Source organism: Eretmochelys imbricata, chromosome 13, assembly GCF_965152235.1.
Source record: "Eretmochelys imbricata isolate rEreImb1 chromosome 13, rEreImb1.hap1, whole genome shotgun sequence".
NCBI lineage: Eukaryota > Metazoa > Chordata > Testudines > Cheloniidae > Eretmochelys > Eretmochelys imbricata.
This window is the reverse complement of record NC_135584.1, coordinates 39,550,086-39,622,174: the sequence shown is the minus strand read 5'-3', so window position 1 is coordinate 39,622,174 and position 72,089 is coordinate 39,550,086. Positions and strand designations below refer to the sequence as shown.

Here is a 72,089-nt window from a genome sequence, read left to right as displayed (position 1 = left end):
CCATCTCACCAAATAATTTCTTCTGATCCCAAAGGACCAGCCACACACCCAGGTCAATATACAACTTAGATCTTACCCAAAAATCACACTGATGCCAATCCTACAATATCTAAAATCTCAAGGTTTATAGAAAGAAAGAAAGAAAGAAAGAAAGAAAGAAAGAAAGAAAGAAAGAAAGAAAGAAAGAAAGAAAGAAGTTAAAATTAGTTAAACAAATCAAATACATTAAATAAATAGCAAAGTTCTTTGTTCAGGCTTGTAGCAGTGATGGGATAAACTGCTGGCTTGTTAAGTCTCTGGTGGCTTCCAAATCATTGGAAGGTCCTCAGTCCCTTGGTTAGAATGCTCCCATTAGTACAAGTTCATAGTCCAGAGGTTTGGACAGGAAGAGGCTTGAGCAGGAAAGAGGCAAAATGGAGATGTTCCAGCGCCTTTTATAGCTTCTGCCATGTGGAGGCAAATCCATTGTTTCAAACAAAGCCCTCAGCACAACCAGTGGAAACTTAAGTAACAAGATGGATTTTGGAGTCACATGGGCAAGTCACATGTCCATGCATGATTTCGCTTAGTCACAGCAGAAGCCATTGCCAATGCCCTGGACAGAACGTTCACAGAAAAGTCCATTCAGTGTAGATGGACCGTCTCCCATGGTCCATGGTGAGGTAAGTGTTCCTTGATGAGCCGCTTAACTTGGAATGTATCCGATGAAGTGAGCAGTAGCTCAGGAAAGCTTATGTTCAAATACATTTGTTCGTCTCTAAGGTGCCACAAGTAATCCTTTTCTTTTTGTGAATACAGACTAACATGGCTGCTACTCTGAAACTTAACTTGAATAGTCCCTTCAAGATGTGCTGGCTAAATACCTTGTGGGTGTTACCTAGGAGCAAACATTTGAAATCCAGGTATAGAGCCAATACTGATAACTTCAGATTCAACCATACATGCTGACAGATACCATCATCATAACCAGCAAATCATAACTCTTCTACTGACACCTTACTTGACACACCTTGTATGAGGTTTGTTGCAATTATATAACAGTGGTAGGAACAATGATCTACATGGTCCTATTTTACTCAGTCACAGGTGCGAAAAAGCCCAGAGATTCCTCCTCTCCTGCAAAGTATCCGGGTCCTGGCTGGGCTGGGTCAGTCATCTTCCTGGAAGGGGATCCTAATGTATCTCCGCCACAGACAGCTCTGGAAGCGGCACACATTTCCCCGATTCAGTGAAAGGCGACTTACCATCTCCAGGGACAACTACACAGACCTGCTGTATTCGCACATCAAGGGCTTGAGAAGCCAGGACACGGTCTGGTATCACTGTGAGAGACTCACTGACGGGGAAGCACAGACAAAAACCTTCCCTCGGAGTTGATGTTCTCCTGGCTGGGCGCACAAGGTCTGTCAAAGGACGGGAGGTGCAGTAGGAGTGGAAATGTGATCGCCGACATGAATCTGGATCTTTAATAATCGTCTCCTTCAGAGCTGCCTGCATCCTCGCTTATGGAAGGACTCCCAGACACACGGCGCTTGCCAGCCCAGAGAAACTTAACTCTCCAGTGAGTGTCCCAGCCCAATGCAACCCTGTGACCCCACCCCTCCCCAGTCACTGACCCGACGTTCGCATAGGCAGGGGTTCCGGAGACCCTTTCCCGAAGACGGGATAAATTGATGACAATCAGGCCGAAAATTCAAAACCGGGGAATTGGGCTCACGCCCGGCAGCTGCTTCTTTCCCACTTTATACCCCACCGCACTGAGCTGGGCGCTGCACAGACCCACAGGAAGGGACGATCTGACTCCTCTCTGAGCTCTGGAACAAGCAATTCACAGCCTTCGGGGAAGGAGTTTGGTTCCATTATAAGCAGGTGTGAATATGCAAATAGGGCTGAGAGTCTCCTCTTTAAATCTACCTCTTTAAATCTCTTTAAAGCTACCTTCGAGACACCACTGACTTCCTGAGGAAACTTCAATCCATCGGTGATCTTCCTGATAACACCATCCTGGCCACTATGGATGTAGAAGCCCTCTACACCAACATTCCACACAAAGATGGACTACAAGCCGTCAGGAACACTATCCCCGATAATGTCACGGCTAACCTGGTGGCTGAACTTTGTGACTTTGTCCTTACCCATAACTATTTCACATTTGGGGACAATGTATACCTTCAGATCAGCGGCACTGCTATGGGTACCCGCATGGCCCCACAGTATGCCAACATTTTTATGGCTGATTTAGAACAATGCTTCCTCAGCTCTAGTCCCCTAAAGCCCCTACTCTACTTGCGCTCTATTGATGACATCTTCATCATCTGGACCCATGGAAAAGAAGCCCTTGAGGAATTCCACCATGATTTCAACAATTTCCATCCCACCACCAACCTCAGCCTGTCCACACAAGAGATCCACTTCCTGGACACTACAGTGCTAATAAACAATGGTCACATAAACACCACCCTATACCGGAAACCTACTGACCGCTATTCCTACCTGCATGCCTCCAGCTTTCACCCTGACCACACCACACGATCCATCGTCTACAGCCAAGCTCTGCGATACAACCGCATTTGCTCCAACCCCTCAGACAGAGACAAACACCTACAAGATCTCTGTCAAGCTTTCTTACAACTACAATACCCACCTGTGGAAGTAAAGAAACAGATTCATAGAGCCAGAAGAGTTGCCAGAAGTTACCTACTACAGGACAGGCCTAACAAAGAAAATAACAGAACGCCACTAGCCGTCACCTTCAGCCCCCAACTAAAACCCCTCCAACGCATTATTAAGGATCTACAACCTATCCTAAAGGATGACCCAACACTCTCACAAATCTTGGGAGACAGGCCAGTCCTTGCCTACAGACAGCCCCGCAACCTGAAGCAAATACTCACCAACAACCACATACCACACAACAGAACCACTAACCCAGGAACTTATCCTTGCAACAAAGCCCGTTGCCAATTGTGCCCACATATCTATTCAGGGGACACCATCACAGGGCCTAATAACATCAGCCACACTATCAGAGGCTCGTTCACCTGCACATCCACCAATGTGATTTATGCCATCATGTGCCAGCAATGCCCCTCTGCCATGTACATTGGTCAAACTGGACAGTCTCTACGTAAAAGAATAAATGGACACAAATCAGATGTCAAGAATTATAACATTCATAAACCAGTCGGAGAACACTTCAATCTCTCTGGTCACGCAATCACAGACATGAAGGTCGCTATCTTAAAACAAAAAAACTTCAAATCCAGACTCCAGCGAGAAACTGCTGAATTGGAATTCATTTGCAAATTGGATACTATTAATTTAGGCTTAAATAGAGACTGGGAGTGGCTAAGTCATTATGCAAGGTAGCCTATTTCCTCTTGTTTTTTCCTACCCCCCCCCCCCCGATGTTCTGGTTTAACTTGGATTTAAACTTGGAGAGTGGTCAGTTTGGATGAGCTATTACCAGCAGGAGAGTGAGTTTGTGTGTGTATGGGGGTGGGTTTTTGGAGGGGGGTGAGGGAGTGAGAGAACCTGGATTTGTGCAGGAAATGGCCTAACTTGATTATCATGCACATTGTGTAAAGAGTTGTCACTTTGGATGGGCTATCACCAGCAGGAGAGTGAATTTGTGGGGGGGGGTGGAGGGTGAGAAAACCTGGATTTGTGCTGGAAATGGCCTAACCTGAAGATTACTTTAGATAAGCTATTACCAGCAGGACAGTGGGGTGGGAAGAGGTATTGTTTCATATTCTCTGTGTATATATAAAGTCTGCTGCAGTTTCCATGGTATGCATCTGATGAAGTGAGCTGTAGCTCACGAAAGCTCATGCTCAAATAAATTGGTTAGTCTCTAAGGTGCCACAAGTACTCCTTTTCTTTTTGCGAATACAGACTAACACGGCTGTTACTCTGAAACCTGTAGCTACCTTATGCACTGGGTCCGCCAGGCTCCTGGGAAGGGGCTGGGGTGGGTGGCTGAAATTAACGAGGCTGGATCGAGCCAGTGGTATTCCCCGGCTGTTCAAGGACGATTCACCATCTCCAGGGACAATTCCAACAGCCTGGTGTACCTGCAAATGACCGGCCTGAGAGCCGAGGACACCGCCCGGTATCACTGTGCCAGACGCACAGGGAGAGGAAACCTCGTAGTGCTCATACAAAAACCAGAGCGGAAGACATCCTATTTCTCCCCTGCGCCACACAGCATTGGGTCACCATTGTGAGAAAGAAGAAACGGGGTGAAAAAACCTAAAACCTTCGCCGTCACTTTTTCACGGCACAGCTCCAGAGGGAGATGCAGCCCCCTGCAGCTCAAAGCAGAGACCCTTCTCGGAGCGCTACTTTCTCTCTTCAAGCCAGAAGTCTCCCTGAGGCGAATGGGAGACTTCCAGAGAGTGAAGAAAGCAGCATTTGGCCCCCGATTTCCGTCTGAACTTCCCACGGCACATTCCCCTCCGTTCCCTGCACTTTTCAGCGGAGCCGGAGGTGGCGGGGAAGGGGGCTGGGCAGGGAATTGACTCCCAGCCCTCGCTCTGCGCCCTGGTGAATTTTCAGCAGTCAGAAAGTGTCTCAGCCCAGTGGGACCCTGTGACCCGACCCGAGTCACTGACCCCCCCCCCCCCCAGTGGCCGGCCTTTGCACAGCCCCACTGCTCGCGAGGTGGGGGGAGGAGGGAGGCTGCAGAAACGAATCTTCGACCATCACTTAAGTTGACTAGGAACAGGCCCTTAATACAAGCCGGGGGAAGAGTTGTTTTAAAAGGTATTCATGTCTTCCTTATCCAAAAGTGAAATGAGGAACCCAGCGCTCTGTGAGACATCCAGACTGTTCTGTGAACACGAGTGGAAGTAATTCACATCACCAAGGGAAGGAATTTGAGTCTCTTATAAGGATAAAAACAAAGAGGAGTCCTGTGGTACCTAAAAGACAAATTTATTTGGGCATAAGCTTTCGTGGGCTGGAGCGTCTGACAAAGAGGGCACCAGCCCACGAAAGCTTATGCCCAAATAATTTGGTTTGTCCTTAAGATGCCACAAGACGACTCCTTGTTTTTTGCTGAAACAGACTAACACGGCTACCCCTCTGAAACTTATAAGGGTAAACATGGAAATAGGGGTGACAATTTCCTGCTTAAAACTCTCTTTCTCTCTCCCTGCCTAGACTGCACTCCAAGAGACAATCAGTCTGTGCAGTTACCAGCCAAACCTCGGCCCCCCAGATAACTTTCCCCTCCAACACCAGCCAAAATGAGAGTTTGGCTGCATTTGCTTTTCATTGCAGTGGCTTGGAAAGGTAATTTCTCTCAGTCGTTCTACTGTAGAGACAGGAGACTGTTGTACCCGTCGCCATTCATACTGATAAAAGAAAAGGAAAATTTATTTGAGCATAAGCTTTTGTGAGCTACAGCCCACTTCATCCGATGCACTCAGTGGAAAATACATACACAGAAAACATGAAACAATGGGTGTTACCATACACACTGTAAGGAGAGTGATCACTTAAGGTGAGGTATTACCAGCAGAAGAGCGGGGAAAAAACCTTTTGTAGTGATAATCAAGGTGGGCCATTTCCAGCAGTCGACAAGAACGTCTGAAGAACAGTGGGGGAACGTTCTTGTCAACTGCTGGAAATGGCCCACCCTGATTATCACTACAAAAGGTTTTTTCCCCCTCTCTCCTGCTGGTAATACCTCACCTTAAGTGATCACTCTCCTTACAGTGTGTATGGTAACACCCATTGTTTCATATTCTCTGTGTATATAAATCTCCCCACTCTATTTTCCACTGAATGCATCCGATGAAGTGAGCTGTAGCTCACCAAAGCTTATGCTCAAATAAATTGGTTAGTCTCTAAGGTGCCACAAGTCCTCCTTTTCTTTTTGCGAATACAGACGAACAGGGCTGCTACTCTGAAACCTGTCATTCATACTGATGTGATTCTTAACGTGGTTTATTCCCAGGGGCCCTGTCCCAGGGGTTGGTGGAATCCCGGAGACTCTCTCCGCCTCTCCTACAGCGCCTCCGGGTTCACCACCCGCAGCTACGGGGTGCACTGGGCCCGTCAGGGGCTCCCGGGAAGGAGCTGGAGTGGCTCTCCCTCATGTCCCCAAGTGTCGAACTATATTCTACTCCCACTCTGACAAAGGGCGATTCGTCACCTCCAGCGGTAATTCCAACAACCTGCTGTATTTGCAAATGAACAGCCCGAGACCCGAGGACACCGCCCGGTATCACTGTGCCAGAGACACGGTGACAGGAGACGTATTAGTGTTCATAGAAAAACTCAGCCCTGCAGAATCCGCTTCTCCCCTGAGCCGCGTGGAGCCAGCAGATTCACAAAGAATATAGCTGCGGGGACAGGCATTGGAATGGGTTTTATGTCACCCATTGCGGCACAAAGCCCCTACGGGCCTGTGTGGCAGAGAGCACTCAGCTCCTGTATGAACCCCCACTCAGCTACTCCTGGAAATATGAGCCAAGGCTGGGATTTTCAAAGGAGCCTCCTGGATGTCGTTACCCACCTCACAACCGAAGCTCACAATCCAATATCTCAGGTTAGTAAAAGGGCAGAACTAAGCAGCCCGCACGACATTTCCACAATTTCATACTGTCTGGTTAAGGGGAACACCGCTGGTCATAACTATACGAATCAGCCCAGGGCTGGCAGCGAGTCCTTAGTAATGATAAGTGAAGAAGGCAAGAAAGAAAGTTAGTTATACCAGAGGGAGAGTATTTGCCTGTTTACTGAATGGTACTGAATGGGGTTAGATAGATAGATAGATAGATAGATAGATAGATAGATAGATAGATAGATAGATAGATCACGCAACTGCTTTCATTTAGTGGGGATATATTTTCAAATTAAATAGTGCAAAAGACAGTTTCTCTATCCACGTTGGACTCTCTAACCCACCTGCCATTAGATTTTTACAACTCTAGACTGTGTCACACACCTCCTAGATCGCCTTTTATATTCTCCCCACCCCCTGGCCCATGCAAATGAGTTCTCCGGGGCCCTGTTCATAGCCCCGCCGCTGGCCGCTCACCCCGCACAGAGCCAGAACTGGGTTTCAGCTTCCCGTCCCGCCTGGGGAACGAGCCGCCAGCTGCAGACATGACCCCCAGCCTGGCCATCGCCTTCCTCCTGCTGCTCCCAGCGGGTAAGGGCGGGATCTGGGCTGCCGCTGGGCGCCCTGTAGGGCATGTTCCCTAATAGCTGCGCTTCCCCAGGAATCGCTGCAATATTTCCCCTTTATTTCCTATTCTTCAGGTGTCTATTCCCAGATCAGCCTGGTGGAGTCCGGTGGGGGAGTCAAGAAGCCCGGGGAGACCCTCAGACTGACCTGCACCGTGTCCGGATTCTCTCTCACGAGCTACGATATGGACTGGGTTCGCCAGCCAGCGGGGAAGGGGCTGGAATGGGTCGGAGCCACGTGGAGGGGCGGAGGCACTGCTTACAGCGATGCTCTCAAAAGTCGCCTCACCATCACCAGAGACACCTCCAAAAGCCAAGTGTTCCTGCAGCTGACCGGCCTGCAGCCCGCAGACACCTCGGTGTATTACTGTGCCAGACACACACAGTGAGGGGGAACCGATCAGAGCCGGCACTCAAACTAACCGTGCGGAGAGCCAGCCTGCCTGTGAGAGCCGCCGGGAGCAGCAGCTGCCAGCCCCGCGCTCTCTCTGCTTGGTTGGTTGTTCGCTTCCTCCAGGCTCCCTAGGAAGTTCCCATCACTAGCGATTTAAATCGCACATCACCCAAAGGCAAAGAGAGAATGAGAGAACTCCCAAGGCTGGCAGTGAAATCAGGAGTCACATCTCCTGCTCCACCATTTCATCTGCCGTTCCGCTGAGAATTGAAGGGGGGAATCTCCACTGACACTCTCGCTGCAACAAGAGACAGTTCTTCCCGACCACATCTGAGAATAGAAATCAAGAGCCTTTTTAACTCCTGCTGGCTGTAGAATCTAGGCCTAGAGTTGCACAGGTCTCAGACCCAGTCACTTTGTTGTGTGGATCACAACGTGTGTGTCATGAGCAGAACAGCACACTTATTCAGAGCTACGAGCTAACGCGGCATGGTGGCTCTATGCCTGCAAGGCGGGGAGAAGGTTGCATCTCTTCCCCCTCAGCCTGTTCCTTGATAATTTAGTGTGGGTGAAATTCACGCCTCTGGGGCTGGCCCAAAAGAAGGCGCTATGCACCTGCTGAGCTCAACTTTCTCAGCCCTTGTTCTGTCGTTTGTACAGACACCAACTTTCTCTGAAAGTGGAAACTATTTTCATAAGCGTTTTATGTGTATTAAATGATGGGTGCCCAACATAGAATTCCTGCAGGGGCTTTCTCATGAGAAATTACGACACACCCAGACTCTGAAAGCCAATCTCCTTTGAAGGCCCCTCACACTCAACAATTAAAAATTGAGGCAGTTAAAACAATTAGTCATTTTTTTTATAATCTTGGCCCATGGGCACACTAAGTAAATTCATATTTCAATGATAAAGGCCGAAAAGTTCTCTGCTAAGGAGAAAGACAACAAGAAGTCTGGTGGCACCTTAAAGAGTAACGGATTTATTTGGGCATAAGCTTTCATGGGTAAAAAACCCACTTCTTCAGCAAAAGCTTATAGCCAAATAAATCTATTGGCCTGGTCTACACTACGAGTTTATGTCGAATTTAGCAGCATTAAATTAAATTAACCCTGCAACCGTCCACACAAGGAAGCCATTTTTGTCAACATGAAGGGCTCTTAAAATCGATTTCTGTACTCCTCCCCAACGAGGGGATTACCGCTGAAATTGACATCACCATTTCGAATTAGGGTTGGTGTGGACGCAATTCGAGGGTATTGGCCTCCAGAAGCTCTCCCACAGTGCACCATTGTGACCGCTCTGGACAGCACTCTCAACTCAGATGCACTGGCCAGGTGTACAGAAAAAGCCCGGGGAACTTTTGAATCGCGTTTCCTGTTTGGCCAGGCGAGCTCGATCAGCACAGGTAATCATGCAGTCCCAGAATCGAAAAAGAGCTCCAGCATGGACCGAAAGGGAGGTACTGGATCTGATTGCTGTATGGGGAGATGAATCCATGCTATAAGAACTCTGTTCCAAAAGACTAAATGTCAAAACATTTCAAAATATCTCCAAGGCCATGATGGACAGAGTCTACAGTAGGGACTCAACACAGAGCCACGTGAAACTTAGGGAGCTCAGACAAGCATTCCAGAAAACCAAAGAATCAAACGGATGCTCTGGGACAGAGCCCCAGACATGCCTCTTCAACGCTGAGCTGCATGCAATTCTGCGGGGGGCCACCACCACTAACCCACCCCTGTCCGTGGACTCTGATGATGGGATACTCTCCACCATGACTGAGGATTTTGGGGATGGGGAAGAAGAGGAGGAGGAGGACGAGCTTGAGCAGAGCACACAGAACACCTTTCCCCTGACAGCCAGGATCTTTTTATCACCTGGACTGAAATAACCTCCCAACCCAACGAAGCCAGAGAAGGGACCTCTGGTGAGTGTACCTTTTTAAATATAATACATGTTTTAAAAGCAAACTTTTTTAATGATTAAGTAGCCCTGAGGACTTGGGATGCATTCATGGCCAGTACTGCTACTGGAAAAGTCTGTCAACATGTCTGGGGATGGAGCAGAAATCCTCCAGGGACATCTCCATGAAGCTCTCCTGGAGGTACTCTAAAAGCCTTTGCAGAAGGTTTCTGGGGAGAGCAGCCTTATTCCGTCCTCCATGGTAGGATACTTTACCATGCTATGCTAGTATGACAAAGCCTGGCAGCGTATGGTCCCAGCGTTTGCTGGCATTCAAGCAACATCTATTCTTTATCTCTCTGTGTTATCCTCATGAGAGTGATATTGTTCATGGTAACCTGGTTGAAATAGGGGAATTTTATTAAGGGAACATTCAGAGGTGCCCGTTCCTACTGGGCTGTTTGCCTATGGCTGAAAAGAAATCCTCCCCACAGTTAGCCATGTGGAGGGGAGGGGCATTGGCGCTGAGCTGTTCGCGTTTGGCTAGCAGGGATCTTCCCTGATACCAGCCACACGGTGGTGGGAGGGGTAAAGCGATCAACCCAGAGAATTGGATGGGGGAGGTAGTTTGGTTTCTGCTGCTGCACGTTAACAAGAAAACCGCAGCACTAAATGGCCAACTCAATGGGCTTTGCTTGGTATGGGAAAGGAGGGCGCTGCTGTTATGAAGGTTGCAGAAACCGAAAGACTGTGGCTTACCTTGGCCGCCTGCAAGCCAAATTCTGTTGCCCGGCCCTGCGTGTGTGATCTCTAACACCGAAGCCTCAGGCACTCAATATAAGATGCAAAATGCGACCAGGTACCAAAACCACATGTGCTGTGTCATGTGACTAGTGTTGTTCACCGGGAAAGAGTAGAGTCCTTGTTCTGTAAAATGGATCTTTTTAAACACTTCACTCCCTTTTCCCCCCAGCAGCTGCAAATGTTTCAAGCCTCCCTCCGCCGTCCCAAAGGCTCTCTCAGATAAGGCGGTGAAAAAAACGCACGCGCGATGACATGTTCTCTGAGCTCATGCAGTCGTCCGGCACTGACAGAGCTCAGCAGAATGTGTGGAGGGACACAGTAGCACAGTACAGGAAAGTGGCCAATGAATGTGAGGACAGGAGGGATGATCAAGATGAGAGGTGGTGGCAGGAAGATCAGAGGAGGCAGGATGCAACGCTGGGGCTACTGCGGGAACAAACGGACATGCTCCAGCATCTGGTGGAGGTTCAGGAATGGCTTCAGGATCACAGACTGCCGCTGCAGCCCCTGCTTAACCACTCTCCCTCCTCCCCAAGATCCATGGCCTCCTCACCCAGACGCCCAAGAATGTGAGGGGGAGGGGGAGGCTCCGGGCACCCAACCACTCCACCCCAATGGACAGCCCAAACAACAGAAGGCTGTCATTCAACAAGTTTTGAAGTGGCCATTTCCTACCCTCCTACCCTCCTTCCACACCCCACCCAGGCTACCTTGTGAGTTATCTCCCTATTTTTACAATCAATTAATAAAGAATACATTATTTTTAAATGATAGCGACTTTATTTCCTTTGCAAGCAAGCTGTGATCGAAGGCAGGAGGTCCGGTGGCTTACAGGGAATTAGAGTCAACCAAGGGGGCAGGTTTTCATCAAGGAGTGATGATGTGCAGTGCTTCCTCCTGTGCTCTTCGAATTGCCTTGATGTCTGGTTGCATATATTCAGCAGCCAGACGATTTGCCTCAACCTCCCACCCCGCCATAAAGATCTCCCCCTCACTCTCACAGAGATTGTGGAGCACACAGCAAGCAGCAATAACAATGGGAATATTGGTTTCCCTGACGTCTGATCGAGTCAGTAAACTGCACCAGCGACCCTTTAAACGTCCAAATGCACACTCTACCACCATTCTGCCCTTGCTCAGCCGATAGCTGAACAGCTCCTTACTACTCTTCAGGGTGCCTGTGTATGGCTTCATGAGCTAGGGCATTAAGGGGAAGGCTGGGTCCCCAAGAATAACTATAGGCATTTCAATATCCCCAACAGTTATTTTCTGCTCTGGGAAGTAAATCCCTTCCTGCAGCCATTTAAACAGACCAGAGTTCCTGAAGACGCGAGCATCATGAATCTTTCCCGGCCATCCCACATTGATGTTCGTGATACGTCCCTTGTGATCCACCAGTGCTTGCAGCACCATTGAAAAGTACCCCTGGCAGTTTATGTACTGGCTGCCCTGGTGGTCCGGTCCCAAGATAGGGATATGCGTTCCGTCTATAGTCCCACCACAGTTGGGGAATCCCATTGCAGCAAAGCCATCAAGTATGACCTCCACATTTCCCAGAGTCACTACCTTTGATAGCAGCAGCTCAATGATTGCCTTGGCTACTTGCATCACAGCAACCCCCACAGTAGATTTGCACAGTCCAAATTGATTACTGACTGACCTGTAGCTGTCTGGCATTGCAAGCTTCCACAGGGCTATTGCCACTTGCTTCTCAACTGTGAGGGCTGCTCTCCTCTTGGTATTCTGGCACTTCAGGGCCGGGAAAAGCAAGTCACAATGTTCCATGAAAGTGCCTTTAAGCATGCAAATGTTTTGGAGCCACTGGGAATGATCCCAGACCTGCAGCACTATGCGTTCCCACTAATCTGTGCTTGTTTCCCAGGCCCAGAATCAGCTTTCCATGGCATGAGCCTGCCCCATTAACACCATGATCTCCAAATTGCCAGGGACCATGGTTTTAGAGAGCTCTGTGTTCATGTCCTCATCACCATGCTTATGTTGCCTCCTCACCTGGTTTTTCAGGTGCTGGTTCTGCATAAACTGCATGATAATGCATGAGGTGTTTACAATGGTCGTAACTGCTGCTGTGAGCTGAACGGGCTCCATGTTTGCCATCCTATGGCATCTGCTCAGGCAATCCAGGGAAAAGGGTGCAAAATGATTGTCTGCCATTGCTTTCATGGAGGGAGGGCTGACTGATGACATTTACCCATAACCATCCGTGACAAATGTTTGGACCCATCAGGCATTGGGAGCTCAGCCCAGAATTCCAATGGGCAGCAGGAACCATGGGAACTGTGGGATAGCTACCCACAGTGCACCGCTCCCAATGTCCATGCTTGCCACGGTACTGCCACCGAAGTAATGTGCTTAGTGTGGGTGCATGAACTTGACTTTCTACAATCTGTTCCCAAAAATCAAGTCTGTGAAATCGGAGTAATTTTGAAGTGTAGACAAAGCCTTATTAGTTTTTAAGGTGCCAGAGGATTCCTCATTGTTTTTGTGGATACAGACTAACATGGCAACCCCTCTGATACTTGTCACTCTGCTGAGGATGTTATCTTAACAATTTACCATCTGGCAGATCAGATTAACAGATAGTGTGTTATGGACAAAGTCACTCAGCCAGAGCCGGATCTCTGGATAAATCACTCTCCTATTTGAGCTCTGAGTTGGGGATTTCAAGTCAAGCAGAGGATGAATTTATCAGCCCCTTACAAAAAACCAGTGTATGCAAACACGGAGACTCAGCTCCCTGTGTAAAACCCTGCCATTCCCCAGACCCTGCAACCCTAGCACTGAAAAGCCACAGCCCTGAGCCACAGCAGTCAATCTCCCCAGAACACCCCACACAGGCAGAGACATGAGACTTTGGCTTCTCTCTCTGCAGAGCTCAGAGGTGATTTACTCCCCAGCAAGAGCGGGGCATCCCCAGGTTTCTTCTCCAGCAGAATCGTCTGATGCCTGGTGTGTCCTTATTTGCAGGTGTCCCGTCACAGGTGCAGCTGGTGGAGTCCGGAGGGGGTGTGAAAAAGCCTGGAGCCTCTCTCCGCCTCTCCCGCAAAGCCTCCGGGTTCCCCTTCACGGATTAGTGCATGGAGCGGGTCTGTCAGGCTCCCGGGAAGGGGCTGGAGTGGGTCGCCGTATCAGCAGCGGCAGTGGGAGTAGCACTTGGGAGGTTGATGCAGCCGAAGGGCGATTCACCATCTCCAGGGACAATCCCAGCAACCTGCTGTGTCTGCAGCTGACCGGCCTGAAGCCCGAGGACACCGCCCGCTATCGCTGTGCCAGACACCCCCCTGCACAGTGATGGTAAGCCGGTCTGAGCTCAGACAAAAACCTCCTGGGGCGGTTCCCAGAGAAAGTCCCGGCTGGTTTGATGCTGCCAATCCGCGCGCTGGGCGCTCACAAGAGAAAGCAATTTCCTCCGTTTGAAATGGGGAAACTAACCCGGCTGTACAGTCAGGTCTAGATCCACAGGAGGCAGAGATACCGGGAACCGGGTGTCCCGCACTGGCTGTCTTGGGGATTCACTCGGTCCCAGATATTCTATTGCAGACACTGATATGGGTTACAAGGAATTATTATCTGTCCAAGAGAACTCCAGATATTCCCATATTCGCCTCTCAGTTCCCGTGTGAGGATAGAAAGCAGCATAGGTGAAAACACAAACCCTGGCATCTGTAAAGGAAACCGAATCCCTATTCGTCAATGCGAGAGAGCTGTTTAAGACATGTTTAAGATGTTACACATGTATTCCACTCCCTGCCCTGTACATTGTCTCACTCCGATTAACCTCAACAATGAACTGGTCTCCAAACAGTCTGAGAGCCTATTACCATGGCGCATTATGGATTCAACTATCCATCCTTACCGTCTGAGCACCACTCAGTAAAACCGGCTATTTAACATTCCCTTGTTTCCCCATACACCCCCCCCACCCCATCTATCCATCCATCAACAGTCATCCTTCCTATCTATCTATCTATCTATCTATCCCCGCTCACGGTGCTTAGCCAGAGGAACCTCTCTCTTATATGAAGGGGTCTCTATGGAAATCAAGAGCTAATCACCATGTTTAAATCCTGCCACGGCTCTGGCCCTGCAGCTCCCCCGAGAAGAAGGAGCAGGTTTTTCCACACTCTCACTTTCACTCTTCCCCTCGGAATTTCTTCCACAAAACCCAGGAAGATGAGAGTTTGGCTGAACTTAATTCTCACTCTGTCAATTCTCCCAGGTAACTATTAAAGAACAAAGTGTACGCCCTTCCGGGTTCCTGAGCGTGATAGAATCAGGGGTCTAAAGAAATCTCTATTTTCAGCGGCCAGGCTGCAGGTCCTGCTGGTGGAGTCCAGAGGGGCTGGAAAAAGCCTGGAGCCTTCGGGTTCACCGTCAGCAGTTATCTCATGGATTGGATGGCTCCGTCTGGCCCCCGGGAAGGGGCTGGAGTGCCCAATGGGGTTTGCATCAAACCCAATGGATGGAGCGAATTCCTCATGGGGACAAATCCTCAGCCAGCGTAAAGTCACACAACTGCTTTCACTAGATTCGAGTTACTCTCGATTTACACCCGTGAGGATCTCGCCCTTTAAGCAAAAGGGGATGTTTAGCGCATTAAAGCCACAGAGGGTGATTAGTACATTATAACCGGTGTGGGGCCCCTCACCTTGGCGTCTCCACCCTTCACAAGTGCTTATTGCCTTTATCCCCACAAGGCCGCCGTGAGGCCGGGGAACTATCACAGCCCCTGGTTCAAAGAGGAGGGACGGACGCCGGGACATGCAAATTGGCAATGCAGAGTCCGGGTGGGGCTGTGGGGCAGAGATCACCCGGCGCCTGACTAAGACCCACTGACAGAGCCTGGGAATATGGGCAGAGCTGCGACTTTCCAAAGGGACTGAGGGATTCTTTTCACCCCACTGACATCTGTAAATCAAAGCCCTGACTCTCAGCTGGTACCAATGGGTGTTGCTGAGACATCCCGACCCACAATAAATCTCTGCAATTTCATAATTTCACCATGGAGATAAAAGACCCCGCCCCTCAGCCCTTGATGACATCACTCAGCCCAGCGCTGGTCCTCGGGTCAATGGGGACAGTCACGTGACCAAGGCTTCTAAGATCGGGGTCACTGCAATTGCAGACAGAGGCTGAGGCAGAGGGAGAAAAAGACCCCGGGATGGAAAGAGACCAGAACGCGGCTTCTACTGAACAACATAGAGCTCAGTGCTCCCTCCATCCTTCCGTGAAAGTCCCATCCTAGATTAGGCAACCCCTGAATTTTAACTGCCAGGATTTCCATTGTTATAAACAAGCGTGCCTCAGTTTCCTCTTGGACCCAGAGAGTCTCACATGCACAGCCCCCGTTCTCCTTCCAAATATTTTTCCCTCCAACCCTCTGATCCCAAGGCCATGAAGAACAAGGGGTGTCCTGCATTGAACCACCCGAAACATGCTCTGTCAGGCCATAAGATGGTGTTGAGGGGTGAGAGATCACTTCTGTCCTCCCTGGGATAACAGTATCATCAGGATCCGGCCGCCCAGGGGCTGCACAGCACAGAGGAAGGGACCGTCTGCACCGATAGTTAATCACTCAAAATAGTAAGGGTAAGAGTGTGTGTCTCTTATAAGGAGCGGGGCATGCAAATAAGGGCGAGAGTTTCCTGTTTAAATGTGTCCCTCTCCCTGCCCAGGCTGCAGCCGGAGACACAATCCGCAGCCCCCTGGGTCTGTGCAGTGACCAGCCAGTCCCCTAAGAACTTTCCCCTCCAGCACCCGGGAAAATGCGATTTTTGCTCCTTTTATTTTTCGCTGCAGCAGCTTTGGAAGGTATTTTCCTCCTCTGAATAACTGACAGTTAGAATAGTTTCTTACCTCTGCTTTTATGTCGATATTAACAACCTCTCTTTATTCCCAGGTGTCCGGTCCCAGACGCTGGTGGAGTCCGGAGGGGGTGTGAAAAAGCCCGGAGACTCTCTCCGCCTCTCCTGCAAAGCCTCCGGCTTCACCTTCAGCAGCTACAACATGGGCTGGGTCCGCCAGGCTCCCGGGAAGGGGCTGGAGTGGGTGGCTGAGATTAACACTGGTGGATCGAACCAATGGTATTCCCCGGCTGTTCAAGGGCGATTCACCATCTCCAGGGATAACGCCAAGAGTGAGCTGTATCTGCAGCTGACCGGCCTGAAGCCCGAGGACTCCGCCCGCTATTACTGTGCGAGAGACACAGTGAGAGTAAAACGGTCCATGCTAACACCAAAACCGGAGCTGCGGGACTTCCCGCGCCGGCCGCGTGGGGGCAGCAACGACACAAACAAAACTCTCCTGTCGGGGCCGCAGGAGGGGAAGGGCCGTCAGGGCTGAAACCTCTGACATCGCGAGTTAACTCTTTCATGTCCGGACTACGTCTCCCCTCCCAGTGCATTGCGGAGCGCTGCTCGCCTCACGCAAACGGCTCTTCTCGTGCGAGTGAACGGGGGATCTCCAGGGAGCGAAGCAACGAGCCATTGGCCCCTTCTCCTTCTGGCTAAACCTGCCGGGGACTGTTTCCCTCTGGTCACCCCACAGCTCCCTGGAGCCGGTCACTGCTGGGAAGGGGATGCAGTCCCAACTCTCTCCCAGCGCCAGCGGGTCCCAGCCGCATGGGACCCCGTGAACCGGCTCCTTACCCCCGCCCCCTCCCCTCCACAGCCCGCTGCTCAGGGCCCGGAGCTGCAGAGCTGAGATTCGCCCTGACTTACGAATACTTATGACTATTTATATTTATTTGTTTCCTTTATAACAAACAAACAAACGAAAAAGAACCAGCTGTGGACACCGCCACCTGTCACTGCGCCAGAGACACAGTGATCAGAGCACAGCAGGGCCGGTATCAAAAGGGGAAGTGGCTTTTCAGCAGTGCAGAGATACTGGGTACCGTGGGATTGGTAGGGGAGTAGCTCCCCGGCTCAATGTCTACAGTTACACTAGTACATGTATGCCCATGACAGTGGACCACCTAAGACAACCACAAGACTTTCTGTTCCCTTCTCACCTAGATAAAGACACCCCCCTCCGACCCCTCTTTTCTACACTGATAGAAACAACTTAGGTATTGCCCCTCTAACATTGTTAGTTACCACCCTGTACCTTGTAGAGGTTGCTTCTATCGAAACATCTCAATCCATCACCCTGTCTGTCATACTGACCGGATCTTTAAGAGGGGTGAGTGTGTTCTTGTCAGGGCCAGGTGCTTGGGGCAGCATTCAGAATGGGGCGGCAGTCCGTGTCCCGCGGCGGCAATTCTGTGGCGACAGCTTGGGACAGCAAAATTGGTAGATCAGCCCCTGGTTCTTGTATCCTCTTCAGGACCTGTGTTAACACCATAACCTTGTATCGGGGTGTTCTGGAACTACCCTTAAGGAATGTGTTGATGTGAATATTTAGTGCCGAGGAAAGCTTCTGCTTTTGCAGTGCCAGCCCTGTCCTTGCCTAGATCATGGATTGGATAGCTACCCTGCAAGGGGGCATCTGCTTTGTAATGGGGGCTGACTTTTGCTCATAGTTTGACTCTTGCTGTTTTTGCCTTAGATTTGCAGGGCCTGTCTTTAGGTCAGGGCTCAGGCCGTACCCCAAGCCCTTATACCAGGTCTTATCCGCAGGTGCTCTCTTTGTACTACACCCTGCTTCACAGATGGGGAAACTGAGGTACAGGGAGGGGACGGGACTTGTCCACTGTCAAAGTCAGATTCAGGGCTCACATAATTTGTCAGACCACTCTGTTTATTAGCAAAGCGCTTTGTCAGTGCACCCAGATATGTGAGCCTGTTAGCCAACGGCCAAGGATGTTTGATGAGGTGCCAGCTATGCCCGTTTATACCATCCGTGACTTTAACCGCTAGGACGCACTGTCCCTTCGCGGCGGGCAGCCCGGGCTAGGCTGACGGATGCCCCAAGGTCCTAACCACCTGTGACTTTAACTGCTAGAGCTCAGAGCCCCTTCGCAGCGGACAGTCAATACTGACTGACAGGTGCCCCAATGGCAGCACTAAGAGCCTCTCCACACCCGTGACTTTAACTGCTAGAGCTCAGAGCTCCTTCGCAGCGGGCAGCCAGGATTGACTGACAGGTGCCCCAAGAGTTTGCCCCGTGGAGGCAGCACAACTCAACGCTAGGCTCTTAGTACTCTCACCTAATGGCCAGGCTTTAGAGCCAAAACGGCTGAGGTTCTTTAATTGTGTTGGCTGCTTTACAGTAAACCAGAGAAAACAAGTCAGGCTTATGCACAAATGGTTACCAAAATTTATTAAGCTAGATTCTAATCATATGGTTACAAAATTGCTAGTGCCTACTTATTTAAATGTAGAGATGTTACACACACAAACAAGTTACAAAACTGAAGCCACAATCCCAAAGGAAGAAAACAAAGTATAGAGCTCTATTTCAAAATATGTGTACACTAAAGATAGGAGATCAGGTGTGGGTGCTTCTTACCCTCCTTGCATCTCTCGATTCCAGCGGTGCCAAGCCAGGATCGGTCACTCAATTCCGCGGAAAGACGAATAAGGGACAAGGCATAGGGACCCTCTTAGCTGCAGAAGCCTTGGGAGGCTGTCACTTATCTGACCAGCAGATAGATAGTGAAAAGCACTCCAAAATCATGGTGCTGTAGGTCCCCTACTTATACCTCTGTACTCCTTTATTCTCTTTCTCCTTTCTTATGCCAAATTGAGGCTGGTCTGTCTGGGTGACGCCAGCTTTCGCAAGAGTAGTTTACACTTGCAAGGGAGAGAAACAATAAGTGTTGACTACTGGACATTTCTTTTATCAGGGTAAATATTTTCCCAACTAGGATGTTGGTGTGTGTGCATCACGCTAGTTAGTAGGGGCTAAGAGCCATGTCTGTCACAGGGCCTCTGCCTGCTGTAAGCTTAATCGTTGTATCTGTTCCCAGAGGCACATTGTAGCAGCACACCTGTGCTTCTCACAGCTTCAAAGGCTGTGCTGGAATATATGTTAAGTGCCCTGTTCCGGCTTCCTCCTGTGTTTCCAGCAATGCTGGTCTGGGGGGGGGGGGGGGGGCCTGGCTGTCTGGCTACAGAGCCCCTCTCTGAGGCTCAAGCTAGCTTATTTATACAGCTAAGCCAAAGCCAATTTAACATAAGTGACAAAAGGAAGCAGAAACTGACAAATATACATACATATCTTATTTGCATACTAACGATTACCAATCTCCTAGCTCAGTAGGAGCTATGAATTAATTAGTTTGAGGACTCATTGTCTCACACTCCTTAATGTTTCTCTTCCTGACAACTATATTTCAACAAACCCTTCAAGTAGCATTTCTTTAATGAATTGTAATTTCAATATAATTTATTCTACTTTCACACCACTGTCACCCAGAACGCAAGTGGCAAAGGCAGTAACAGAACCAAGGTAATCTGTCCCAGTCTAGTGTCCCCTCCTACAGACAACACTGCTTCGCCTCAGTAGCATGATTTGTCTTCATCATCATCAGTCATGTGGCCATCATGGTGGAGGTCAGAGTAGATGATCCTAATAGATATTTCTGGCAGTAATTACAATACTAATGAATTGTATCCCTCACAGTGCCTTATCCACCAGGCACCTCATATATATATATATATATATATATAAGGATTAATGATGTAGCACCTAACCAGGGGACTCATTGTCTTTGACTATGTATCTGTGCAGCATCTAGCACAATGGGGTTGTGAAGTTGCTTTTTGCTTATAAGAGATGCCAGCAATGCCCCTCTGCCATGTACATTGGCCAAACTGGACAGTCTCTACGTAAAAGAATAAATGGACACAAATCAGATGTCAAGAATTATAACATTCAAAAATCAGTCGGAGAACACTTCAATCTCTTTGGTCACTCGATTACAGACCTAAATGTGGCAATTCTTCAACAAAAAAAACTTCAAAAACATACTCCAACGAGAGACTGCTGAACTGGAATTAATTTGCAAACTGGATACAATTAAGTTAGGCTTGAATAAAGACTGGGAGTGGATGTGTCATTACACAAAGTAAAACTATTTCCCCTTGTTTATTCCCCCCAACCCCCCTACTGCTCTTGTCAACTGCTGGAAATGGCCCACCTTGATTATCACTACAAAAGGTTCCCTCCTCTCCCCCCTCCCCCCCCCCCCCCAGCCCCTCTCCTGCTGGAAATAGCTCACCTTTCCTGGTCACTCTTGTTACAGTCTATATGGTAACACCAATTGTTTTATGTTCTCTGTGTATATAAAATCTCCCCACTATATACTCCACTGAATGCATCCGATGAAGTGAGCTGTAGCTCAGGAAAGCTTATGCTCTAATAAATTTGTTAGTCTCTAAGGTGCCACAAGTCCTCCTCCTTCTTTTTGCTGATACAGACTAACACTGCTACCACCCTGAAACCTGTCATTAATAAAAAAGAAAAGGAGTACTCTGAAACCTGTCATTAATAATGTGTATCTCTTTATAGCATGGGATTGCAGAACAGCAGAACAGTGCCCATATCCAACTATTTCTCCATTATAATAGGGTTCCTAACTCCTTTGGACTCGTGAAATGTCAGACAAAATCACAAGAGAAAGGGTATGATTGCTCTTCTCCAAATATTCCTTCATTCCTAAGAAGGCGCTGTCCTGCACTTATATTTGGCTGAGACTTTCAAAGAACATAGTGTTAAAGGACGAAATCCTATTTATGTTAACTGAGTTTGGGCGTCCAGATCCCTTGGGCGGTTTAGAAAATTTCACACACACTTTGCTGAGCTGAATTCACTGTATCAAGGGGATACTCATCCCAGGGAGAGATCTACATGTGTAGTCAGAGCTCACACCCTGTCATCTCTTATATTAATGCTGGGAAACTCGCATGCAAATTCCTGCCCAAGAAGGTTCCTGCTTAAATCCAAACCCCCGATTGGAGCAGTCTCGGTCTCCTCCCCTAGACACAGAGCTGCCCGGTCCTGGCTGCCGGGGACAGTTTGCACCTTCACTTAAGATGAACCTACGACTGGTTTTCCGGTTCACGCTGGAGGCCCCTTTAGGTAAGTGTCTATGGGGGGTCAGAAGGGTTCCTTGCTGCAGTGCCTGCAGAAGAGGACATGTTCCAAGGAACCAAAGGGAATGAGGTGTCCGGATCCCAATGCAGTTCAGTGACAATTGGGTGACTCACCCCCTAAGGAGCGGTCTCAGGGTGTTTAATTTTCACATGTTCCCCACTGGCAGGGGATAGGAGCCTGGCTCACTGATTCATTTCTGGATTTCCTTCCCAGGTGTCCTCTCTCAAGTGTAGCTGCGAGAAACGGCCTGGGAGTTGCTGCCCAAATTCCTGTTGGTCAGTGTCACAGAGCTGTGGTGGAGGCGGGGGGGGGGGGGGAGGCTTAAAATATTATACATGTATTCGACTCCTGGCCCTTTACTTTGCCACATTTCTATTAGCCTCCTTACTGAACTGGTCTATAGCCAGTATACCTGATTTTCCATGGCCTTTACCCAGGTACAGTCATTTACAAGTTACAATGGATGGGGAATATATTAGTGAAACTGTTCCCATTGAGTTCTTTGAGGAATATGGACATCTTAATTAGGATAAATTCTCCTCTTAAAAACATTATAAGGAACTGAACTATGTTCAAAATACAGAGGCACACAAACTATGTGTATTCCCTCCAGGTGATAAAATATATGTCTGCCTCCTCTAAAAGAAAAAGTCTGAAAGCTATGAGGAACGAATATATTAAATATAACCAGGACCTCCTGTAAAATGTAAAACCCTCCATGTGCCTCTGATTTTTCATTACACGTGTTATGCTAGGAGATATAAAAGGGAATAGAGTGACAGGACAACAATCCATATTGACTCCAACAGATTTACTCCTCTCTGTCATAGGGTGTTAACGACAGGATAAATAGACTGTTTTCTGAGTTTGTAGATGAATAACGAGAAAATAATATTGCTGTTTTTTAACCTTGGCCCGAATGATATTATGTGATAAGGAGTTCCATAGGTAAATTGTGTGGAAAAGGATTCCCTTTTTTCCTTTCCCCTTTTCCCTTTTTCCATTAGACAAAAATAATAATTTCATGCTAACATTCTCAATAAAGACACTTACATTTAGATATAATGTTCAAGATCATGGGCCAGATTTTCAAAGATATGGAGGTGCTCAAAGACGAAGATAAACTCCCAGTGGTATTTTGAAAAGCTCCTGAGTTAGCCACCTAACTCCCATGGAGGTGTTCTGTTATACGCCCCCCCCACACACACACACACACAATCCATGCAGAGTCCTTCAAATCTGACATTTATTTTCTCCTTCTGTTGTAAAATGAGGACAAGTCCCAGGGGGAGCACCCTCTTTTAACCTGAAATCTCCTGCCAGACACTCTCACCTCTCGCTCCCACCCCCGGTTGGGTGAAACCTACCTGTATGTTCCTGCTTCAATGGGTCCCTGTTTAAATACAAAGCTCTAATTCTAGACACTTCAATATTCATCCAGGAATATCTCCTTCACAAAGTCTTCCACAATATCTGCAAATAAATATGAAATCCTTACAGACTTTATCTTCGATTGACCTTTCCTTCATGAGGGAATGAATCGTTTCTCTTTATAACACTGCCCCTCGTTCATGTATTTTCTCTTTTATTCCCCAGCAGATGTCCTCTCTGAAATCCAGCTGATCTAGTTGGGGCCAGGACCCATGGGATCCTGCAATCATGGAAAAGTAGGTGTGCAAAGGCCATCAAATCCATCCGCCCATGTTCACGAAGAACCAAGTCCACCTTTCCTAGAAAATGGTGAAGGATGCTGGCTCAGGTCTCTCGATCACTCAGAGTTATCGGTTTCTCTGTATTTCTAAACCAACCTGCAATAATAATCTATATCACCCCCCACCTGAGCCATTAACCCGTTATAATTAGCTAAGCATCTTATATATGAGGACTACAGGGAGAATTCAGGAAGAGGAATGGTGCGATTCAGTGAAACATACCACTTATCCTGGAAACAGCAATCAGCGTGATTTGAGGTATAGGACTGCCAAGTTATTTTTTGTTTGTTTGTTGTTTTGTTTTTACCATTAAATAATCGAATAAAACAAGTCTTTACTGAATGACTGGAAGAAAGAAAGAAAGAAAGAAAGAAAGAAAGAAAGAAAGAAAGAAAGAAAGAAAGAAAGAAAGAAAGAAATTATGCGCCCCAGCCTTATCTGGAAAAATCTCTTGTAGAGTAAGTGCCGTGTGCTTAATCAGTAGGGGGCACTGTCGCTACAAAGAAATTGACTAAGTAAAGAGCCACCGGGATAGTAAATAGATGAATGTTCTCTCAAAAGCGTTTTGGGAGCCAGACCATTGGCATGGACAAGACTGAAGTGTTTGGGTGCTCCTGTCTCTCTTGCTTTTTCCTAAATTTCTTCACCCTTCACTTTTGATCCTCCTCCACATTTGTCTAGAACAAGTTACAAATGACGGCAAGTTACATGATGCACATTCCTTACAGATGTTCTCAGGGACAAACGCCATGGACATTTCTCTTACCAGCAGTGGTTGTAGCTGCTTTTCATCAGCTTTAAAAGCTCTTCTTATGGAGAGGTAAGTATCATTAGCCCCTTTTTTATAGATGGGGAAACTGAGGTACAGGGAGGAGAAGGGACCTGCCCACTGTCACCCAGCAGACCAGGGCAAAGCCAGGAACCGAATCCAAGTCTCTGGAGTCCCGGTCTAATGCGCCATCCTAACAGAGCGGACTGTTTCGCCTCTGTAGCATCATCAGCATCACCATGGCTCCTACTGTGCTGAAGGTCAGACTAGATGGTCCTAAAAGACATTTCTGGTAATAACAACAATAATAAACTGTGTTCCTCCCGTTGACTACGAGTCCAGGCATCTCATGTTCATATCAGGGTTAAAGATGTAGGACCTTAGCAGGGGACTGACTCGCTTTGACTACGTATCTGTGCAGCGCCTAGCACATGGGGGCTGTGAACTTGCTTGCGATAATAATGTGTGTCATCCACATGAGCCATTAACTGATGACTATTAGGCAGGTGCCACATTTATGAGGACTACAGAGAGAACTAATTTACCCCGTGCTTTGCATGAGAGGGTGGGGTATGCAAATGATTATTTCGCTTCCTCTTAAGAATAGAATATCTCCGTTCTTTACTTCAGCGGTCCCTGCAAAAGTCAAATCTGTGTCATTTCCTCTGGATCTTCGTGCCTGTTCCTAGCTGATTTCCAGGAGGGAAGATGAAAACTTTGCTTCTCTCTCTCCTTCTCTTTGCTATTGCAGCATGTAAGTACCGAGGAGGGAGCAGTCTCCCGTCTCTACCGATCCCGCTGCTGGTCATCTCTCTGACTGAGATTTCTCCGTGCTCTTTGCAGGTGTCCGTTCCCAGGTTAAACTGCTGCAGACCGGAGCAGCCCAGGTGAAGCCCTCACAGACCCTGAGACTCACCTGCTCAGTCTCTGGATTCTCTCTTACTGAGTACGGGTATGGCGTGAGCTGGGTTCGACAGTCCCCGGGGAAAGGCCTGGAGAGGTTATCCACTGTGTACTGGGATGATGACAAGCGCTACCACGAATCCCTCAAAAACCGATTGACCATCTCCAGGGACACCTCTAAAAGCGAGGTGTATTTGGAAATGAGAGGCATGGACGCCGGAGACAGCGGCACCTATTACTGCGCCAGGAGCTACACAGTGACCCAGAGCAGAGCAGGGACTGGTACAAAAAGGGGAAGCGGACTCTGAGCTGTGCAGTGAGGCCAGATTAACTCAGAGCAAGGAGGTTCCCCCAGCCAAACTCCCTGTAAATGAAAAGAAAATGCAGAGTAGGTGAAAACAGCTTCTTTTCTCTCTCTCTCTCTCAATATGGTACTGCAGAAAGAGGAAGCACGAGATTCAGTGACACACACTGGAAAAAGCAATCCGTTGAATTAAACATATATGACTTCCAAGCGTTTCACCATTAAATATGTGAATACATCCAGTCGTTACCAAATGACAAAGAGAGGAGAGAGAGAGAGAGAGAGGTTTATCCATAAATATGTATTTCTAATAGATAGATAGATAGATAGATAGATAGATAGATAGATAGATAGATAGATAGATAGATAGATAGATGATACTGAAATCATGTTTTAGTTGTTTTGTAAAATGTCTAGTATAGTTTTGGATGTTGTATCTGTAGGAAGAAAACAGCAAGAAAAATGACAAAGAGAAGGAAAAGGGCCAAGGATATTAAGGGGGGCCAGAATTTTGAGGAAAACAATAACAAGAAAGACATTTATTCTTACTGTGACAGTGAAAGAGAATTGGTAGACTGAAACCAGAAACTAGAAGAGTAATTTAAACTCAAATATACAAAAAAGAATCTTAATCTCCGAACATGGGCAGGTGTGAATTTGTCACAAAAGGGATGATGACTGTAAGGCTAGTCGGGTGATAAACTAATAGGTAGCGGGTCTGATTCATAAACTATCTGTCAGAAGGCAAGAGGGGATATCCACCTGTTCTAGTAAAGTAAGTGTGTTGTGAAGGCAGCAAATGTAGCTCTGCCAGGTTGGGACCAGATCCAAAGCCCATTCAACTCAATGGAAAGCTTAGCTTCTCCCCACCAGGCTGAAAATCTGGCCTCCATGACTAAACTCTTTAGAGCATGGGATTGGAGAAGGATCTAAAGGCGCATATGTCAAACCGAATGTCCACTGGAGATGGCTCCTAGCTCCCTTGGGCTCTATTAGAAATTCCGGACTTTGCTGTCACAGAAAAGGTTCCATTAATTTCCCCAAATGTTCCCAAGTCCTAAGAAGTAGTCTATTGAAATTAAATGTGTCTGTGATGTTTCAAAAAGGTCAGTGAGAGTCAAGTGCCCAACCCCCTTGAGTTTCAATGGAATTTGGGCACCCAAATAAATCCCTTACACCATTTCAGATTTCTCAGCCCCCTGGCGGAAATCAGTTCACGGCCTCAAGCAGAGCCAGAGATCCCCATGTGTGTGCAGAGTTCACAATGCCATCTTTTATACCCACGCTGTGAAACCCGCATGCAAACTCCTGCTTCCGGGGGTTCTTGTTGAAATACAAACCCCCTGATTCTAGGAGCCGCCCTCGGTCTCTCCCCAGACACAGAACTGCCCGGTCGTGCCCGCTGGGGACAATTTCCACCTTCACCCATTAGGAACTTGCTACTGATCTTCCTACCCATGCTGGGGTCCCCTGCCTGTGAGTTCCTGTGGGGAGACTTGCTGCTGAATTCATTCCAGAGGCCCAGATTGTCAGTGGGGGAGGAGTCCGGGGGGAGGTAAACGAATGAAGCGCCCGGATCCCAAAGAAGTCAGTGGGTGTTGGGAACCTAACTCCCTTAGGCTCAGGGTTTTTTTATTTTCACACGTGCTCCTCCCCCAGGGGATAAAACTCATTTACGGTTTCCCTTTCCAGGAGTCCTCTCCCAAGTGCAGCTGAAGGAAACGGGCCTGGGAGCGGTGAAGCCCGGGGAGTCCCTTAAACTTTCCTGCACCAACTCTGGAGACTCGGTTTCTAGCACCAGCGCCACCTGGGACTGGGTCCGGCAGCCTGTGAGGAAAGGGCTGGAGTTTATGGGGAGCATCTGCGACAGACCTAGCAGGTGGTACATAGACTACGCCAGCTCTCCGCAGAGCCAAATGAGCATCGCACAGGGCACCGCCAAGAACCAGGTCTCCCTGCAGCTCCGCTCGCTGACAGCTGCGGACACCGCCACCTGTCCCTGCGCCAGAGGCAACGCTCAGGGACACACAAGCAGGCAGCTGTACAAAAACGGGAAGCGGGTTTTTCAATCGTGCAGCCAGACGTTGAGTACCCCGGGGAGACTCCAGGCGTGATTCTGCTTCGCCTTTACCCAGGCGGTGTCATTGTCAAGCTACAATGGAAGGGGAAGATATGAACTGGCTCTTAAAATCAATTAGCGACGACACCATTCATATTGTGTTCCTCTAGGGACATGGGCATCTTCACAGGAGAACATTCTCCTTTGAGGGAAAAATAAGGACTATAACTGCTTTCAAAATATGGTAGCAAACAAGCAAGGTGTGTTCCCTCCTCCTGCTGAGATAGATGTCAAATTCCGGTAACACAGAAAGTGACAAATCCATGCAATAAACATATTGATTCGAAATATCTTGGAGACCTGCAGTATTTATAATCTCCTCTGTGTGCGTTTGATTTTTCATTACATGCATTATGATATGAAAAGGAAATAGAAAAGAGGGGGAATGGAGACTCCTCCACCTTGACTGCAACAGAGTTACTACTGATTTACTCTACAATTTTATGAATGAGATAGAAAATGGGTCATTTCTCCTCTTATTCACCTTTGGTGTAACACGACCCAAAGATAAAAGTATTGTTCATGGCCTCGTGATCTCCTGTGGCAATGACACGGGTAAGTTGTGCCAAATTCTATAGGAAAGCATTCCCTTGAAAGAGGAGAAAAATGAGTTTGGGGCAAACACTTGCAGTGAAGATGCTGGCCTTGCCTCTACAAATAGTTTTCAGCATCATTCTCTATTCTCTGATATTCTATTCTCTGATAGTGCAAACATGAAACCAATACTTGTATCCCTTCTTCTGCTGGCCTCCCCCTCGTGTGAGTATTGCGTGGGACAGATCTGCACACCACCAGGTGTTGAATGGGTTGTGGGATTAATTCACAGGGCTCTGTCTTTTCCACAGGGGTCCTGTCACAAGTGCAGCTGGTGGAGTCAGGACTCGGGACTGTGGTCGGCAGGTCCTCACTATAGGCCAATAGTGATCGATCTATCAGGGATCTATCAAGGGGAGGGATAGCTCAGTGCTCAGTGGTTTGAGCATTGGCCCCCTAAACCCAGGGTTGTGAGTTCAATCCTTGAGGGGGCCATTTAGGGATCTGGGGAAAAATTGGGGATTGGTCCTGCTTTGAGCAGGGGGTTGGACTAGATGAGCTCCTGAGGTCCTTTCCAACCCTTATATTCTATGATTCTATGATCGATTTATCGCGGTCTAGTGTTCCCGGCCAATGGGAGCTGCGGGGGAGGTACCCACAGGCAAGGGAAGCTCGCGCAGTTCTTTGCTCCCCCTCCCCCAGGGGCCACAGGGGAGCGGTGTCTGCTGCCCTCAGGCCCACGGGGTTGGCAAATCTGCTGGCTGGATCCAAAGCCCTGAGGCGTTTGCCCACCCCTGGCCTGGAGGTAGGCTGGGGACGGGGCGCGCTGGGGAGGAGAGGGTGCGGGAACCTTGGCGGGCCTCAGTGAAGAACCCCGCGGCTGCGTGTTTGAGACCCCTGGTCTATGAAATGCAGACACCAGATAGTGTACATAGATCAATGTTCTCTCAACATGTCTTTGGGAATCAGACCACTGAAATGGAAGGGGCTAAATTTTCAGGATGCTACAAGATGAGGAAGCAAAAAGAAGAAGAAGGCATGTTACCAGCAAGAACAAATGGATTTACACTGGTCATTGCCAAGTTTAGGCTTTACATTTGGGGTAGGTTTCTAAACATCTGTGACGAAGTGGGACTGTTCTTAATGTTTCCTCTGAATAGTGTGGGGGTGCCTCAGTTTCCCCTAGGCAGTTCTTAAGTATCTAGGGGGTGGAGTAAGGGTGTATGATCATTGCAGAGCCCTAGAGGGCAGGTGTGTGCAGGGGTCTGGACACAGAGAATGGCCGACACCCTGTTTCCTGGCAACTGATGGCCTGGGCCCTTCCCCCTCTGCAAAGTGAGAGCTAAAGGGTTGGAGAACAAAGGAATCAGGTGACCACCTGGCCCGGGAAAGGAACAAAGCCCAGAGGAGGAGGGGCTGGAGGGAGTTTCAGTTTGGGGCTGGCTGGGACATGGAGTGAAGTGCAGACGTGGTTGTCTGGCTCACTGCCCCCCAAAATGGACCCAGCTGAGGGGTCCCGTTCTCTGCACCTGCAAGCTCTGTGTTAGACCATGTTCCTGTCGTCTAATAAACCTTCTGTTTTACTGGCTGGCTGAGAGTCACGTCTGACTGCGAAGTTGGGGTGCAGGACCCTCTGGCTTCCCCAGGAGCCCCGCCTGAGCGGACTCGCTGGGGGGAAAGCGCACGGAGGGGCAGAGGATGCTGAATGCTCCGAGCTCAGACCCAGGAAGGTGGAAGCTGTGTGAGCTGTGTGTCCTGAAGACAGGCTGCTCACAGAAAGGCGACTGCCCCAGAGTCCTGACTGGCTTCATGGGGAGCAGTTCCAGAGCATCGCCCAGGGACTCCGTGACAACATCAGAGGAGTGAAGTTCTGCAACAGCCTTCCAAGGGGAGAAGTGGGGGCAAAAAACCTAACTAGCTTCAAGACTGAGCTTGATAACTTTGTGGAGGGGATAATATGGTGAGTTTGCCTACAATGCCATGTATTCAGTCTGTGACTGCTTAGAAGCCAATATCTCCAACAGCTGGTGATGGGACACTAGATGGGGAGGGCGCTGAGTTACTACAGAGAATTCTTTCCCAGGAGTCTGCCTGCTGGGTCTTGCCCACATGCTCAGGGCTTAACTGATCACCATATTTGGGGTCGGGAAGGAATTTTCCCCCTCGTCAGATTGGCAGAGACTCTGTTTGTTTGTTTGTTGCCTTGCTCTGCAGCATGGGGGCAAAGGTCACTTGCAGATTTAAACTAGTGTAAATGGTGGAGTCTCTGTAATTTGAAGACTTTAAACCATGATTTGAGGACTTCAGTAACTCAGCCAGAGGTGAGGGATCTATTACAGGAGTGGGTGGGTGAGGTTCTGTGGTCTGCAATATGCAGAATGTTAGACTAAGTTATCATGATCTTCCCTTCTGACCTTAAAGTCTATGAGTCTATTTAAGCCCTGTCCACAGTGAATACTCACTCACTGTTAATTGACAAATGGCACAGATTGCAAACGTTGGTATTCTTAGAGTAATAACTTTTCAACAGTAGACCTCAAAGCTCTTTACAAGGAGAGGGAAGAATTGTCCTCCTTCTTGTTATAGATGGGGAAACTGAGGCAAAAGATAGGGAAGTAAGTGACAGGACTTGCCCAAAGTCACCCTGCGGGCCACAGCGAGGGAAGACTCATAGACTCAAGGATGTTAGGGCCAACAGACACCGTCCTGATCATCTAGTATAGTCACAGAACCTCACCCACCCATTCCTGTAACAGACTCCTACCTTCTGGCTGAGTTACTGCAGTCCTAGAATCATGGTTTAAACACTGTCTGAGCTCAGAATAAAACATTCACTCCTCAAAGTCTATTTAACCTACAATAAGCTTAACTGGGAGAAAAGAGACAATTCTAGGAACTCATGGATTTTATTTCATCTAATTCCTTTCCGTTAATTTATATTGAATCCCAGTGATCAGATTTAACTCCTCACAAAGAGACAATATTTCTACAACAGGGAGCTTCTCTTCCTCCTCCATTCACCTCCTCCTAACACACTGTGCTCCCCCAATGAGCCTCAGAAGTTTTATCAGGGAGGTTGCCTAGGGAGGTTGTGGAATCTCCATCATTAGAGATTTTTAAGAGCAGATTAAACAAACACCTGTCAGGGATGGTCTAGATGGCGCTGGTCCTGCCGTGAGAGCAGGGGACTGGTCTAGATGACCTCTCGATCTCCCTTCCAGTCTTATGACTGTAGAAATGGGGAACGGTTTAAGTGAACTGGGAGCCTAATCCAACTTTCAGAAGAGGCTTAAAATTAGCAGCCTAAATACCAGAGAAAATTATTAGAACTTAGGTCCCCAAATCATTTAGTTACACCAAACCCAACGCCCTGAGGCTCCTTTGTCAATTCTAGACGAATAAACAGTGTTGCTGAAAGACACCACAGGCCCACTACCTCAGTGCCCCAGTAACATTCTCAGCTGGCTCTCAGTAGATATTCCCCCTGCTATTCCGGGAAATGCATTTGGGACTAGGGTTTATTTCCCTTATAAAAGCAGGCTACGCAAATACCCTCACCCAGCTTCCTCTTTAAAGCCAGCCCTTCCCCTCACCCTGCAGGTCCGGGGTGGAGAATCCGCAGCCCCCAGTGTCTGTGCAGTGCCAGGCAAAGCCCCAAGGCTCAGGAACATGCCACTCTGGCTACATTTCCTTCTGATTGCAACTGTTTCCGCTGGTACATTGTTTTCCTAAAGACAACGGGGAGTCCCCTGGTTTTATATAAATCTCGACAGGAGCCAAGTCTGCAGGGATCTCACTGAGTCTTTATTTGCAGGTGTCCGGTCCCAGGTCCAGCTGGTGGAGTCCGGAGGGGATGTGAAAAAGCCCGGAGACTTTCTCCGTCTCTCCTGTAAAGGCTCCTAGTTCACCTTTAGCAATTACTGGATGAGCTGGGTCAGACAGGCCCCTGGGAAGGGACTGGAGTGCATAGGGGAAATACACCCAACTTCAACTACCATCAACTACACACAGCCTTTCAAGGGACGCTTCACCATTTCCACGGACTACTCCAACAACCTGCTGTATCTGCAAATGACTGGTCTGAGACCCGAGGGCACTGCCCGCTATTACTGTGCCAGACACACAGTGAGAGGAAGCCGGTCTGAGCTCAGACAAAAACCTACCCTGTCGCTTTCAGAAACAGGTCGCTGCTGGCGGGTATCAAGCACCAAAATCAGCAGAGGAGAAAAGAGAAAAAACAGGGGAATCTACCAATCCCTGCCTGTCACCTCCACTTTTCTGTTCTAGGGAATTTACCCAACTTGGAGGTTCACACTCATACAAGAAGGCATGTATGAGAGGGGCTTCCCCACCCCCTCCCCCTGCCACTTACACACCAGGAGGGTCCCCTTCTCCATCCACCCTATCCCACCCCACCACACCCAGCACCTCCAGATTCCCCATGTGCTGGGACTGAAGCAACAAAAATTATATCCGACAAACAGATCTTTGCGGGAGGGAACATCTGTTTGTCCTGAGATGGCCCAGAGCTTCGACTCCTGGGGCCCGAAAAGGGGCCTCCCGGCCCAACCTCAACAAAGGGAATAAATTACTATTAATTATTTATTATGATCCAAGATAATATTATAACTGAACAGCAGTGATTCAGGACTCCAAGTTTTATCGCAGGTGCTAGTATGCCCCAAACTGAGGTAATGTATCAGCCCCCCACAATGTTTAATGTCATTGCTTTCACAGCATCTGTGAGAGAGGGAAATGCTGCTGCCCCCCCTCCCCCCCCCCCATTCGAGATGAGGAACTATCGAGAACGAGTCTATAAAATATTTGCTGGCAAAGTTTGAGACTGCGCCAAAGCTGAGGAGGGGGAGGAGGATGAAGATCATGGTGGTGCTGATTGAAAGGGGTCTAGAAGCGCTGGGCTGTCATTACCAGGGCTGCAGCTTCCTTTCTTGCTTTCTCTCTTTTCTGCTACAATCCCTCACTCCCGGCTTCCTCTCTTACTGCTCTGACAGCCCCTTTCCGGAGCACTTCAGGACCAGGCTCCCATTTCGCAGGACTCCATGCAAACAAAGGGGACCTGATCCGATGTCGATCCAAGCCACTCAAAATCCCCCGGGGTTTCAGTGCGATGTGGGTCGGAGCGCTACACACATTGATACATAACTCCCCCTTCTCCCGGAATCCGAGGGCAGGAAATGAGATTACCCAAAGAAGGAGTTTGTGTGTCTTATAAGGAGCGGGATATGCAAATCAGGGTGAGAGTTTCCTGTTTAAATCTGTGCCTCTCTCTGCCCAGGCTGCACCTGGAGACACAATCCGCAGCCCCCTGGGTCAGTGCAGTCACCAGCCAGTCCCCTGAGAACTTTCCCCTCCAGCACCCGGGAAAATGAGGCTTTGGCTCCAGTTAGTGTTCCTTGCAGTGGCTTTGGAAGGTATTTCCTCCCCTCACACGCATTAGTGAGGCAGGGGAACAGTCTGTTATTGCTCTGAATATTAACACGATGTATAATATCTTTCTATTCCCAGGTGTCCGGTCCCAGACGCTGGTGGAGTCCGGAGGGGGTGTGAAAAAGCCCAGAGACTCTCTCCGCCTCTCCTGCAAAGCCTCCGGCTTCACCTTCAGCAGCTACCACATGAGCTGGGTCCCCCAGGCTCCCGGGAAGGGGCTCGAGTGGGTCTCACGCATTTACACTGATGGGAGCCAACAATTTTACGCAGACTCGGTCAAAGGCCGATTCACCATCTCCAGAGACAACTCCAACAACCTGCTGTATCTGCAAATGACCGGCCTGAAGCCCGAGGACGCCGCCCGGTATCACTGTGCGAGAGACACAGTGCGGGGAAGCCGGGCTGAGCTCAGACAAAAACCTGCCCTCGCTGGCTAAGGGCAAACTCTCCGCTGGGGGCGCTGCAGTTCTACAGCTGGCAGCGGGGAGAGCCGTGAAATTAATTACTCCTCCCTTGAGCTGCCTCGCTGTGGCTCTCTCACACACACACACAAATGCAGACACTGACTAACCGCACTATTTGCAGCGTCCAGCCCGCAACTTTCCCTTGTCCCTAATACACTCTGTCATAAATATAAAGGGAAGGGTAAACCCCTTTGAAATCCCTCCTGGCCAGGGGAAAGCTCCTCTCACCTGTAAAGGGTTAAGAAGCTAAAGGTAACCTCGCTGGCACCTGACCAAAATGACCAATGAGGAGACAAGATACTTTCAAAAGCTGGGAGGAGGGAGAGAAACAAAGGGTCTGAGTCTGTCTGTATTATGGGTCTTTGCCGGGGATAGACCAGGAATGGAGTCTTAGAACTTTTAGTAAGTAATCTAGCTAGGTATGTGTTAGATTATGATTTCTTTAAATGGCTGAGAAAAGAATTGTGCTGAATACAATAACTATTTCTGTCTGTGTATCTTTTTTGTAACTTAAGGTTTTGCCTAGAGGGGTTCTCTATGTTTTTGAATCTAATTACCCTGTAAGATATCTACCATCCTGATTTTACAGGGGGGATTTCTTTATTTCTATTTACTTCTATTTTTTATTAAAAGTCTTCTTGTAAAAAACTGAATGCTTTTTCATTGTTCTCAGATCCAAGGGTTTGGGTCTGTGGTCACCTATGCAAATTGGTGAGGCTTTTTATCCAACATTTCCCAGGAAAGGGGGGGTGCAAGTGTTGGGAGGATTGTTCATTGTTCTTAAGATCCAAGGGTCTGGGTCTGTAGTCACCTAGGCAAATTGGTGAGGCTTTTTACCAAACCTTGTCCAGGAAGTGGGGTGCAAGGTTTTGGGAAGTATTTTGGGGGGAAGGACACGTCCAAACAGCTCTTTCCCAGTAACCAGTATTAGTTTGGTGGTGGTAGCGGCCAGTCCAAGGACAACGGGTGGAATATTTTGTACCTTGGGGAAGTTTTGACCTAAGCTGGTAAAGATAAGCTTAGGAGGTTTTTCATGCAGGTCCCCACATCTGTACCCTAGAGTTCAGAGTGGGGGAGGAACCTTGACACACTCTGTGCCCCACACTCCGCTCCTCCCCAACTTTCCTCACCCCCCTCCACCTCCCACTACCTCAGGCTGATAGAACCAACGTTAAAGTGTATGAATTAAAATGTGTTATTTAAACCCACCTCCAACAGCCAGGCTGAGGGTTTCCGAGCTGCCCTAGAGATACGGACACCTCATGCCTATTATAACTGCTCGGGAGCTCTAGAAGACACATCTGCCTGATACTCCAGTACCCATTCAGTCCCATGTCACAGACAACTTATCCCTACCCCCATGTCCTCCCACTGCCATTCCCACCTCATGGAGATCCCCACGGCAGGGCTTATTCCCCTACCCTCCATATCCACACACCCCGCCCCCAGCGTCTCCCTTCAACTATTTTCACCTGCAGAGAACCCCATCAGCAGAACCTGAGCCCCTCCTTTCTATAACTTATAGATATTAGCTGACAAAAGCAGAAGCTTTTCAAGGGGCTCATATCTGGTGCCTACAAATTTGGGATCATTCAAGACAGGTGTAGATTTGTCCCTGAAGGAAAAGTATAGTCAGGATCACACTGCAGCGTGCTAGATGCTGTACAAACATACAGAAAAGTGCAGCTGAGTTCCCCCTCTTTCAGCCCTTGTGCAAGAGATTTGGGTCAATAATGAAAGGAGGGTGTCTCTCTCATAAGCAGCAGAATATGCAAATAAGGAGGACAGTTTCCTGTTTAAATCTGTCTCTCTGGGGAGGCTGCACCCAAAGAGAAAATCTGCAGCCCCCTGTGTCTGTTCAGGTACCAGCCAATTCCCTGAGTAGTTTCCCCTCCAACACCATGGAAAATGAGACTTTAGTTCGACTTAGGCCTTGTCTACACTGGCAAGTTGGAGCACATTAAATCAGCTCCTGGTGCTGTAATTCCTGAGGTGTCCACACTGGCAAGTTGTGCCCGGACTCTGCGGTTGGAGTGCTCTGGGTAATACACCTCGATGAGACGCATACAGCTTTCTGTGCCCCGGCGACAGCATTGCGGTGCCAGTGTGGACACCCTGCTCTATTACTGCGCTCTGATCGGCCTCTAGGACGTGTCCCACAATGCCTGTGCTAGCCTCTCTGGTCATTGGTTTGAACTCTGCTGCCCTGCCCTCAGGTGGCCAACTGTCAGACCCGGCCTTTAAATTCTTTGGGAAATTTGAAAGTCCCTTTCCTGTTTGCTCGGGGATGTGTGGAGTGCTCTCAGCGCATCTTTCCAGGTGACCAGGTCTCCACAGGACAGGCAATCCCCTGCTTGGAGCAATGCCGAGGTGCTAGACCTCATCAGCGTTTGTGAGGAGGAAGCTGTCCAGTCCCAGCTGCACTCCAGCTGTAGGAATTATGATACCTATGGGCAGACATCAAGGTCCATGACCAAAAAAGGGGCCATGACTGGGATGCCGTGCAGTGCAGGGTTAAAATAAAGGTGCTGTGGAATGCCTGCCACAAGGCATGGGAGGCAAACCACTGCTCCGGTGCTGTGCCAACGACCTGCCGGTTCTACAGAGGTGGACACAATACTTGGGGGCGACCCCACCTCCACTGCAAACAGCCCCGTGGACACTTCAGGGGCTGTTCCAGCTGAGAGGGTACCAACCCAGGAGGAAGAAATTGGAGGCGACGGTGCAGGGGAGGAGAGGGGCCCAGAGGCAGAGGACAACTCAGCATCCATAGGTACAGGCAGCCAGGAGCTCTTTTCTACCCCGGAGGAGGCTAGCCAGTCACAGCAGTCAGTGCTTGGGGAAGTGCAAACAGCAGAGGAGGCACCTGGTAAGCAGCTTTGATCTTGGAAAGCGAGTAGCTGGGGGCAGTTTGTTGGGGCGAGGAGGGTTGCAGGAAGCACACTTGGCTATGTGCGGTGCTCGTATAGACACGTGCCCGGAGGTGGAACAGGGCATTGATGGTCTCTCTCACATCCTAGTAATCGGCCTCAGTGATCTCATTGAAAGCCTCATGCAGATAGTGGGCAATCTGCTTCTGCAATCTGTGGGCAATCTGCTTCTTTGGCAGAGCTGCTTTGTCCCTTGTCCCATTAAGGGTAACATTCCCAGACCACTGTGATGTTGGGGTGGGGGGACAGCATTGCTGCACACAGAGAAGCCGCATAAGGGCCAGGGCAGAAGCCGTGTCTTGCACAAGATGATACCTTGCTTCCTTGCTCAGCCTCAGCAGCGAGATATCTTCAGTGATGAACACAGCCTGTGGAAAAAGTGTGGACAGTAGTGAGCATTGTGTCCCCTGCAGTGTTAGCTCTCCCCAAGACACACAGGCCTGGAGTACAGTAAGTCCCCCTGCCTCTGTGGCTACTCACCATTTCGGGGGTCTTGTGGCTTATGTGCACGCACTCTGTGACAGGTATCTGAATTGTGTTTGTGTTTAAGATCGGCTGTATCAGTGCTCTGTCGAGTGTTAACAATGGTGCCTATGTAAAATGTTGCATTTTGGCTTCACAGATGCAACCTTGGGATCCCAGTCGTCCTTGTTAACGCTGGCTGAATGGCTGCGCAGACTCAGGAAGCGGCCTCAAAAAAGTAGAGAGGACCTTTTCATGAAGTTATGCAGCAGGCTGCTGCTGAAAATAAGAAAATGCCGCAGAGGAGGGACCTCGGGAGGAGAGAACAGAAGGAGAATGTGGAGCAGCAGAAAGAAGCCACATAGCGGCTCCTAAACATTATGGAGCACCAAGTGGATTCAATCCAGGCTCCCCTAGTACGACAAATGGAGCAGCTCTGCCCCTGATCCTCCCTGCATCCGGTGTCCCAAAACTCTTTCCTTTGAACCCCCATGACATCACCAACACAGTTTGACTCCCCATGTATGCCTTCATGAGCCAAAACATCAAGGGGTAGGCAGGGTCTCCCAGGATCCCAATGGGCATTTAGATTTCCCCTACAGTGATCTTCTGGTCTGGGAAGAAAGAACCCACTTGCAGCTTCCTGAACAGGCCTGTGTTCCAAAAGATTCATGCATCATGCAACTTCCCGGACCAGCCTACGTTAATGTCTGTGAAATGCCCACAGTGATCCACAAACTCCTGAAGAACCATGGAAAAATACCCCTTTCGATTAATATACTTGGAGGCTATGTGGTCTGGTGCCAGAATTGAAATGTGCGTGCTGTCTATCGCCCCTCCACAGTTAGGGAAACTCATTTGTGCAAAGCCAGCCACAATGTCACGCACTTTGCCCAGAGCCATGGTTTTTCTGAGCAGGATGTGGTGAATGGCCCTGCACACTTCCATCAACACAAGTCCAATGGTTGGCTTGCCCTCTCCAAACTGGTTAGCGACCCATTGGTAGCTGTGTGGAGTAGCCAGCTTCCAGACTGCAATCACCACTCGCTTCTCCACCAACAGGGCGGCTCTCATTCTTTTGGCCCTGCACAACAGGGTGGGGCTGAGCGCAGCACACAGTGCCATGAAAGTGCCTTTCCTCATCCGAAAATTCTGCAGCCACTGCCCGTCATCCCAGACTTGCATGATGATGTAATTCCACCACTCGGAGCTTGTTTTCCAAGCCCAAAAGCAGCCTTCCACGGTGGTCAGCACCTCCCTGAATGCCACAAGCAATCTCCTGTCATATTTACTATGTGCAGAGACATCATTGTCAGCCTGCTCATCTTCACTTCGTAGTTTAAGGAGTAGCTGGGCTGCCATTCGTGTCATGTTAGTGAGACCCATGAGCATATTCCTCACCAGTTCGGGATCCATTCCCACAGAAGGAAGAGGCAGACAGAGCGCGCAGTACAAAAACCATTGAAAAATGGCGCCAAATGCTGATGGAAGAGCAGAGGCTGCTGGGATGCAAAGCAACCCCCCCCCACACACACACACCCCTTCCCACAAACTTCATATGCAGACAAGGAAGAGGTGCTCTGTGGGATACTGCCCAGAATGCACCGCTCCGAATGGCTCTGCAAGTGCCGCAAGCGTGGCCACGCCATTGCACTGGCGGCTGACAGTGTGAACACACAACAGCGCTTTCCCTGCCCTGCTCTCTGGGGGACGCTCTGACTCCCGGCGCTGTACATCTGCAAGTGTAGACACAGCCTATGTGTATGTTATCACTGCTGTGGGGTGTGAGCCCCACCCCCAGGATCTCTCTTACCCGGGCTCTAAAGCCGGGAGGTTTTTGTCTGAGCTCAGACCAGCTTCTTCTAACTGTGCCTCTCGCACAGGAATACAGGGCGGTGTCCTCAGCTAAGCCGCCCAGAGGAGAAGATTTCTCATAAGCCCCTATCAGTGCGTTGGGTTTAGTCACCGAAGCAAGAGAGTGGATCTCCTTACCGAAAATCTCGGGGTGAGAATTTCGAAGCTAAGAGATTGGGACAGACATTTGCCTTTCAGATTATTCCGCAATGAACATCGGAAGCCCCTAGTCAGATTATTTGCTAATTACTTTTTCTGAAATTTATTCTCTTTCTGGTATTTATGGGCTTTAGAAAGAAAAGGAAGAGGGCACTGGATCTTTTACGACAGATACCCTACAGAACTTGAAGAGCCTCCTACTGCTTGTGACAAAGGTCCTTTTAATTCTGCCTCATTACAGTGAAGTAAGTGAATTAGTCTTCCAGTCTCAAAGACGCCCAATGGAGATACACCCTCCATTGAATATATTTTCCGCTATGGCAAGGATTACGCTCCAAACAGGCCCCTTTACACCAGCAGTTTCCAATAATAAATAAGTAGTAAGAGAGAGACAGAGATAATATCTACATGCATCTTAAACATAACAATTAAAACCCATGAAACAAACAAATCTTGCGACTGATGCAAACGCAGACGCTAAACGCCAGAGAGAGTTTTCACGATTAACAGGCAAAAAGGCTAGACATTCTTCCAAGTCCTCCATAAAATTCCTTATACAATCCAACGATAGATAGATAGATAGATCGATTAAATTTAATGGGTTTTACATTTTCAACTGTAAGGAGCACAAACTGAATACCCTCAGGAATGTTTCTTTATTGAGGTCGGACTCTCTAATCCACCGGCCACTGGATTTTACAACGCGACGCTGCGTCATACGCCTCCTATATCCCCCCATTATATTGTCCCCACCCCCTGGCCCATGCAAATGAGCTCCCCGGGGCCCGGTTCATAGCCCAGCCGCAGGCCGCTCACCCCGCACAGAGCCAGCGCCGGGCTTCAGCTTCTCATCCAGCCTGCGGAACGAGCCGCCAGCCGCAGACATGACCCCCAGCCTGGCCATCCTCTTCCTCCTGCTGCTCCCCGCGGGTACGGGCGGGATCTGGGCTGCAGCGGAGCGCCCCGTACCATATCTTCCCGAATAACTGCGCCTCCAGTAATCACTGCAATATTTCCCCTTTATTTCCCCCTCTGCAGGTGTCTATTCCCAGGTCAGCCTGGTGGAGTCCGGTGGGGGAATCAAGAAGCCCGGGGAGACCCTCAGACTGACCTGCACCGTATCCGGATTCTCTCTCACTAGCGACGGGGTGCACTGGGCCCGCCAGTCAGGGGGGAAAGGGCTGCAATGGATGGGAGTTATCTGGGGTGATGGCGGCACCAACTATAACGGTGCTCTCAAAAATCGCCTCACTTTTACCAGAGACACCTCCAAAAGCCAAGTGTTCCTGCAACTCACCGGCCTGCAGCCCGCAGACACCTCGGTGTATTTCTGCGAGAGAGACACACAGTGAGCGGGGAACCTGTTCGAGCCCGCACTAAAACTAACCTCGCGGAGAACCAGCCTGCCTGTGAGAGCCGCCGGGAGCAGCAGCTGCCAGCCCCGCGCTCTCTCTGCTTGGCTCGTTATTGGCTTCGTCTACATTCCATGGCAGGTCACGGGCACTTGTGACTTAAACCCCATGTCACCCAAAGTCACACAGGGACTCAGACCTCCCAGGGCGGGGAATCCAGCCCAGGAGTCCTGGCACCCGGTCACTTGTTCTCTCGGGTTTTTCTATCTTTCTTCCAAGAAGTGAAGGGAAAAGGCCACAGGAATTGTCGGGACTAAACTCTTGCTATTCTAGCTAGACGCACTAGACTTTTCTTTCCTCCCCTAGCTGAGAAGATGAACCCAAAGTCTTTCAATCCGGTCCCTGGTGTAGAAACTAGAGCCCCACTGTCACACTGGAGGTGGGAATCGCGTTCTCTGCGCGAGAAAGTCGAAGGCATGGCCTGAACAGGACATCTATTCAGATCAAACACTCCAAAAGGGATTATTAACCCAGACGTGCAAAGGGCGGATTGAGCTAAAACCCCTCTGGCTTTCACAGGAGAGGTAAGTATCTCAGACGCTCAGAATATTGCCTGTTTGGATCACATCTATGCCAGCCTCCATGTTTAAATTCTCTTCCCCACATCATTATCCCCAGCTCCCCTGCACTAATCACTGCTCTCTCTGAGCAGCCATTAGGAACCTGGGATCCTAACAATTGCCATCCTCAAGAATCTCCCGGAGCCCAGTAGCCCGGTCTCTTCTCTCAACAGCAGCCTGACCAGCTGCTCTATGGGAAGCAGCACTAAAGCGAACTACCAAATTAGCTGCCCAAATGGGGAATGTATTTTATAATCCCGGATCAGTGGGAGGTTGGTTTACTCACCCAAGCAAGAGTTGATCTCCATACCCAAATTCTTGGGATGAGAGTTTCCAGACGACTTCATGGATTGGGACATACCTTTCCCATTAACATAATTCGGAAAGAGCCTTCGAAAGCCCCTTCTCGGTCTTGTTTTGTTTTTAAATTCCCTTTTTCAAGAACTAATTTTCCGATTGGTATTTGTGGGGTTTAAGGAGGAAAAGGAGAGGATAGTGGTTTCACTCTTTTAACACAGATATCCGAAATAAATTGAACAGATTCCTGCATCTTCGGACAGAGGAGATTTGGAGTGTGATGCCTACAGTGAAATAAACTAATCAGTCTTCCAACCTCACATATGCCGAAGGGAGTTAGGAGCTCCTTTGAAAAGATTTTTCCACCATACCGAGGATAACATTCGGAAAAGGCTCGTTTGAAATGAAGTCCTGAAATACTAAATAAGTAAAGAGGGTGGGAGAGGGAGAAAGAGATACACGGAGAGATACTTACACATTAAACATACTTAAAAAACCCATGAAACAAACAAACCCGGTAATTGATCCATATAAAGAAAGACAATCCCAAGAGGCTTTCCCCACAAGGAGGGACAAGAGCTAGGGACTCCATTAAGTTTTCGGAAACTTCCTTCTCATTCTGAGTTGGAAAGCCTTAAAAATGCTACTGTATTGGGCGTCAGCATAAAATGTAGATGGATAGCTAGAGTGTATGGGGATCGGTAGATTCTCTCCATTGGGTTGTTTCACGGCGGCAACTCTCAGGCGGGCAGAAGACAGAGCAGAAGGGAACATTCCGTGTGACAGCGGGACCCTGGAGTCCACCCGCCAGGAGATTGAACAACGCGATGCTGCATCACATGCCACCTGTGTCCCCCTTTATATTGTCCCCACCCCCTGGCCCATGCAAATGAGCTCCCCGGGGCCCGGTTCATAGCCCAGCCGCAGGCCGCTCACCCGCACAGAGCCAGCGCCGGGCTTCAGCTTCTCGTCCCGCCTGGGGAACGAGCCACCAGCCGCAGACATGACCCCCAACCTGGCCATCCTCTTCCTCCTGCTGCTCCCCGCGGGTACGGGCGGGATCTGGGCTGCAGCGGAGCGCCCTGTACCATATCTTCCCGAATAACTGCGCCTCCAGTAATCACTGCAATATTTCCCCTTTATTTCCCCCTCTGCAGGTGTCTATTCCCAGATCAGCCTGGTGGAGTCCGGTGGGGGAATCAAGAAGCCGGGAGAGACTCTCAGACTGACCTGCACCGTGTCCGGATTCTCTCTCACTAGCGACGGGGTGCACTGGGCCCGCCAACCAGCGGGGAAAGGGCTGGAATGGGTCGGAGTTATCTGGCACGCTGGAAATACGGCTTACAGCGGTGCGCTCACAAATCGCCTCAGCATCACCAGAGACCCCTCCAAAAGCCAAGTGTTCCTGCAGCTGACCGGCCAGCAAATCGCTGACACCTCCATGTACCACTGTGCTGGAGACAGACAGCGAGGGGAAACCTATTAGAACCAGCCCCCAAACTCATCCACCGTTTTGTAGTGGGGCCAGTAGCAGGGCGTGTGCACCTAGCGAGCCCCACCTAAGCCTCAGGGTACGATTGAATCATTGGCTGAGCCTCCTCCTGGCCTTCTGTCCTACCTCTGGAGCACTGGCTCTTCTCCTCAGACTCAGGGCTTTCCCTCCAAAACCCTTTCCAACATCACATCCCAAAGCAGAAATATCATGGTGCTTCTTTCCAAAGTTTCTTTTCCCAGTCGTTTTCCAGGTTCTCCTGAATAAGGAATAGATCGGTAATGCGACTAGGTCTTGGTTCATAACTTTGACACCAACATCTAAGGGAAAGAGTGCGGAAACACACCCAGATTAGCTAGAGATATAGATAGGAGGCGATAGATAGATAGATAGATACCTCTGTTCAGTTGTTTTACCGTTGCTAATAAAAATAAAAATGTATTATTTTCACAGAAAGGAAATTAAAAAGCTTTCATGTTTATATATTCATTTGCACATATACAAAGGGGAAGTTGTAAAAATATAATAATAATCTTCATTTTCAGCAGCCCTCTCTGTAATGATGACCTCATGACAGAAATAAATTGTAGACAAATTCTTTGAACTAATTGCATTTGTAAATAAAGTAGAAGTAAACAATACAATATAAAAATACAAATTAAAATACAGTAAATAATACAATTTACTAGAAGAGCTTTCAGGAAATTCTTCTTCTCTCCTGGGGCATCTAAATTGTGGAATTCCTTCTCTAAATATGCAATCAGACTCTGAGAGGATATAAGGTGGAAATAAAGGATACAAGAGACCATAGAGGATATAGGATGCAGGTAACCCACAAGCTTAATGCTCAATTCTTAGTTATATTGATATGAATTACACCCAGGTAATAAGCAAACCATCAGAAAATTGGATGTGGGTTGTATTTTTCCAATAAATGAATTTGCTTTGTTTGAATAGAAATGTTATGCTTAATTACCTAATATTGATACTAAAATTAGTAGCAGAAAGTTTTTTATTGAAACCAGTAAAAAGTTGATAGCTCTCTGATTGATCCAAATGTAGCTTCTGTTGCTGGACAAAGATCTACTACTGTCCTAGCAGATGCCTGGATGGCACTATTTAATGACCCAAGTAGTCTCAGCAGTAGACTTACAAGAGAGAGAATGGCAATAGTCTTCTCTGAACGTAGTAGCAAAAGTAATCCACCAGCCTCACTACTTAGATCCACCCCATCTTGGCAGATACTTTCCAAAGCCAGTAATAATGGCTGGAGTAATTTTCAGACAACAGCCAAGGATCGCTCATGAGAAAGCCAGAGGGTTTGGCCAGGTTGGACGAATATGAACTTCGGTCCCAGTGTATCTTCTATATTTTCCAAGATATTCAGTCTTTTTGGACTCTTGCTGAAAAAAGAATATAATGAAGACATTACATTTATAGCTTTTTAAATGTCTTTTGAAGAGTCATACTAGTGCTAGCTGGAGGAGATGGGATCTGCAGTGTGTATGGGAGAGACCAGGGTTACACTTTTCTGTGAGCAAAGCTTGTGCTCCACCATGTCTTCCAGAGAAGTTTGCAGCTCCATCAAATGCACAAGCAGCCACCTGTTTGGGGTCCAATTGACAAGCATTTATCTCTTCTAAGATGTGGGTTGTCACAGATGCAGCCGATGTGTCTTCTATAACTTGAAGATCTAGAAATGCATCTACTGGCCTACCTCTGACATCAAGATAACGTACACGATGACTTAATACTTGATGCCCATTTGTATCTGTGCATTCATCAGCCACATATGCAATTTTCTGAATGTGGTGAGAGAGGTTGTCAAGGTTCCTCCCCCACTCTGAACTCTAGGGTACAGATGTGGGGACCTGCATGAAAAACCTCCTAAGCTTATCTTTACCAGCTTAGGTCAAAAACTTCCCCAAGGTACAAAATATTCCCCCCCCCCCCCATTGTCCTTGGACTGGCCGCTACCACCACCAAACTAATACTGGTTACTGGGGAAGAGCTGTTCGGACGCGTCTTTCCCCCCAAAATACTTCCCAAAACCTTGCACCCCACTTCCTGGACAAGGTTTGGTAAAAAGCCTCACCAATTTGCCTAGGTGACTACAGACCCAGACCCTTGGATCTGAGAAGAATGAAAAAGCATTCAGTTTTCTTACAAGAAGACTTTTAATAAAAATAGAAGTAAATAGAAATAAAGAAATCCCCCCTGTAAAATCAGGATGGTAGATATCTTACAGGGTAATTAGATTCAAAAACATAGAGAACCCCTCTAGGCAAAACCTTAAGTTACAAAAAAGATACACAGACAGAAATAGTTATTGTATTCAGCACAATTCTTTTCTCAGCCATTTAAAGAAATCATAATCTAACACATACCTAGCTAGATTACTTACTAAAAGTTCTAAGACTCCATTCCTGGTCTATCCCTGGCAAAGACCAGCATACAGACAGACACAGACCCTTTGTTTCTCTACCTCCTCCCAGCTTTTGAAAGTATCTTGTCTCCTCATTGGTCATTTTGGTCAGGTGCCAGCGAGGTTACCTTTAGCTTCTTAACCCTTTACAGGTGAGAGGAGCTTTCCCCTGGCCAGGAGGGATTTCAAAGGGGTTTACCCTTCCCTTTATATTTATGACAATTCACAAAAAGAAAAGGAGTACTTGTGGCACCTTAGAGACTAACAAATTTATTTGAGCATAAGCTTTCGTGAGTTACAGCTCACTTCATCCGATGAAGTGAGCTGTAGCTCATGAAAGCTTTCTTATATAAAAATTAATTATAATAATAAACATGTTTAGTACAGAAACTCCCCAACATAATGACCTCTCAAGATAGCAATGATGTGAGATAACAACCTTGGCAAATAATGCATTTTTAAAATCTTGGCCTACTGGGAAACATATCTCTATAAATCTAGCATTCTAGAGCAAAGTCACTAAAACATAGTCCAACAAACAGATGTACATTTAATGGGCCCCTCACTTTTCCCTGCCCTGCACCCCACTCACCGCTGTTGTCCTTGGTCAGTGGAGACTCAGAGTTCAGAGGTGCTTTCAGGTGAGTTCATCTCCCAGGTGGGGGGTAAGAAGGCACCTTGCTCGTTCCTCCAGCTGCTCACTGTTCGCTCTGGCCACTGCTGTTTGTTGTGCCACCGTTCACTCCACCTCTCTGTGGCCAATGGCCCTGCGCCGTCACCTTCTGCTGCCACCTGCCACTGTGACCTCTGCGAGTTGGTCTCTTGAGGTTCCACCAGCTCTCAGTGATTTCAGCTGAGCTCTCAGTGGGGGAACCTTGCTGCTGGTGCAGGCTGGGCTGTCTCTTCCACAGAAACAGTGTCCCACAGCAGGTCTGAGCACTTAGACCTGATTCTCAGTGATTTCAGCTGTAGTGGTGACTTAACAAAACAAAAGACAATTTATGAAGCCTAATCAGCTCTGTCTTTAAACAGTGGAGAGGGGCAGGTCAGATCGTACTTGTGACTCAGCCAGACCACCAAGGAAAACACCTGTCCTCACCCTCTCTCTTGATGCCCTCAATCAACACAGGCGAAGTACAGTCCTACTGCCCTTTACTCAGACAATAAGAATAACATTTCATTCCCCCCCCACACACACACACCCCCGCACTCAAGTGATTTGTAACCCAATCCCAGCCAAAATCTGTCACTTGGGCAACACAGCTCTGTTTGCTAGATACCTAGGTAGATTAGGTGTGAATGTAAATACAATCTGGTCCTGAAGCCTTTCTCCCCAACCCTCAGCTCATCACTAGCTGTCAGCGACAGCTCATTTAGACTTTGCTTACAAATCACAATTTGAAATTATTAGGTTGGCCAACATCACCGAAATGAATGCACTGACATTGTCCTAAAAAACAACAGCTGTATAAGGAAGCTAGTCTTTGATCATACTTTTCAAATCTATTATACTTTTTCAGATACACATATTTTAACATACACTTTATATGCTTTGAAAGTGTGTATTAATGTTTCAATTTCAATTCAAATTTCCAAACAGTCACTAAATTAGCATGTAACTAGTTCACAAAACTGGCGGGGGGTGGGGGTGTTGGGGAAATTCAGGGGGGGAGTGTACACCTCCCCTAGGGGGGTGTAGGGAAATCACCTGCAAACTCAGTCATTTGAAACATGGATAGTGCATGAAAGCAGAAAGCGGTGTGTGCACTAAAATGCATGATTGTGTGTATGTACAGATCAAAAGAAGAAAGAACACATGAACACTGAAGAAAATGAAGAAAAACAGGAGTGAAGGCTGGAGCGTGCCTCAGTGCTACACAAAAGATGGTGGCGTTGTGGCTATTACCAGCTAAGGGGGACGCTAGGCATGATGTCACTCCTAGGAAGAGTCCAATAGGGGTATGAGCTTGGCAGGATTGCTTCAGGACACTGCTGTCTCCGACCTCACATTATTCCTGATTTTATTGGCAGTGAGATTATGTATTTATGTAAATAAGTTCTGAAGACACACTCAGAATTTTACCAGTAGCAGCTGGCCAACAAAACGCTGCTTTAGGAGACTAAGAGCAGGCTTACTCATAGAAATACTAATTTTACAAGTGCAATTATCGTTTTTTTCCTCAGCCCTGGCCTCCTGCCTGCCAGTAATGAGCAATTAGTGAAGGGTAAGGCTAGGCTAAGGGTATTTGTGTAGCCAGATCTGTATATTTTTGTCATATTTGAACGAAAATGTCTATAGAGAGCATCTTTTCCCCCATCTCCTTTATTTATCAACCAACTTTGAAAAAAAATTCAAATAGATTCAGCTTTTTTTTCCTTTTAGAGGCCCCTCATATTGCAAACCCCGAAACTGTAGCTTGGTTAGTTTACACCTTAATCCAGCCCTGGGTAACTCTCTCTATTCACTGATTTCATGGTTGCAAATCTCAGGCGGGCAGAAGACAGAGCAGAAGGGAACATTCCGTGTGACAGCGGGACCCTGGAGTCCACCCGCCAAGAGACTGAACAACGCGATGCTGCGTCACACGCCACCTGTGTCCCCCCGTTATATTGTCCCCACCCCCGGCCCATGCAAATGAGCTCCCCGGGGCCCTGTTCATAGCCCAGCCACTGGCCGCGCCGGGCTTCAGCTTCTCATCCCGCCTGGGGAACGAGCCGCCAGCCGCAGACATGAAGCCCAGCCTGGCCATCGCCTTCCTCCTGCTGCTCCCAGCGGGTACGGGCGGGATCTGCGCTGCCGCTGGGCGTCCGTTACCGCATCTTCCCTAATAACTGAGCCCTGGGAATCACTGTAATATTTCCCCTTTATTTCCCCCTCTGCAGGTGTCTTTTCCCAGATCAGCCTGGTGGAGTCCGGTGGGGGAATCAAGAAGCCCGGGGAGACCCTCAGTCTGACCTGCACCGTGTCCGGATTCTCTCTCACTAGCGAGGGGGTGCAGTGGGTTCGCCAGCCAGCGGGGAACGGGCTGGAATGGATGGGAGGGATCTGGGGTGGTGAAAGCAATAAGTATAACGATGCTCTCAAAAGTCGCCTCACCATCACCAGAGACACCTCCAAAAGCCAAGTGTTCCTGCAGCTGACCGGCCTGCAGCCCGCAGACACCTCGGTGTATTACTGTGCCAGAGACAGACACACAGTGAGAGGAAACCGATCAGAGCCCGCACTAAAACTAACCGTGCGGAGAGCCAGCCTGCCTGTGAGAGCCACCGGGAGCAGCAGCTGCCAGCACCGCGCTCTCTCTGCTTCGTTAGTTGTTTGCTTCTTCCGGATTCCCCTGAAAGTTACAAACCCTCCTGAATTAAACCCCATATCATCCCAAATCACACAGTGAATCAGAGACACCAAGATTGAGAATGGAACCCAGGAGTCCTGACTCCCAGGCCCTGATCTACCAGTTTGTCTCTCGTTCTGCTCAGAAGTGAAAGGAAAGACCCCAGGACTATTCATAGCTAGACTCATTCTGTAGCAAGCAGCTTATTCTTCCCTCTCGTGCCTGGGGAAATAAACAAGGAGTCTTTTTATCGGGGACTGTTGTAGATCCTAGAGCCCGACTGTCATGAGCTATGGAACAGAGCCCAGGCCTTCTGTTTCCTGGAGGACAAAGTCGGAGTCAATGGCTCAAGGACACATTGATTGAGAGCAAACAACCAACACCTCACTCTGGCCCTCGGCCTGCACGGTGCTGAGCGGGCTAAATCTCTTCCCCTTCAGCCCATTGATAAATCTCTGGGGGTGAAATTCATCCCAGTGCTGAGAGCCCAGCACAAAGGCCTGAGCCCCTAGTGAGCCCCACCTCAGCATGACGTGTCTTTTTAAACTTTCACAGGCCTTGTCCTACCATCTTTACAGGAGCCAATTTCTCTGTTTTATTGCAGTTCCCCTGAGGTGTTGCCATCTCTGCCTCTGTGCCCCAGATGCAGCCTCATAAAACCAATTCATGACAAAATAAATGTTTATGGAGATCCACTTTGAGACGTGCACTCCGTGCCTCAGTTACACCGTCACCTACAAACACAAGGCAGAGTTCACCCAGAGGAATTTCCCAAACCCACGGGGATGCTTGGAGATGAACAATCCGGATTCTCCCCTGCTCTGCTTCACGTGGTCCATTTTAATCTCTGCAAAGCAGATGGGCTGTGGGCCTCTTCTGATGTTCAGCGCATCCTACACTTTCAGAACAGGAACAAGTTTCACCTCCCATTTCTAGAATCGACATCAGCTGATACACAGAACAGGGGCAGAAGCCCAATTGGTCAGGTGACCAGTGTCAGCCCCTGACTGAGAGCAGGATATGGAAATAGGGTTGCTTAGCTCCCTGCTCAAAACCTGCCTTTCCCCAGACCCTGCAGCTCTCGCACTGAGAAGCCAGAGACTTTGGGGCCCGAGCAGTGAAAGAGTTAATCCCTGGAGGTTTCCCGACCCTGGCAGAGAAATGCGATTTTGGCTCCATCTCTTCCTCACTCCCGCAGGGCTCAGAGGTGATTTTCTCCCAGACAACAGCGGAGGATCCTGAGATTTCTTCTCGGCCACAATCTCCTGATTCTTAACGTGCCTTGATTTGCAGGTGCCCGGTCGCAGGTGCAGCTGGTGGAGTCCGGAGGGGGTGTGAAAAAGCCCGGAGACTCTCTCCGCCTCTCCCGCAAAGCCTCCGGCTTCACCTTCAGCAGCCACTGGATGGACTGGGTCCGCCAAGATCCTGGAAAGGGGCTGGAGTGGGCCTCGGTAATTAGCGGAGGGGAAAGGACAGCACATATTACCCCGCTTCAGCCCGGGGTCCCTTCATCGTCTCCAGAGATACCTCCAGCAGCCTGCTGTACTTGCTAATGCCCGGCCTGGGACCCGAGGACACCGCCCGGTGTCGTTGTGCTAGAGACACCGTGAAACGAGACCGATGAATGTTAATCGAAAAGCTCAAGCTGCAGAATCTCATTCTCCGGTTCGACGCTTGGGAGCAGCAGATCCACAAACAATTCACCCCGGGGCACCAGAATGAGAGGGACACCAAAATGAATAAGAGCCTGCCATCAGGTTTTCACCTTATAATTCACTGGCTATGGCCCCCATTGCTGCACAAAATCCGGATGGGCCGGCGGACCAGGGATCATTCAGCTCCTGGATAAACCCTACTCAGCTCCAACCCGAAATGTGGGGCAGGGCTGGGAATTTTTTAAGGGGCATCATGGATTTATTCACCCACCTCAGATCTCAGGTTCACAGCCCAGGATCTCTGCCTTGTAAAAGGGCAGAACTAAAGATCCAGCCCACAATATGTTTCCACGATTTAATGCAGTAACCATAGAGATAAAGGACCCCACACCTCCGCCCTTACTTACCTGAATCAGCCCAGTGCTGCACATGGGAGAGTCACGCGCCTAGGGATTCTGGGATGCAGCGGAACTGGGTGTCAAGTGTTGGTGAAGGGTTAAAGGTGACTAGGATCAGAATCTAGAGAGGAGAGGGCTGGAGTTATTATCGGGTGCTGCTGCTATATGGACTTTCAATTTTCCTTCTGAGTCTCTCTGTTCCCAGCTCATGCACCATAAGAAGATAAGAACGGCCCTACTGGGTCAGACCCATCGAGTCCAATATCCTGTCTTCTCACAGTGGCTAAGGCCTGATGCCCCCAAGGCATTGAACAGATCAGGCAATCAAGTGATTCATCCTCTGTCACTCAGTTCCAGCTTCTGGCAAACAGACGCTAAGGATACCTGACTAACAGCCATTGATGGACCTATCCTCCATTAACTTACCTAGTTATTTTTTGAACCCTGTCGTATTTTGGCCTTCACAACATCCTCTGGCAAAGAGTTCCACAGGTTGACTGTGTGTTGTGTGAAGAAATACTTCCTTTTGTCTGTTTTACACCTGCTGCCTATGAATTTTATTCGGTGACCCCTAGTTCTTGTGTTCTGAGAAGGAGTAAATAACACTTCCCTCGTTACTGTCTCCATACCAGTCATGATTTTATAGTCCTCTCTCATCTCCCCCCCCCTTAGTTGTCTCTTTGCCCACTCCCAGTTTTGTTAATCTGTCCTCATATGGAACCTCTTCCAAACCCCTAATTTTTGTTGCTCTTTTCTATACCTTGGTATGCAATAGTGGAATATTCCACACACAATCACTAATATTAAATATGGGCTTTGAAAAAACAACATAACATAAATATAAGGGGATTTCAGGATGGGAGCAGGGAGCGGTCTCTCCATTATTTTGGTTATTATTCTTGTTATTCTCTTGATAGCTGCAACTCCAGGTTATTTCAGGAAAGAGGTGGACAAATTAGAAAAAATCCAGAGAAGAGCAATGGAAATAATTAAAAGTCTAAAAAACATGACCTATGAGGGAAGAGTGAAAAACTTGAGTTTGTTTCATCTGGGGAAGAGAAGACTGAGGGGGACATGGTAACAGTTTTCAAGTACATAAAAGGAGGAGTACAAGGAAAGAGGGAGACAAATTATTCTCTTTAACCTCTGAGGATAGGACAAGAAGCAATGGGCTTAAATTGCATCAGGAAAAACTTGACATGAGAAAAAAAGTCCGAACTGTCAGGGTGGTTAAGCACTGTTCCCAGGGTGGTTGTGAAATCCATGCTGATCTTAAACACAAAAAAGAAGCTTACAAGAAATGGAAGATTGGACAAATGACAAGAGAAGAGTATAAAAATATTGCTCGGGCATGCAGGAGTGAAATCAGGAAGGCCAAATCACACCTGGAGTTGCACCTAGCAAGAGATGTTAAGAGTAACAAGAAGGGTTTCTTCAGGTATGGTAGCAACAAGAAGAAAGTCAAGGAAAGCATGGGCCTCTAACTGAATGAGGGAGGCAACCTAGTGACAGAGGATGTGGAAAAAGCTAATGTACTCAATGCTTTTTTTTGCCTCTGTCTTCATGAAAAGGTCAGCTCCCAGACTGCTGCACTGGGCAGCACAGCATGGGGAGGAGGTGACCAGCCTTCTGTGGAGAAAGAAGTGGTTCGGGACTATTTAGAAAAACTGGACGAGCACAAGTCCATGGGGCCGGATGCGTTGCATCCGAGAGTGCTAAAGGAGTTGGCGGATGTGACTGCAGAGCCATTGGCCATTATCTTTGAAAACTCATGGTGATCGGGGGAAGTCCCGGACAACTGGAAAAAGGCTAATGTAGTGCCCATCTTTAAAAAAGGGAATAAGGAGGACCCTGGGAACTACAGGCCACTCAGCCTCACCTCAGTCCCTGGAAAAATCATGGAGCAGGTCCTCAAGGAATCAATTCTGAAGCACTTCGAGGAGAGGAAAGTGATCAGGAACAGTCCGCATGGATTCACCAAGGGCAAGTCATGCCTGACTAATCTAATTGCCTTCTATGAGGAGATAAATGGTTCTGTGGATGAGGGGAAAGCGGTGGACGTGTTGTTCCTTGACTTTAGCAAAGCTTTTGACACGGTCTCCCACAGTATTCTTGCCAGCAAGTTAAAGAAGTATTGGCTGGATGAATGGACTACAAGGTCGATAGAAAGCTGGCTAGATTGTCGGGCTCAACGGGTAGTGATCAATGGCTCCATGTCTAGCTGGCAGCCGGTATCAAGTGGAGTGCCCCAAGGGTCGGTCCTGGGGCCGGTTTTGTTCAATATCTTTATAAATGATCTGGAGGATGGTGTGGATTACACCCTCAGCAAGTTTGCAGATGACACTAAACTGGGAGGAGAGGTAGATACGCTGGAGGGTAGGGATAGGATACAGAGGGACCTAGACAAATTAGAGGATTGGGCCAAAAGAAATCTGATGAGGTTCAACAAAGACAAGTGCAGAGTTCTGCATTTAGGACGGAAGAATCCCATGCACCACTACAGACCAGGGACCGAATGGCTTGGCAGCAGTTCTGCAGAAAAGGACCTAGGGGTTACAGTGGACGAGAAGCTGGATATGAGTCAACAGTGTGCCCTTGTTGCCAAGAAGGCCAATGGCATTTTGGGATGTATATGTAGGGGCATTGCCAGCAGCTCGAGGGACGTGATCGTTCTCCTCTATTTGATACTAGTGAGGCCTCATCTGGAGTACTGTGCCCAGTTTTGGGCCCCACACTACAAGAAGGATGTGGAAAAATTGGAAAGAGTCCAGTGGAGGGCAACAAAAATGATTAAGGGACTGGAACACATGACTTATGAGGAGAGGCTGAGGGAAGTGGGATTGTTTAGTCTGTGGAAGAGAAGAATGAGGGGGGATTTGATAGCTGCTTTCAACTACCTGAAAGGGGGTTCCAAAGAAGATGGATCTAGACTGTTCTCAGTGGTAGCTGATGACAGAACAAGGAGTAATGGTCTCAAGTTGCAGTGGGGGAGGTTTAGGTTGGATATTAGGAAAATCTTTTTCACTAGGAGGGTGGAGAAATGCTTGAATGGGTTACCTAGGGAGGTGGTGGAATCTCCTTTCTTAGAAGTTTTTAAGGTCAGGCTTGACAAAGCCCTGGCTGGGATGATTTAGTTGGGGATTGGTCTTGCTTTGAGCAGGGGGTTGGACGAGCTGACCTCCTGAGGTCCCTTCCAACCCTCATAATCTATGATTCTGTGACTCATATCAAGCTTCAGAGTAACAGCTGTGTCAGTCTATATTCGCAAAAAGAAAAGGAGTACTTGTGGCACCTTAGAGACTAACCAATTTATTTGAGCATAAGCTTTCGTGAGCTACAGCTCACTTCATCGGCTCATCCGGGATCTGAGGGAATTTAAGGGAGCTCTTTGTGCACCAGTATGGTCAGGATGGCCCTGCACTCGGTGAGCGCTTCCCAGACACAGAGTCCAACTCCGTCTCCTAGAGTGACCAGCAAAATAACTCCGAGCATTCAGGGAAAGGGTTTGTTGTCTCTCCTATAAGCAGCGGGGTATGCAAAGAAGGGTGTTAGTTTCCTGTTTCAAGCTCTCTCTCCCTCTGCCCAGGCTGCAACCGGAGAGACAATCCACAGCCCTCTGTGCAGTTACCAGCCAACCCCCCGAGAACTTTCCCCTCCTAAACCAGGGACAATGAGGCTTTGGCTCCACTCACTGGTAATCGTAGTGGCTTTGGAAGGTATTTTATCCCCTGAATGCCCTGCAGAATGTTGAGTTATTGATTCTAATACCAAACTGGTTTTAACATGCCTTTATTTGCTGGTGCCCGGTAGCAGGTCCAGCTGCTGGAGTCCGGAGGGGATGTGAAAAAGCCTGCTAGCATGTGATATATACATTGGTAGCATGTGATCTATGCCATCATGTGCCAGAAATGCCCCTCTCCCATGTACATTGGCCAAACCAGACAGTCTCTACGCAAAAGAATAAATGGACACAAATCTAACATCAGGAATCATAACATAAAAAACCAGTAGGAGAACGCTTCAGCCTGTCTGGCCACTCAGTAACAGACCTAAAAGTGGCAATTCTTCAACAACAAAAACTTCAAAAACAGACTCCAACATGAAACTGCAGGACTGGAATTAATTTGCAAGCTGGAGACCATCAGATTAGGCCTGAATAAAGACTAGGAGTGGTTGGGTCATTACAAAACCTAAACCTAATTTTCCCAATATTGATTTCCCCCTACTGTTACTCACTCCTTCTTGTCAACTGTCTGAAATGGGCCACTCTCATTACCACTTCAAAAGTTATTTTTCCTCCCTTGGTATCCTGCTGTTAAGGGAATTGTCTCATTAGACTGACCTCACACTTGGTAAGGCAACTCCCATCTTTCCATGAATTTATACCTGCTCCTGTATTTTCCACTCCATGCATGAAGAAGTGGGTTCTAGCCCATGAAAGCTTTTGCCCAAATAAATGTGTTAGTCTCTAAGGTACCACAAGGACTCCTCGTTGTTTTTGCTGATACAGACTAACACGGCTACCACTCTGAAACTCTATACATGTACAGATTTGTTCAGTACCCAACTGTAACCATGCCTTCTTGTCTCACAACTGAGAATGCCAAATTCAGGACAAACTGCTGAGAAATAGGGCAGATACACCCGAAGATTGGTGGCTAATCATCCATAGGATATAGCAAACCAGCAACAAATGTAAACTTCTGTTTCGCCACAATGGCTAACAAGGAGTCATAAAAGCAGTTTCCTTTGGCATTCCAGTCCTTGTATTACCACCAAAAACACTAGACTTAGAGATGAGTGGTTCTTTACAACCAATCTCTTCAAATAAAAGGTTCTTCTGATTCCAAAGGACCAGCCACACACCCAGGTCAATATATAACTTACATCTTACCCAAAAATCACGCTAAGGCCAATCCTTTAGGATCTCAAATCTAAAGCTTTCATCATAGAAAGAAAGAAAGAAAGAAAGAAAGAAAGAAAGAAAGAAAGAAAGAGGAGAGTTAAAGTTGGTTAAAGGAATCAAATACATTAAATAAATAGCAAAGTTCTTGGTTCAGGCTTGCAGCAGTGATGGAATAAGATTCTTGCTTAAGTCAAGTCTCTGGCTGCTTCCAAATCATTGGAAGGTACTCGGTCCATTGGTTCGAAGGCTCCCATTAGTATAAGTCCATATTCCAGAGGTTTGAGCAGGAAAGAGGAAGAATGGAGGGGTTTCCAGGACTTTTTATATCTTCTGCTATCTGAAGGGAAACCCATTGTTTCAAACAATGCCCTCAGCACAGCTAGTGAAAAATTACAGGTGACAAGACAGTGTTTGGAGTCACCTGGTGGAGTCACAGGTCCATGCATGATTTCCTTAGTCATTGCACGAAGACATTACCTATACCCCGGTGTAGTGAGGTGTCCTGGCCCTCCCCAGAAACAGAGGAAGAGGGTAGCTCCATCCCCTCATGGGCGGAGCCCTACCCACTAGCTCACCCCCTGGAAGCCAAGGGGTGGGGCTGGAAGTATAAAAGTGGGACCAGAAGCTCAGATGGGGCCAAGACACTGGAGGGGACAGACGCATCCCCTGAGCTCTCACACTGGGAGGTAGCAGGAGTCCCGCAGAGTGCAGACAACTGGCTCGGACCTCCTGGACCCCTGAACAACTTGGCCTCACAGGAAACAAATGACTGGCCTGGACCGCCGGCTGGCCCAACCCTGGCAGAGCTTCTGCTGGCAACTGAGGCCCTCGCCGATCACTGTACCTCACCAGATCAGCAGGTACCCATGGAGGGGGAGTGTGGAAGTGGCCAGGGGATAGTAGACCCCTGTCTGGCTGCAATGCTGGCAGAGGGTGAGTCAGCGTGTTGCGGCTTGGATCCCCACTGACACGATGGCAGACCCCTCTGCCACCCTTAGGGCCCTGGGCCAGGACGCAGTGGAGTGGGAAGGCCTGCGTCCCCCCTGCCACCCAAGCCGGGAGGAGATCGGAATGGGTCTCCGCCACAGACAGCTCTGGATGCTGGTGCATATTGCACCGATTCAGTGGAAGGGCGATTTATCATCTCCAGGGACAACCCCAGAGACCTGCTGAATTCGCACAGGAACAGCTTGAGACCCGAGCACACCGCCTGGTATCGCCGCCAGAGACTCGCTGTGTAGTGGAAGCTCAGACAAAAACCTTCCCTCAGAGTGGGTGTTCTCCTCTTGGGGCGCCCAAGGTCTGTAAAATGTAAAGAGATTAAATCTGAGAACCGACACGAGACTGGGCACCGTCTTCAGTAACGGCCCCACTCTAGCATCCATGGCGCTCACCAGGAAATAGGATGCTTTAAATAAAACAGGCAGTGATTTGACCTCCCCAGTATCGTTCTTCCTGCCGCCAGAGTGACAAGACTTTGCAGCTCTCTCACTGTCTCTGCAGGATTGGTTCCCGAGCGGTCCTGCAACCCCAGACTTTACTCCCTTGCCACGCGGCTGGCACTGCTCAGAATCCTGCAATTAATGCAACGCTTGGGGCTTCGAGTGGAAAAAACACACACACCCCTCCCAGCAAGGAGCGGTCACCGAGCGAAATGTAGAGAGAGGAAAATTCAGCCTCAATAAAATGCTCATACGTGTACCGGGAAAAGTCCGAGTGTTGTGGTTAGGGTTATGCCTAAAGTTAGGGTTAGGGGATAGGGTTAAGATGAGAGATACGGGTATGATTAGAGTTAGGGGACAGGGTTAAGATTAGCATTAGGGTTAAGGCTAAGGGTAAGGTTCAGTGTGGTTAAATATAAGTGGAAGGGCCGGGATTAACTTTGGTGTCCGGGTCAGTGTTATATTAAACGTGAGGTTTAGAATTATAGAGCCAGGGTTAAATTAGACTGTTGGATTAAATCTGGATTTTCGGGGCTAGAGGAAGAATTAGCATTTTAGGGTAGAGGCAAACATTTGGTGTATGGATTAGCGTTCAGGTCCGGATTTGAAGAGAGGTTAAATTTAGGGTTAGGCAGAGAGGCAGGGCTAGGTTCTTGGTCAGATTTAAAGAAAAACTGGGGAATTTTATCTTCTCTAAGAAACAGAGTGTGAGGAACCGCAGGGTATATTATAAAGGATCTTGTCATTTTCTCCTGCATAAATTTAAGTTTTGCATTGTTTGGAAATCCTTTAACTTCCCTGGGGTGACCCCTGTTTTGCAGCCGAGGGAGGGAGAGAAACGTGTTCTCTTGACTCCAGGTGAAGTGTTTCTTATTGACAAGGAGGTGAGAGGACTTCCGGTTCCTTGAGCTCATCGGTTGTTTTCCTGGGGCTTTACACTCGGGCGAGTGAGAAGAAAATCAAGCCCTATAATGTCAGGGTAGTCTGATAAACACGACAACAGCAATGCTGGGACGGAGCGGTCTTTTCCTTTTCGTTCATTGGGCACGCTGTGTGACTCCTCTACCCCCCAAATCTCAGAAAGGTGTCCCCTCCCCTCCAAAAATTTCTCTCAATCCCAATGTCTATTCTACAGAGTCTACCAATGTTCTCGCTCTCACCGAACTCTCCTCCGTGTCTGATTCTGTCTCCTCTTCCAAACCCCTGTTCCTACAACACTGCTCGGTTTGAGGGGCGGAGCGGTGTTTATGAAATGTCCCTTTAGCCGCAGTAACCACAACTCTCCCCGCCCCCCCTTTCAGTACCAGAGCCCCTCCTCCGGCGAGCAGAGGATTTCCATGTCCCGTGCTGTCCCCATGGGTCTGTCACCCTCTATTCATAGGCGGCCTGTCCCGATCCGTCTGCAAGAGACAAAGCTGGGAACCCACTTCCAGACCCAGCTACTGAAACACACGGTGCATCTGCAGAGACCCAAGACCCACTATCGGCTGAGTCCCCCCAACCCTGCCATGCAGACCCTCCCTTCGTCCCCTTGCTGTGGGGTCTCGAGCCCAGACCAGCCTCCTGCTTGTCAGACTCTCATGTGTGCGCGGGGCGGGGAGGGGTTCGGTCCCCTCTCAGTTGAGGTGGGATGTTTGCTGTCACCGCTTCCCGCTTCGTTCCCACAGGGGCCCGGTGGCAGATTGTTCTCACCCAGTCGGGTCCCGAAGCGAAGCAGCCCAGAGAATCCATCCCGCTGAAATGCGCGGGGAGCGGGGTTAATCCCAAGGACAACCCGCTCCTCTCACACCCTCCGGGCCGGTTCATACCAAGGCCAGCTCCAGCGGCTACCTGCATACCCCGGGCGGGGCCCGGAGAACACGCGCTGTATCGCTGAGTGAGGAGACTCAGGCTGGGTGAGCCAGGCTGCAGAGACCCGCTGCGGACTCGCCCTTCTGCCATTCTCCGCGTGGGGGCAGCGGTGACACCCAGCGCGGCTGTGGGGACCGGACTGAGAACACGCCCCAGGGTGGACGCGCATCTCACTCCAGCTCTTCACTCCTCCCTTCCCTGGAAACGTCTCCCACTGATGCACAAAGCCGCAATCCAGAGCAGAGCCCTGCCTGCCTCTGTCCAGCCGCTCCTCTCCTCGCAATTCTCGGTTGAACTCCGGGGAGAGAAGCAAACCGCGATTGTCCCGGGTGGTGAAAGCTGCCGGGGAATATTTCCCACCAGGCAGAGCACAGGTCCGTGGAGCCGCCGCTTCTGGGAAAGGGGGATGGGCCGGGGCTTCAGTCGCAGCTACTGCCCAGTGCCCAGGGCTTTATTCTGTCTCCAGGGGTGTCCCAGCCCAATGGAGCCCTGTGACCCGACCCCTCCCCCGGCACTGACCCCACTGACCCGCCGTACCACAGCCCCATAGGCCTGGGCGGGGGCACCGGGGCTGAGTCTCCCAGTCCCACCCCCAGTACGAACTGACAGCAATCGGGCCCTGCAGTCGCGTCAGGGAAATTCTTATTTGGGGCCCTTCTTCTTTCTTTCCTCTGCCAGGGACAAATTCTGAGCGCACAAAAGAACCTGCCAGATAGTCGCAGATTCATAAACCGCAAGGGAGCGGTATGATCAACTAGTCTGAGCTCCTGCATAATACAGGCCATCGATCCTCAGCCTGATTCATTCTGGTTCTACCACCCTCATTAATAAACCAGGCTGTGAGTCCACTTAGTGTCACCACGGTCAGCGACACATTCCAGAGGAAAGGCACTGACCTCTCACTGGAACCCACCACCTGGGTTGGTTGGTTTGCTTTCCAGTTGACTATTTTTTCTACCAAATGTGGCTCTGGCACAAGGACCATTTTCCTAATAGAAAAAATTCCTGGTTTAAAAGAATAAATACCCCCCGCCCCCCGCCTCAAAAGATTCATTTTCTGGCTTTAATATGGCCAATAACACATAAAAGGAAAACAGAGAAGGGGGGCGGGCTGCAGAGTCCGCTTCTCCCATGTACCACGAGGGGGCAGTGATGGGGAATACGGCACCGCACAGCCTTGGGGACAAGACTGGAAAGGGGCAGTGAGTTCCCTACCTACCCGGCTCCTTTACACACAGAAACTGCGTTTGCACGTTGACCCTGTCAATCCCCCATGAAATCTGTGCGGAAAATAACGGGTAACAGTTTTCAAAGAAAAGCAGCCACAAAACTACATCCCGAGGTTCCCCTCAGATCCAGCCCTTGTGTAATCCAATCCATTTGAGATGAAGCCCAAATTAAGGTCGGCCTTTTCCATTGGACCCATATTATTATTTTAAGCATGTCTTCCTTTGGGAGCTTGGGCAAGTCACTGAGACCCAGATTTCAAAAGTTATTTAGGTTCCCAAAGAAGGACATTGGCACCTAATGACATTATGAAGGCTCCTAAACGCCCAAATTCCATTGAAATCAAGGGGCGTTAGAGTCCCGGTCACTTTTGTAGATCCCACAAGGTGCCTTCCTGCATTTTAGGGCACCTCAATACCTTTCAAAATCCCCTTCTCTGTACCTGCGTCCCCGCTTTGTAAAGAAAATTGCAATTCTTGACATCACGGTAGTGTGGTGAGATTAAATACACTTAAGCCTGGCGAGGCGCTGAGATGCTGTGGTTAGGGGTGCTCCCGGAAGTCCCTAAGACAGACGGCTGGAATATATGGCGAGAGGTATTTCCAACATTACAGTGAGCAGAGTGTCAGATCCGATGCTTAACACAGTCAAAGGAAAGATTCCCATCGAGTTCTCTGAGCTTTGGGTCAGGCCCAGAGCAAGACCAAAAGACTTGCCCATTTCTCTGAACCCCACGAAAAGAAAATGAGACGGCTCGGGAAGGAGTTTGTCTCTTATAAGGGGCGGGATATGCAAATAGGCGACTGTCTCCTGTTTAAATCTCTCTCTGTCCCAGCAGCACCCGACCAAAACTGCAGCCCCCTGTGTCCCTGCAGTTACCAGCCACTCCACTGAGGACTTTCCCCTCCAACACCAGGGAAAATGAGACCTTGGCTCCATTTACTTTTCCTTGTGGCGGCTCTGGAAGGTATTTTCTCCCCTAAAGGCACTGGGGAAAGGGGCAAATATTCCTGGTTTTCTGCAACGATCTGAAAACGTATTTTGTAACCTGCTTTTATTGATATTCGTCTCCTGTTAACTGAGGGGAACAGTGTATCATGTGGCTGGTTCCCTCACTCTTCGCTTTTCTCTCCCCCCTTTCCCACAGGCGCCCGATCACAGGTTGTTCTGACCCAGTCCGGCCCGGAAATGAAGAAGCCCGGAGAATCCACTCGGCTGAAATGCGCCGTGAGCGGGTTCACTATCACAGATTATTATATGGCTTGGGTCAGACAGGAGCCGGGAAAGGGGCTGGAGTGGCTGGTCAACTACTGGAAACCAGGGCAGAGCGAGTATTATTCTTCCACCATCAAGGGGCGATTCACAGCCTCCAAGGACAGCTCCAATTTCTACCTACAAATGAACAGCCTGAAACCCGAGGACACCGCCCTGTATTACTGCGCGAGAGACACAGCGAGGGGAAGCCGGTCTGGGCTCAGACAAAAACCTCCCCCTGCAGAGACTGGGGAAGGGAGTTCCTGGGGGTGGCCCTCTCGTTCCGTAGCAGTGAGAAGAGAGACACAAAGTATCTCCCCTTGGCGGGATCCCACACAGCTGCCAGCGGGGAGAGAGGCGCTGCTGAGTCCATCTGTCCCCGGGGAGCGCAGGGAGCAGATGCTCAGTGGCTATGTTAGGGAAGAAGGAGCAGGTGCATCCGCCCTCACTCTGGGATGCGCCCCACGGCTCACCAGGGCTTTCTGGTCAGCCGGTCTCCAGTGCAAGGCTCCCTCCTTCTCCTATTGAAGGGAGAAGCTGAGCCCCCAGAGAAGGTCAGTGGCAATGCTGAGCCCTGAATGAAGATGATTGACTGGAAGGGAGGGGTCACTCATCTAGAGGTGACCTTCCCCCTCAGCCCAGGGATCATTCTCTGTGGGTGAAATTCACCCCCGTGTGGAGGGCCTAGCACGAGGGCCTCTGCCTGTACTGTGTCCCGCCTAGCCCGAGGAATATCGTCACCCCATGCAGCCGTTTAGAAGTGTACAATCCCGATTTCCCTGCCTTCCCCCTTCTGTTTGCACTAAGGCCTGGGCCAGTTGGGTGGGATGTGGGTCTGTTTTCACGCACTCTCCTCCTGTGCCTCGTACACCTTTGATTAGGGACAGTTTGGGGTCCCCACACCAGTGCTGACATCAGCCAATGTGCGGCGTGGGGGAGAATCCATGTGAGGCAGGTGAGCAGAGACAGCAAGACTAAGGCGATTGCTGAGTGTTCCCAGGGCACAAAGAACCAACCTTTTCAACCTCAACCCTCAGGACCCATCCTAGAGAGACAGCGACGTGGCGCCATTGCGCAAACAATTCCCCGAGCTGAGAAGAAGGGGCTCAAATGGACATCAGTGTTATGCCCCATGTCTCTGATTCACAGCAAAAGGGGGAGTTTTGGAAGAAATACAAACACGTGTCCAAAGGCCATTCCTGTCCCATGGGCACAGAGTGCCTAACTGCCCTGGGTGCTCTCAGACATGCCACCGAAAATACGTTATTTCGACAGCATAGAAGCAAATGAATTTTCCTTTGTTCTCTCGCCTTACAGAAGGACCGGCTGTGTCCTATGGCCGGCTGCCCCGTGCTGGGTACCCATATGGCTGCCCCTCTCTGGAGGTGCTGACCGCCCAACTTCTCACAATCAAACTCCTTCTAAGTTGCCTCAAAATGGGCAAAGAAAAACTCACGGGCACTAAATAACGAGTCCCTTTTGAACAGCTTATCCTGTGTGCACGGTAGGAGAATTGGTGTTGACAAAGACCCCAGTGTTGTATGCTAAGGATGATACACGAATTTACTAGGGCTTTGACCATGTATCAGGCGCTGTGTTAAGGATACAGGCATTCAATCCTTGCTAGATGCTCTAGTACGTCACTCTCCTCCGGGAGATGGAGCTGGGATCTGGACTCCATTCGAAGTTGAATTGATCGGTCCCTTAGGAAAAGGGGAAGATGCAAGTGCAGCTACTCACCTCCCCTGCTTCAGAACATAAGAACATAAGAACATCAGACCAAAGGTCCATCCAGCCCAGTATCCTGTCTGCCAACAGTGGTCAATGCCAGGTGCCCCAGAGGGAGTGAACCTAACAGGTAATGATCAAGTGATCTCTCTCCTGCCATCCATCTCCACCCTCTGACAAACAGAGGCTAGGAACACCTTTCCTTACCCATCCTGGCTAATAGCTGTTAATGGACTTAACCTCCATGAATTTATCCAGTTCTCTTTTAAACCCTGTTCTAGTCCTAGCCTTCACAACCTCCTCAGGCAAGGAGTTTCACAGGTTGACTGTGCACTGAGTGAACAAGAACTTCCTTTTATTGTTTTAAACCTGCTACCCATTAATTTCATTTGGTGGCCCCTAGTTCTTATATTATGGGAACAAGTAAATAACTTTTCCTTATTCACTTTCTCCACAACACTCGTGATTTTATAGACCTCTATCATATCCCCCCTTCGTCTCCTCTTTTCCAAGCTGAAAAGTCCTAGCCTTTTTAATCTCTCCTCATATGGGACCAGTTCCAAACCCCTCATCATTTTAGTTGCCCTTTTCTGAAACTTTTCTAATGCCAGTCTATCTTTTCTGAGATGAGGGGACCACATCTGTAAGCAGTATTCAAAATGTGGGAGTACCATGGATTTATATAAGGGCAATAAGATATTCTCCATCTTATTTTCTATCCCTTTTTTAATAATTCCTAACATCCTGTTTGCTTTTTTGACTGCCGCTGCACACTGCGTGGACGTCTTCAGAGAACTATCCACAATGACTCCAAGAGCTTTTTCCTGATTAGTTGTAGCTAAATTAGCCCCCATCATATTGTATGTATAGTTGGGTTTTTTTTTCCAATGTGCATTACCTTTACATTTATCCAGTTTAAATTTCATTTGCCATTTTGTTGTCCAATCACTTAGTTTTGTGAGATCTTTCTGAAGTTCTTCACAGTCTGCTTTGGTCTTAACTATCTTGAGCAGTTTAGTATCACCTGCAAACTTTGCCACCTCACTGTTTACCCCTTTCTCCAGATCATTTATGAATAGGTTGAATAGGATTGGTCCTAGGAGTGACCCTTGGGGAACACCACTAGTTACCCCTCTCCATTCTGAAAATTTGCCATTTATTCCTACCCTTTGTTCCCTGTCTTTTAACCAATTCTCAATCCATAAAAGGATCTTCCCTCTTATCCCATGACAACTTAATTTATGTAAGAGCCTTTGGTGAGGGACCACAAAAACCCCTAATTCCCCAGTCCCTGAAGCTCTCGCACTGAGAAGCTGCAGCCTTGTGGGTTCAAGTAATGAAGCAGTTATTTACTCTTCCCCCAAATAAAAAAAAAAAAAAAACAGGGCGTCACCAGGTGAAAATAATTGAGATCCGAACGTCTAATGAGGATCCCAGCACCCTGTGCCCGGCGCCATACAGAAACATAGGACGGGACAGTCTGACTCCCGCACCCAGAGCCCAAGGGCCAGTCCGCCAGATCACTGGAGGCAGGAGTGTGTGTCTCTTATAAAGCGGAGCATGCAAATGAGGGAGACAGTTTCCTGTTTAAATCTCTGGCTCTCTCTGCCCAGGCTGCACCCAGAGACACAATCCGCAGCCCCCTGGGTCTGTGCAGTCACCAGCCAGTCCCCTGAGAACTTTCCCCTCCAGCACCAGGGAAAATGGGATTTTTGCTCCTTGTCATTGTCGCTGTAGCAGCTTTGGAAGGTATTTTCCTCCTCTGAATAACTGGCAGAGTTAGAAGAGTATTGTGTTAGGGTGTTTTTAATACCGATATTAATGGCCTGTCTTTATTCCCAGGTGTCCAGTCCCAGACGCTGGTGGAGTCCGGAGGGGGTGTGAAAAAGCCCGGAGACTCTCTCCGCCTCTCCTGCAAAGCCTCCGGGTTCACCTTCAGCAGCTACTCGATGAGCTGGGTCCGACAGGCTCCCAGGAAGGGATTAGAATGGGTCGCTTTTATAAGATACGATGGGAGTACTATATACTACCTCGATGCAGTGAAAGAGCTATTCACCATCTCCAGGGATAACGCCAAGAGTGAGCTGTATCTGCAAATGACCGGCCTGAAGCCTGAGGACACCGCCCGCTATTACTGTGCGAGAGACACAGTGACACCGGGTCCATCACCTCTGACTGGGTCCTGATAGAAGTTTCCGGAACAGAGCTAGGCCTCACGGCTTGTTTAGCCTGGCTGCGGGTGACCGTTCCCACCCTCTTGGCCTGCTTCACATGATTGGCCAAGTCTTCCCCCAACAGCATGGGGATGGGATAATCATCATAGACTGCAAAAGTCCACATTCCTGACCAGCCCTTATACTGGACAGGCAACTTGGCTGTAGGCAAATTGAAAGAGTTGGGCTTGAAGGGTTGAATCGTCACTTGGATCTCTGGGTTGATTAAATTGGGGTCCACTAAGGAAGCATGGATAGCTGACACTTGTGCTCCGGTGTCCCTCCACGCGGTGACCTTCTTCCCGCCCACACTCACAGTTTCCCTCCGCTCCAAGGGTATCTGGGAGGTATCTGGGCCTGTGGACCTCTGGTGTGATTCCGGTGCAATGAACTGTAATCTGTTGGGGTTCTTGGGGCAGTTGGCCTTTACATGACCCAGCTCGTTACATTTAAAACATCGTTCAGCTGACGGGTCACTGGGGCGAGGAGGGTTGCGGGAGAACAGGGTGGTGGGACGATAAGGGGTCTGGAGGGTTCTTTGGGAGGTAGGTGGGGCTTTGGGCGGCCCCCGGTAATAGGGTGTGGTCTGGGGTGGTCCCTTCTGGTCTCCGCTCCAACTGCGACCAGTTTTCTTCTTCTCTGCCACCTCCACCCATCTGGCTCCAATCTCTCCTGCCTCGATTACAGTTTTGGGTTTCCCATCTAGGATGTATCTTTCTATTTCCTCAGGAACACCCTCTAAGAATTGTTCCATTTGCATTAGAAAGGGCAAATTTACTGGAGATTCAACACTTGCTCCTGATATCCAGGCATCCCAATGTTTCACAATGTGATAGGCATATCGGGTAAATGACATGTCTGGTTTCCACCTTAGGGCTCTGAACCTCCGACGAGACTGCTCGGGTGTTATCCCCATTCTGACTCTCGCCTTGGATTTAAACAGTTCATACTTGTTCATGTGTTCTTTAGGCATTTCAGCTGCCACCTCAGCTAAGGGTCCACTGAGCTGCGGCCTCAGCTCTACCATGTATTGGTCAGTAGAGATGTTGTACCCAAGGCAGGCCCTTTCGAAGTTTTCTAGGAAGGCCTCAGTATCATCGCCTGCCTTGTAGGTGGGGAACTTTCTGGGATGGGAAGTGGTACTTGGAGAAGGATTACTAGGGTTTGTTGGGATATTCTGCTGAGCCTTTATCTTCTCCATCTCCTCCACATACTTCCTCTCTTTTTCCTTCTCCTCCAGTTCTTTGTCCTTTGCTTCCATAGCTCTCCTGTGAGCAGCCGCTTGGTGTTGTTCTGCTTCTCTCGCTACCTCCCTTTCTTGTTCCTTCTTCAGCCGCATGAGTTCTATCTGTCTTTCATGTTCCCTTTGTCTTTCCTCAGCCTGACATTTGGCTAATTCGAGCTGTAGTCGAGCCGCGGATTTTGCCATTCTAACCTCTCTGTTTTTAACTAACTTTACACCCGAGGTTTAGAAATAAACAAACAAAACTTGGCTGTAAAATTTTGCTGTGCTGGAATAGAATACCTATTCTCTGATAGTGATTGTCAGCCTACAGAAAAAGACAATTCCCTTGTCTCTGCTCTGGGCCCAAATTAAAGCAAAAAACCTCCAACTACTTGGAAACCTGCTTACCCAGCCCAAAGAAAAAGCAAATGGGTAGAACACACCCCCTATTTACTTTTAGGAAGAAAAGAAAAAAAAAAACTCTGGGTTGGAAGACTGTGAATTTCCCTGCAGGAGTTAAGTACCCTGCCTCCAGGCAAAGAAAACCTGCAATTCACAAAGATAATCCCCTTTTGTCTCTGCTTGGCCACAGTTTCAGCTTTCAGTTTCAGCTGCTTTCTGGACTTCCTTTCCAAAGGAAAAAAAAAATTCCTTTTTAAAATCTGTATTTCTAGTTCAAAAAATCTCAACTGGATCTCAAAATGATTTCAGGTTAATCCCACCACTGAGAGTTACCAAAAGCAACTACAGCATTTGCTCAAGAAACTTCCTGAAAAAGCACAAGATCAAATCCGCACAGACACACCCCTGGAACCCCGACCTGGGATATTCTATCTACTACCCAAGATCCATAAACCTGGAACTCCTGGGCGCCCCATCATTTCAGGCATTGGCACCCTGACAGCGGGATTGTCTGGCTATATTGAATCCCTCCTCAGGCCCTACGCTACCAGCACTCCCAGCTACCTTCGAGACACCACTGACTTCCTGAGGAAACTTCAATCCATCGGTGATCTTCCTGATAACACCATCCTGGCCACTATGGATGTAGAAGCCCTCTACACCAACATTCCACACAAAGATGGACTACAAGCCGTCAGGAACACTATCCCCGATAATGTCACGGCTAACCTGGTGGCTGAACTTTGTGACTTTGTCCTTACCCATAACTATTTCACATTTGGGGACAATGTATACCTTCAGATCAGCGGCACTGCTATGGGTACCCGCATGGCCCCACAGTATGCCAACATTTTTATGGCTGATTTAGAACAACGCTTTCTCAGCTCTCGTCCCCTAAAGCCCCTACTCTACTTGTGCTATATTGATGACATCTTCATCATCTGGACCCATGGAAAAGAAGCCCTTGAGGAATTCCACCATGATTTCAACAATTTCCATCCCACCACCAACCTCAGCCTGGTCCAGTCCACACAAGAGATCCACTTCCTGGACACTACAGTGCTAATAAACAATGGTCACATAAACACCACCCTATACCGGAAACCTACTGACCGCTATTCCTACCTGCATGCCTCCAGCTTTCACCCTGACCACACCACATGATCCATCGTCTACAGCCAAGCTCTGCGATACAACCGCATTTGCTCCAACCCCTCAGACAGAGACAAACACCTACAAAATCTCTGTCAAGCTTTCTTACAACTACAATACCCACCTGCGGAAGTGAAGAAACAGATTGATAGAGCCAGAAGAGTTCCCAGAAGTTACCTACTACAGGACAGGCCTAACAAAGAAAATAACAGAACACCACTAGCCGTCACCTTCAGCCCCCAACTAAAACCCCTCCAACGCATTATTAAGGATCTACAACCTATCCTAAAGGATGACCCAACACTCTCACAAATCTTGGGAGAAAGGCCAGTCCTTGCCTACAGACAGCCCCGCAACCTGAAGCAAATACTCACCAACAACCACATACCACACAACAGAACCACTAACCCAGGAACTTATCCTTGCAACAAAGCCCGTTGCCAATTGTGCCCACATATCTATTCAGGGGACACCATCATAGGGCCTAATAACATCAGCCACACTATCAGAGGCTCGTTCACCTGCACATCCACCAATGTGATTTATGCCATCATGTGCCAGCAATGCCCCTCTGCCATGTACATTGGTCAAACAGGACAGTCTCTACGTAAAAGAATAAATGGACACAAATCAGATGTCAAGAATTATAACATTCATAAACCAGTCGGAGAACACTTCAATCTCTCTGGTCACGCAATCACAGACATGAAGGTCGCTATCTTAAAACAAAAAAACTTCAAATCCAGACTCCAGCGAGAAACTGCTGAATTGGAATTCATTTGCAAATTGGATACTATTAATTTAGGCTTAAATAGAGACTGGGAGTGGCTAAGTCATTATGCAAGGTAGCCTATTTCCTCTTGTTTTTTCCTACCCCGGCCCCCCCAGATGTTCTGGTTTAACTTGGATTTAAACTTGGAGAGTGGTCAGTTTGGATGAGCTATTACCAGCAGGAGAGTGAGTCTGTGTGTGTATGGGGGTGGGTTTTTGGAGGGGGGTGAGGGAGTGAGAGAACCTGGATTTGTGCAGGAAATGGCCTAACTTGATTATCATGCACATTGTGTAAAGAGTTGTCACTTTGGATGGGCTATCACCAGCAGGAGAGTGAATTTGTGTGTGGGGGGGTGGAGGGTGAGAAAACCTGGATTTGTGCTGGAAATGGCCTAACCTGATGATTACTTTAGATAAACTATTACCAGCAGGACAGTGGGGTGGGAGGAGGTATTGTTTCATATTCTCTGTGTATATAAAGTCTGCTGCAGTTTCCACGGTATGCATCTGATGAAGTGAGCTGTAGCTCACGAAAGCTCATGCTCAAATAAATTGGTTAGCCTCTAAGGTGCCACAAGTACTCCTTTTCTTTTTGCGAATACAGACTAACACGGCTGTTACTCTGAAACCAAACCGGTTTGTGACCGTACAAAAACCCAGGCTGTGGAATCGCCCTTCTCCCGGCGGCCGCGCGGGGGCAGCAGCGACACCCCCTGCTTCGGGCTCACACAGGAGACCCGGCAACCATAGAATATCAGGATTGGAAGGGACCTCAGGAGGTCATCTGGTCCAACCCCCTGCTCAAAGCAGGACCGATCCTGGGTGAATGGAACACAAACCTCCAGTTAGTTTTAACCCTTCCGTTCCCAAGCAACGTATTTCCCCTTCCTGCCCAGAGCCCCGCTGGGCCTTCGGTGCAGAGATCCCTCGCTTCATCTGAAATCCAATCCGGAGTGAGACCTGTTCTGAGTCGCTCTCCCCTCGCAGACCTGTCACGTTGGCTCTGCCAGGGCCGTCTCGGTGTCAGACTCACAGGACAGCGTCTGTCCGTGTAAAGAGGACAAGGGCGTTGGGGTTTGCATCAGACCAAAGTGATGGAGCGGATTGCCCCTGGGGCCAAATTCCCTCCCCCTCTCGTAAAGTCACCGCAACTGCTTTCAGTAGACTCCAGTTACTCCTGATTTACACCAGGGAGGCTCTGGCCCTTTCAGAAAACTTGGATGTTTATCGCATTAATGCAGCGGAAGGTGATTAGTTCATTATAACTTGTATGGGGCCCCTCACCGTGGCGTCTCCGCCTTTCACAAGCGATTATTGCCTTTATCCCCCCAACGCCGCTGGGAGGCCGGGGAACTATCACAGCCCCTGGTTCGGCCTGTGGGACTGAGGCAGAGAGAGATGGAGGCCGGAGTGTGGAAATGGGCCATTCAGGGTCCGGGGGGGGGCTGGGGGCAGAGATCACCCGGCGCCGGAATAAACCCCGCTCCGCTGCGCCGGGGGATGTGGCCCCGCCAGGACTTTCCAAAGCGGCTCCTGGGTTGTTTTCACCAACTGCCCTGTGGAAATCCCAGGCCGGACCCTCCGCTGGTGTCAGTGAGTGGAGCTGAGACATCCCAACCCCCAGTAAAGCACCACAATGTCACAGAAAGAAAAGGAGGACTTGTGGCACCTTAGCGACTAACAAATTTATTTGAGCATAAGCTTTCCTAAGCTACAGCTCGCTGGATCGGATGCATTCAGTGGAAAATAGAGTGGGGAGATTTATACACATAGAGAACAGGAAACAGTGGGTGTTACCATACACACTGTAACCAGAGTGATCACTTAAGGTGAGCTATTACCAGCAGGAGGGGGGTGGGGAATCTTTTGTAGTGATAATCAAGGTGGGCCATTTCCAGCAGTTGACAAGAACAGTAGGGGAGGAAATAAACAAGCGGAAATAGTTTTACTTTGTGTAATGACCCATCCACTCCCAGTCTCTATTCAAGCCTAAATTAATTGTATCCAGTTTGCAAATTAATTCCAATTCAGCAGTCTCTCATTGGAGTCTGTTTTTGAAGTTTTTTTTGTTGAAGAATTGCTACTTTTAGGTCTGCAATCAAGTGACCAGAGAGACTGAAGTTTTCTCCAACTGGTTTTTGAATGTTATAATTCTTGAGTCTGATTTGTGTCCATTTATTCTTTTATGTAGAGACTGTCCAGTTTGACCAATGTACATGGCAGAGGGGCATTGCGGGCACATGATGGCATATATCACGTTGGTAGATGTGCAGGTGAATGAGACTCTGATAGTGTGGTTGATGTGATTAGGCCCTATGATGGTGTCTCCTGAATAGATATGTGGACACAATTGGCAACGGGCTTTGTTGCAAGGATAGGCTCCTGGGTTAGGGGTTCTGTTGTGTGGTGTGTGGTTGCTGGTTAGTATTTGCTTCAGGTTGGGGGGCTGTCTGTAAGCAAGGACTGGTCTATCTCCCAAGATCTGTGAGAGTGATGGGTCGTCCTTCAGGATAGGTTGTAGATCCTTGATGATGCGTTGGAGAGTTTTTAGTTGGGGGCTGAAGGTGATGGCTAGTGCCCTTCTGTTATTTTCTTTGTTGGGCCTGTCCTGTCCTAGACAAGCCATTTACAACACACACTTTGCTTCTCTACAAAAGAAAAAGGACACTAAACTATCTAAACTACAACATGCCACAAGGGTCCACAACACTGGTTCCCTAAAACCACCCCTAAAACTTTCCCCTCCAACCACAGGGAAAATGGGGCTTTGGTTGTACCTCGTTCTCATTGCAGCAGCTCTGGAAGGTCCATTCTCCCTTTCCATGGGTTGGATGAACTGGGGAGGCGAGGGGTTATTGTGCTATTGCCCGAGGTCCTCATGTTCCCCATAATTAATTGTTATTCCCAGGTGCCCGGTCTCAGATCCAGATGGTGGAGTCCGGACGGGATGTGAAGAAGCCCAGAGACTCTCTACGCCTCTCCTGCAAAGCCTCCGGGTTCACTTTCAGCAGCTATGGGATGAGCTGGGTCCGACAGGCTCCCTGGAAGGGCCTGGAGTGGGTCGCCCAGATTCACGGCTGTAGCATATAGGACAGTGACTCGGTAAAAGGGCGATTCACCATCTCCAGAGACGAGTCCAGCAGCACGGTGTATCTGCAAATGAACAGCCTGAGAGCCGAAGACACCGCCCGGTATCACTGTGCGAGAGACACAGGAATTAGAAACCTCCTGCGGTTAGCACAGAAACCTCCAGCGCGAATCCCCCTCCCACTCCGTACCCACCCTCACTGCCCGAACAGAGCCGTTCACACAGGAACCCAGAGTGTGAAGC

The 72,089-nt window shown here is 48.9% G+C and overlaps 1 gene segment (V, D, J or C); it reads left to right on the top strand.

Moving 5' to 3' along the window:
- The first annotated feature begins 26,609 nt into the window (after window positions 1-26,609).
- LOC144273273 (immunoglobulin heavy variable 6-1-like) lies at window positions 26,610-27,160 on the top strand. The segment is given in 2 exon segments: window positions 26,610-26,637; window positions 26,739-27,160. Coding segments are annotated over 2 exon segments (450 nt in total).
- The last annotated feature ends 44,929 nt before the right edge of the window (window positions 27,161-72,089 follow it).